This window comes from Triticum urartu, chromosome 2A (assembly GCF_056163025.1).
Source record: "Triticum urartu cultivar PI428250 chromosome 2A, HENAU_Tu73, whole genome shotgun sequence".
Classification (NCBI taxonomy): domain Eukaryota; kingdom Viridiplantae; phylum Streptophyta; class Magnoliopsida; order Poales; family Poaceae; genus Triticum; species Triticum urartu.
Genome location: NC_141874.1, coordinates 10,786,674 through 10,858,762, shown reverse-complemented (window position 1 = coordinate 10,858,762; position 72,089 = coordinate 10,786,674). Strand labels below are relative to the sequence as shown.

Below are 72,089 nucleotides of genomic sequence, written 5' to 3'. Positions count from 1 at the left end.
CTATACTTGTGGGTTATCATTATCTCGCTATGCCCCTGATGATGTGGCCACAGACGCCGCGAAGCAAGAGAAGTTTATGGAAGGGCTGAATGATGAGATGAGCATGCAGTTGATGGTAGCAACCTTCAACAACTATCAGGAGTTGGTAGATAAGGCTCTTATGATTGAAGGGAAGCAGCAGCGGGAAGTATAACTCAGGAGCTCAGTAGAAACCTCGCTTAACCCCGAACTCGGGAGGACTTGTTCATAACCATGGAGGTCACAACCACACTGTAGGAGGATCAAATAATCACAATGGTGCTAAGAATAGAAATGGGAACGGAGCTAACAACAATCAGAACCGCTCCAACCCAGCCACACCCGCCAAAAGAGACCTAAGTCAAGTTACTTGCTTTAAGTGCGGGAAGACAGGGCACTATGCCAATGATTGCCCTGAAGGAAGGAATGGAAACGGGAATGGGAGCGCTGGGAAGAAGCCTAATCCATTCAACAAAGGACAAGTGAACCACGTTAACGTGGAGGAGGTTGAAGAGCAGCCAGGCGTGGTAATAGGTAAGTTTTTGGTTAAGTCATTTACCGCTCTTGTTCTTTTCGATACTGGTCATACATATCAAGGGGATTCGTGGATAAGTTTAAACTACCAACCCAAACCCTTAGGACCCCTCTCCTAGTGAGTTCACCTGGAGCAGAGTACATGGCTAGCCGATGGTGCAACCAGATACCCCTAACCATTGGTACACATGTTTTTCTATCCGACCTAATTATCTTGGAGTCACAAGGATTGGATGTGATATTAGGTATGGACTAGATGTCAAAGTATGGGGGAAGCATTGACTGTGCTAGTAAGTCGATTTATCTCACCACCCCGTAGGGAAAAAGGATTAAGTATGTATCTAGGCATGTGCCTAGGAGGAGTCAAGTGAATGCCCTCACGAGAGTTGTTCAGGAGGAAGTACCTATAGTGAAGGATTTTCTGGATGTTTTTCCAGAGGAGTTACCAGGCATGCCACCGGATAGAGACATTGAGTTTCTGATAGAGCTATTGCCAGGTACAGGGCCAATATCCAAGAGACCCTATCGGATGCCCGCAAATGATCTAGAGGAAATCAAGAAACAGATCAAGGAGTTATTAGAGAAAGGTTACATTCGAAGAAGCTCGTCACCTTGGGGAGCCCCGGTACTTTTGGTGGAGAAGAAGGATAAATCCCTAAGGATGGTTGTTGATTATCGGGCTTTGAACGAAGTGACGATCAAAAATAAGTACCCACTACCGATGATCAATGATCTGTTTGATCAGCTGCAAGGAGCTAAAGTGTTTTCTAAGATTGATTTACGATCGGGATACCATCAGTTGAAGATTCGAGAGAAGGATATACCAAAGACAGCATTCACCACGCGGTATGGACTACATGAAGATACAGTCATGTCGTTTGGACTGACTAACGCCCCTGCCTATTTCATGAGCATGATGAACAAGGTGTTCATGGAGTATTTGGACAAGTTTGTTGTGGTGTTTATAGATGATATTATGGTATACTCGAAGAATGAAGAGGAGCACAAGGAGCATTTGCGTTTAGTTCTCAAGAAACTCGGGGAACACCACTTATATGCCAAGTTCAGCAAATGCGAATTTTGGTTGAAGGAAGTCGGATTCCTGGGACATGTTATATCAGGAGAAGGTATAGCAGTAGACCCCAGCAAGGTTCAGTCAGTCACGGAATAGTTGGCACCAACTTCAGTTAGCGAGGTCCGTAGTTTCCTTGGACTCGCAGGATACTACCGGAGATTCGTTGAGATTTTTTCCAAGATTGCGAAGCCAATGACTGAACTATTGAAGAAGGATACTAAGTTTAAATGGACAGAAGATTGCGAGGCAAGTTTCCAGGAGTTGAAGAAACGTTTGACTACAACCCCAGTGCTGACACTGCCAGATATACATAAGGATTTCCAAGTGTATTGCGATGCCTCTCGCTTAGGACTTGGATGTGTGCTTATGCAGGACGGAAGAGTTGTTTCGTATGCCTCACGACAAATAAAACACCATGAGTTGAACTATGCCACGCATGATATGGAGCTAGCAGCCGTAGTGCATGCATTGAAGACTTGGAGACATTACCTTATTGGAAACCGTTGTGATGTGTACACGGATCATAAGAGTTTGAAGTACATTTTCACACAGAAGGAGCTAAGCCTTAGGTAGAGGAGATGGTTGGAGCTTATAAAGGATTATGACATGAAGCTACACTATCATCCAGGAAAGGCCAATGACGTAGCAGACGCTTTGAGCCGGAAGAGTTATGCTAACATCCTTGAAAGTAAGGCACTGCCGAAGGAGTTAGCAGAGGATATCATGGAACTTCGATTGGAGATTGTTCCAAGAGGTTTCGTTGCAACAATGGAGGTTCAGTCTACATTGTTGGGCAAGATTCGAGAAGCTCAGAAGGATGACAAAGAGATTGTCGAGATAAAAGAGAAGATGAGCAAAGGAAAGGCCAAAGGTTTTCGTGAGGATGAGCATGATACCTTATGGTTTGAGGACCGAGTTTATGTGCCCAATAACCCAGAGATCAGGAAGTTAATACTTCAGGAGGCTCATGACTCATCATACTTGATACACCCCAGAAACACTAAGATGTATTTGGATTTGAAGGAACGTTTCTGGTGGACTGGTATGAAGAAGGATATTGCCGAGTATGTAGCCATATGTGATGTTTGCCAAAGAGTAAAGGCAGAGCATCAGAAGCCAGCAGGACTGTTACAGCCTATGCCGATACCCGAATGGAAGTGGGATAAACTTGGCATGGATTTTATCACCAGATTGCCTAGAACCAAAGCAGGATATGATTCTATATGGGTAGTAGTTGATTGCTTGACCAAAGTGGCTCACTTTATCCCAGTGAAAACCACGTATACAAGCGCGAAGTTGGCCAAGATATATATGTCCAGGATCGTATGTCTGCATGGAGTTCCGAGGACCATTGTATCAGATCGAGGAACACAGTTTACTTCAAAGTTTTGGCATCAGTTACACCAAACTTTGGGAACAAGGTTGGAGTTCAGTACAGCGTTTCACCCGAAGACGGATGGACAGACTGAGAGAGTCAATCAGATTTTGGAGGACATGTTGAGAGCCTGTGCGCTAGATTATGGATCTAGTTGGGATGACAATTTGCCTTACACAGAGTTTTCATACAACAATAGCTACCAAGCCAGTTTGAAGATGGCACCGTTTGAAGCTCTGTATGGACGCAGATGTAGAACGCCGTTGATGTGGGATGAGGTAGGAGACCGACAGTTGTTTGATTTGTGATAGACTGAAGATTGCTCAGTCCAGGCAGAAGAGTTACGCAGACTCGAAACGCAAGGAGGTAACCTATGAAATTGGAGACAGAGCATATATGCGAGTATCACCCTTGCGAGGAGTGAAACGTTTTGGAGTTAAGATAAAGTTAGCCCCGAGATTTGTAGGACCGTATCGTGTTTTGGAACGGATGGGAGAAGTTGCCTACAAGTTGGAATTACCTGAGGGATTGTCAGGAGTTCACGATGTGTTCCACGTTTCACAATTGAAGAAGTGTCATGCTGAGATGGCCAATATACCGTTGAGAGATACAGTACCCTTGGAGGCGATTCAGTTGGACAGTGATTTGACTTATGAGGAGAAGCCAGTTAAGATTCTTGAGTTTGCCAGCCGAGTCACCCGCAGCAAGGTTACCAAGTTTTGCAAAGTTCAGTGGAGCCACCATACCGAGGATGAAGCCACCTGGGACCGAGAGGATGATCTACTCAAATACCACCCGCATCTATTTTCTAGCCAACCCGAATCTCTAGGGCGAGATTCATCTTAAGGGGGTAGGTTTGTAACATCCCAAATTTTCAATTTGGTATGTTATACATAGGTCATACATGCATATCATATTTTTATTGCATTTTCGCTCTACAATCCTCAAAAATCCTAAGCAACTCAAGGAACGTCGGAGAGAGTTGGGGATTTTCCAGGTTTTCATATTTGATTTTTATCAAATATTGAAACAAGGATTTAGATTTTAATTATTTTTCTCTCTGAAAAATATTTCATATTAAAAGATATGAGAGGAGATAATATGACTTCTCCAAAATAATTGTAATATTGGAGGAAAAATATTAAAATCATTTATTTCATTTTATTTGATTCTATTTGGATTTTATTTGCATTAGAAAAATTGCACGTTTTCAAAATTTCATTTTAGGGCCAAGAAAATGTTCATCTCGTCCTAAATACTTTATTTAGACGGTGAAAATTTGTTTTGGCATTTTTAGATTTTTATTTTATTTTCTAGGATTTTATTTCTGTCGGCGAAATTATTAAAAAAAACTCCCGCGCCCGACTGGGCCGAAACCCAGCCAGGCCGCCGGCCCAGCCGCCGCCGCCACCGCTTCCCCGCGCGCGCGGCACCGCCGCCGCCGACCTGGACTTGGAGTCCGAGCCGGACTCCTCTCCGCCGCCGCTGCCTTGCCCCCTCTTTATAAGCCGCCACCCCCGCCGCCCCAAACCACCACCACCGCAGCCGGCGCCGCCCGCGCCTCGATCCGCCACCGCCGCCTGCCGCGCCTCGCCGCCGCCGCAGCCGAGCGCCGCCGCCCCGTTGCCCCGCCGCCTCGCCGGAGCCCCTCGCCGTAGGTACCGCGCCGGATCCGAGACCGCCGGTTTTTTTTAAAACCGTTCGGTTTTTTTAGAAACCCTAGATTCGCTTTTTTCGGTTCGCCGGTTTTTTTCGGTTTTTCTATTTAGCGGACGTTTGTCTGTACGTTCGTCTTAGAGAACGGTTTTCGCCCGTTAGTTACAGTTAACGAACGTTCGTTTGTTAGTATGTTCGTCAGTTTTCTTTTTATCGGATTTATCTGCGATTTTACTCGGTCGCGATTTCTGATCCGATCTTAGTTTTTGTTTATCTTTTCGCTCGTTAGTCGGAATCAGGCGATTCAAGCGCTTAGATCTTCGTCTCGAAACCCTCTTTCTGTTTAATCAACTTGAACAAGATTTTGGTACTGTAAAATTTGACCTTAGTTCATATTCGTAAACGGATCTTGATTCTTTCGCCGTTTGAGTTTCGTTGCTCCGTTTGATTTGATTCTTTTTGCGTACCGGAGTTCTTAAGTTGAACTTTCTGGTCAACCCCGCGTATTTGAGTTTTGCTTGTGCATCTTTGCTTGTTGCTTATGTATGTTATTGTTTGTTTGCGATAGAACACCCGGAGTGCGAAGCGTGCTACTACGAATCCCTAGGTTTTGCGGATCGTCAGCAAGGCAAGTAATACTTTGATCATACTCTTTTCATACCCAGTTTTTATGCATTAGTTTTAATCCTCAAACAATGCATGATTAGGACATCATTAACTTGTGGGTTGGGAAGTAGTTGTTGAGGTAGAACCTATTACCCTGTTACTATCAAACCCTTGGGAGTTACTTCTACACGTTGCTTATATTGCTATGCTATGCTATGCTCGTAGACGTGGTTTGGGTTTGAAAGTATTCATGACAGATGTGAGATTGTTAATTAATGGTTCAACTTAAGGTGGCAATTTAAATTAACATCTAGGTGGATTGAGGCACCTGTGTAACCCAGTGTTGTCTGTTTTTTTTTGGAAATCCCGGCGTACCCGTGTGATATTCCTATGGACCGCCACCCAGGCTCAAAGGGAACTGAGATGATTCATGCTAGAAACTTCCGTGTGCAGCCACAAACTATTATGGGCTCTAGCATAGTTGAGTAAGTTACGTGAATCTCTTGAAGAGGTAGATCAACAGGTAGTGGGTTTTGTAGGTTTGGTATGGTCTACCCGGAGTCGAGAGTTAATGTTTCTGAAAGACTGTGTCTCGGTCATCCGTTTCTCAAACACCATGTAGTGCGAGAAATCCGACGGAGGCGATCGAGTCTTGTGGGGAAAAGTGCGCAAACCTCTGCAGAGTGTACAATCTAATCATGATTAGCCGTGTCCCCGGTTATGGACAATCTTGAGTATCTAGTACTTGGGTTATCACATGTATCTCATCACTCTTAATTAATATTGTTGGGTTGTTAATTACTTTAATTGGGATTGAGTTGGGGTTACCTTCTCAATATTTGTTCAACTACCATGATAGTTAAATTAAAATCTATTCCTTTGTTGTAGGGAAAAATTGGCTTTTCACAAAACTATAACCATAGAGCTTTCCACCAGCCAAATATGCATGTAGTGATAGCATTATTCTGTTCTTACTCTATTGTGTTACATTGCCAGCATATTCCATGTGCTGACCCGTTCTCGGGCTGCAACGTATTATGTTGCAGACTTTTCAGACGAGGAGTAAGGTTCGTTAGGTTGTTGCCGTGCAGCTCAGCTATGCTGTTGGAGTTGATGGACTCACTTTATCTTCCAAGCCTTCCGCTGTTATCGCATTAGATGGCCTTAAGCCATTTTATTGTAATAAGTTCTCTTTTGAGACATTCGATGTAATAAGTGTGTGATTGCTACTCTGTTATAAATCCTTCGACTACTGTGGGTGTCAGCATTACCGATCCAGGGATGATACTGAAGTACAGAGACTTGACTGTTTGAGGTCAGGTCGCTACAAGAGGTTGCCCACGAACCGGTACTAATGATGTCCACCCGCCTAGCCGTTGGAACCGGCACTAATGGTCGCATTAGTGCCGGCTCAAATTCAAACCGGCACTAATGTGCTTCACATTTGACCCTTTTTCTACTAGTGATTATTTCTATGAGGATAAGGTACACGGTGACAGTGCTACCTACCCTCTGTTTTCTCAGTCTAGAGAACAATAACTATAGTGTGAGTTCTAATCAATGAAAAGAAATAGCATGCTATGAGAAAATATCATGCCCTTTAAAATATGCTATTAGCATGCTATGTCGTGCTATTAGCGGGATATTGTACACTGATTTTTTTGGCGAGACATTTCTTGAAATGCTATAGCGTTCTATTAGCGACGCCATAGCACACTATTTTTTTCACTGGTTCTAACAGATTGACTTGTGCACAGGGATCAAACTTCCTTGATGGAAATGGCCAAAAAAATGGTGCGGTGATCTCTGATGGCCATAAAGTAGGCCAGAAATTGAAACTGAGTTAATTCAAGATCACCTTCACATGGACTTATATATATGCTCAAGCATTAACAGAGTAACACTAATTTATTTAGCGGGACATTGCTCACAACACTATAGCGAACTATTTTATTCCTGTGGAACAGACACACACCCATGGTAAGCAGTATAGTGATTGCACCAGAGCTATTCCAAGACCAGATTATATAAAGATAAAGAAGAAACTAGCCACATTCGCAAAAAAAAAAAGAAGAAGAAGAAACTAGCCTGGCTTGTCTTTCCGGGAAGGAGCACGCCTTTGCTAACAAGGACGGCCAACAATAATGATAAAAATTGACTGGATTAGGCGGTCGTGAGAATCCATGGAAGTCGTTGCATGGAAATCAACATCAGGTCAAGCAACACTTTTAGTGATAAAAATTGACTGGACTGGGCAGTCGTGAGAATGCATGGAAGTCGTTGTATGGAAATCAACATCAGGTCAAGCAACACTTTTAGCATCGTGGACATCAAAATCAGGTCAAGCCTGAATTCTTAGGAATGCACAAGATGAAACAGTGTTCGATCAAAGACTGGACTAGCACAAAATAAGCCACACAGAAACTGATCGGGTTCTCACAAGAAACCAAAGGACAAACTGTAAAGACAGACAGGTTACATGTGCCCTGAGATATTACTGAAGTATGGAACACTTGAAAACGTGGCAATGCAAAAGTTTCAGGAATGAAGATTGTGGCATTCACCTAATCGTTAAGGCTGCAGCAGAGGACGTTCTTCTATGGCCTCAAAGATGTAAGAACCAGGATAAACAATCCCTGCTAGGGGATTAGGGGGGCCATCTTGTCTCATTTAGCTGTGAGATTATAGCTCTCATTTCGGGTTATGTTGGCTATGTTGGCTTGTCATTTCGGGATCTGCTTTGTCAGAGGGCTACCTCATTATATTGTATCGTTCCGCCGTGTAACTTGGGGTTGTTACTTTATATATAAAGCGGGACGAAAGCTTGTTTCGAGATTATAGCTCTCATGTAATCTTTAATCCTTCTCCTTTTCTTCCTCAGAACTCCTTGTAACTATCTCTACTTCTCCTTTGGTATTGTAAGGTTCAGGCTGGCGTAAGCCCGCCTTTGACATGTCAAAAAGAAAATTATTGTAAGGGAGCATAGTGTTTCTAGCCGATGAGTTGTGTCCTGCTTCAGCCACCCACTCGTTGATGTCAACGGTTTAGTCAACCCCGGAGACTTTTCTACTTTGCATAGAGTCTGCGAAACTTTGCTTTTCCAGAACATTTTAAGACTAGTTTAACAGAGGCCACCCACATTGATGACGAGGATCTTCAACAACAATGCATTCGGGAAGGGAGCGACACTCAAGCGCCGCCGTCACCGGATTTAATCAGAAAGGCCAGAATCTAAGTTTTCACCCTGAAGTATCAGTCCAAGCATATCTGAGCAATGCCTCCAACAAGGTAACATGTAAAAGAAACATCGTCATTGCCAGGCATAACCACTTGGGTCTGATCTAGACTTTCGCCTCGGTGCTCGAGATCGGGTGCACGCACCACCACCATCCAAGCCACACAAGTGTTGTCGCCACCGCTTTTCCACAATCCCAGGAGCTACAATTGGACCATCGCCACCTCACACCCATCCCTTCGTGTCAAGTTGTCGTCCATAAATTGCATTCTACCATTAAAGTCATCCACTGGATCAAGAGATAAAACCTTCCGAAGTCTTTTCGATGACCTCCGCTATTGTGGATCCATAGGAAATCATTGCAGAACAATCGACAGCCACCACCATCCGGTTTATCGGATATGGATCACCACCACCAACCAAAGATCACGGCGTCGTTGGCCAGCAATGCACACTCGGAAGGCCAGCACGTTGCCGCAGCCCCACGTGCCCTGCGCAAGAACCACCTCATGACTCCCACTGTCATCCCGACGATTAGTCCAGGTTGATGACTGGCCTCCAGCACCGCACGGCATTGCCACCAACATGGGCTAGATCTGGCCGAGGCCAGCTACTCGAGCCTGACTAGGCCTTCAGGCACTCGAAGGCCACCATGTCAATGACCTCACTCAAGCTCGCACATCGTTGTGCTATGTGACTATCGCTAGCCCATCTTAAATGTCGACTACCTCGCACCATGGCGATGCCGGCGCCGTGCCCATGGAGCCATGTCCGCATGGATGCCCAAGGCCGAACCCGCCTCAGCGCCGTGGGCCGTCCACTCCACAACCGCACTCGCACGTGATGAAGTAACCAAAATATGGTATATGGTACTGTACTTTCTCCCCAAAAGAAGTATCTATACTGATCATAGATATGCGTACAAGTTCTACAGTTGTTTTGTATGTACACGCATATACCAGTTTATCTATGGAACAAAATATTTGAGCATACATATGCATGCACAACATCCATTGAACATTTCTAAAACATGGGTGAACTGATTACTATTTTACACAATGCACTATGGGCAAAATGGTATTGTCGCCTCACATTTAACACTGTTAGTACCTAAAATGGATGGATGTGTCATATAAGGCACAAAATTTACTTTAGATGTCAAATAGGGAAGAAACTTTGTTTTGGGCCAAATAGGGAAGCAAAATTTAAGAAAGCGTCAAATAAGAAATTCTCTCCCCATTTTTAGCCCATTGTGGGGATCAGCGTCAGACCTAGCCTAAACTTTCTAGAATGCACAAGATGCAACAGTTCCGATAAAAATTTGAACTAGTGCAAAATAAGCCACACACATACTGATTGGGTTCTGAAGCAGACGAACAGGCAAATTTAACTACAAGTCCAGTACTCACTCCGATCCATATTACTGGTCGCTGCTTTAGTACAACTTTTATACTAAAGTTGTGCCGAAGCAGCGAGCAGTAATATGGATCGGAGGGAGTACTGAAGTATAGACTTGTGATTCTCATCGTCACTGACCAAGATAAAAAGGGCTCCATGTAATGAGTTGCGCCCCTGCTTTCTTCACTAAATACTGGTGATCCATGGATACTTAAATACTGGTCCATTTTTCCATGCATGCTTTCCTGGTGATCCATGGATACATAAATACTACACTTTTTGGATAACCACCAATATCATCTCACACCATTGTACGAATCCTGATGCATATACCGAGGTGAGAAAACTGACCTGAAATAAGAAAAGAATGTTTGCTGGAATGTGGGCACTGAAACTTCTAAACATTTAGAACACCCTCTAAAAATTTCAAGCTGGGCAAAACAGGACAAACCTGTCATTTGCTTCACCGCCGGCACTCAAGGTTCACTGACTGGTCATGAATTTAGATTTGACCAAGCGTATCTAACATCACAATTCTACTCGTCGTTATTATTTCCTTGTTTTCTTTAATCGCAATTCAACTCGTCGTGTATGAACACATAAGCATGATCAAACCAAAAAACCAAATGCATGCTCACTTGACCACACTTTCAGGATTAGGTTTTGAAGAACCAAAAATGAGTGATGTGGTGCAATTTCTTGTTTGTAAATTGAAGCTGTCTGTATTATTTGCATGAGAGCCACCACACAGTGGTAGCTTCTCAACCTAATAAAGGACAACTGTAGTGCGAGTTCGAACAGATATACTTGTGCGCGCGAATTCACACTTCCGTGAGCAAAATAGCAAAAAATGGTACTGTGATCACCCATGGCCAAGAACATGTTAGAAATTTAAAACTGAGTTCAATTCACTTGACATGGACAAAACATGAACATGCAGACACACCCGTAAGCAGCATAGTGATTGCACCAGAGCTATTCCCAGACCAGATTACATAGAGGAAAAGAAGAAATTAGCCTGGCATGTCTTTCCAGGAAGGAGTGCACTTCTGCTAACAACGACATCCAATAATGATAAACTAGACTGTACCAGGCGGTCGTGCCACTGCTGAGCTGCTCGGCACTGAAGTCGTTGCTTGGAAATCGACATCAGGTCAAGCAACACTTTTACTGTTCTGGAGATCAATATCAGGTCAAGCCTGAACCCTGCGAAATCCAGAAGATGTGACAATTTCGGGTTAAAGACTGAACTAGCACAAATAGACCATACAATCAGGTTCTGAAGAAACCAAAAGAATTGTACAAACAAACAGGTTGCATCTGCCCTGCGAGATTAATGAAGTATTGAGCTTTGATTCTCATCATCACTGGCCAAGATTAAAGAAGGAGCACATATTTTCCTTGAGTGATGAGTGAACATATATTTTCATGCTATGAAGAAAAATGAACCTACTTACAGTGAATATTGGAAATATATACCAGTCAATATTCTCATAATGCTCGAATAGTTGGCTTGTCCTTGTCACATATTAGTGCATTTAGACAAGTATCCATGTGTCGCCCACCCAATTATCGCTGTCAACTGCTTATAAATCCCTGTATATACTTTTGCAAAGAGTCTGCAAGACTTGTTTGGCAGAGGCCACTTTATTTGTCCATAGATTGTTGCCTACCAAATTTGTCGATCGTCCAAGTTGCATCTGATGAAAATTCTTCTCCATTACCATAGTGGAGATCAACATCAGGTCAAACCTGACCTTTGAAGAATGCACAAAGTGCAAGTTTTTTTAATGAAACTCTGAAGTAGACAAAGGAGAAAATGACAAGTATCCTTGTGTCACCCACCCACTCGTCACAGTCAAAAGTCATCCATGGAGACTTTTATATTTCGTGAAGATTCTCTGCAAGCCTTGGCAGATGCCAGCCTATAAATTTGTGAATAAGCAGACCAGTTGATAACCTAATTAATTCCGGCCATGGAGGTTGCCTTGTCTGCAGTTGCAGGTGAACTAGTGAGCCGTTTCATCTCCTTCCTGCTGAACAAGTACCATTCTAGCCGTCTACACTCGCAGGAGAAGGTGATGGAGAGGTTGCAGCATCTCCTGATGAGAGTTTGCACCATCGTCGAGGAGGCGGACACGCGGTACATAAACAACTCCGGGATGATGATGCAGCTCAAGATGCTCTCAGAGGCCATGTACCGAGGATACAGTGTGGTGGACAACTCAAAGTACCAAGCTCTCCAGGACGGAGCAAGCTCTGACGAGGCTAGCAGCAACGACTCATCTACCTGGAGCTTGTATTTAGCCAAGCGTTCTCGAACAACTAATAAGGCCACACACCTTGAGTTGCATTGTGCCTTGGAAGACTTGGAAATTGTTGTTGCTAACATGGCAGAATTTGTTATCCTTCTGGGTGGATGCGAGCGCATGTCTCGTAGGCCATACGATATTTATCTTTACATAGACAACTTCATGTTTGGCCGGCATGCTGAAAAGCAAAAGCTCTTGAGCTTCTTGCTGCATCCCGACCCTCTTGGTGATCATGCACTGGCAGTTCTTCCGCTCATAGGTGGTGCAACAACTGGGAAGAAAACTTTGGTTGCTCATGTGTGCGGTGATGAAAGGGTTCGCCAGCGCTTCTCCTCTATATTGCACTTGAAAGGAGACAACCTTTTAAGAATACTTGACCACGGAAGGACTATGAAAGGGGTGATGTTGATCATTATTGAGTTTGTTTCTGATGTAGATGATGATGACTGGGAAAGGTTTCACTCATTTCTCATACGAATTGGAAGAGGAAGCAAGATCATCATTGTAAGTAGAATTAAAAGTTTAGTCCGGTTTGGATCGGTGAAGCCGATATTCTTAAGTGCTCTATCTCACGATGAGTTGAGGTACCTTTTCAAGATAATGGCATTCGGAAGCGTAGACCCGACAGAACATCCACGGCTACTTCAGCTCGCAGATGAATTTGCCAAGGTGTTGCATAGTATGCAATCTTCACTTGTTGAAATAACTGTGTTTGCAGATGCGTTAAGGAGGAGTCTGCATGTTCAATCTTGGTGTTGCATATTGGACAAGGGGATAAGGTTCCTTAAAAGGAACCTCTCCATGTATGGTATGCAGCCAAGAATAGCTCTCCTAGAACAAGGCCATCCAGTGGACATAACGGATGTTACTTCACATCCACATAGCATGACACCTTATACAATTAATGCCTCAATCGAGAAACCACCAAGTGTGACTGCTGCGGAACTTCTAACAGATCCTAGTGTTAGACCAAAAGGAGACTTCATTCTCATTTTATGGGAATCAAGGATACCCCCGCATGAATCATTTGTTTACTTTGTTACAAGTCGTGCTCAGGATACAAATCAAGGTAGCACCTTGGCAGGGAGGAAGCGACGAGGAGTGCCGGTCTAATTTTGTTTCAGAACTCTTGTAATGTAACTCTTGTTGTATTTTTTATTCAGAATAAACAGATGTGTTCATGTATACCATTGAATGAAATAATAACTGTACTAATGATTTCAGTTAACGTAGCATAAACATGTACATTTTATCAGATCCAACGATCCACCACCTGCTCTTTTTAGATAACGAGCAAACGACATCATCCAATGTGGCAGGACCTACTACCACCCCTTACTACTACTAGCTAGTGATGTCTAAGTAAGGAGGCTTACTAAATTCACCCGCCAAAAAAAAGTGGCTTAATAAATTATGTTTTGTACTGTTGTGTGGATGTGGAAGGCACGAAAACTTGGATCAGGTCAGGTTACAGTTGCGACTGCAGGATAAGAATAAGATTGGATTAAGATGTCTGCTAGGCGCCGGCATCATTCCCAGCCTGAAAGCAGCAACATTCTGATAAAATTTTAGAAACTGAACCATTTATTATTACCCAGGAATCGATTCTCGCAGCCAGCGTAGATAGGCACCTCCCATCCCTCCTTCCCCGCGCTTGACGTCGGCGACCACCATGGCTCCGCATGAGGTGCGACCGGGACGCCACATGTTGGGTGGTGGCACGGCACACCACCGGCCTCGAGTAGGCAGGAGGGGGCTCATGTTGCCATCATGGTGGTTTGGTAAAGAAGGGGTGTTGGGGATGGATTCGTCACAGGTAGGCGCTGACGACAGGGTCCTCCACATCCAGGGCACAGGAAGTTGGCCACTATAGATCTCATTCTGTTTTTTTGATCGAGCTAGATAAATAAACAAACAGAAACAGTAATGAACGAAATGCCCATTAACATGCCTAGCTAGGAGCAATGGTTAAGTGACTAAAATGTACTGCACATTTGTGCAGGTTATTATATGGCAATGGTTTGTGATGAAAGTAAATTCTGAAATCCAAATTATGTTGGAAATATGAGCAATTTACCGAATGATTTTATTAACAGAAATACGAGATAAAGCACTTCTAGTATAGAAGTGATAAAACAAGTCATGCAATTTGACAAAGAGAAGATAAACATCATCTTCATATATGAACTGTAACTAAACATATTTAGAGCAGGCAGTATAGCAAGTTGCATATATGAAATGAAGCCTAACATATCTAGGGCAAACACTAGATTAAGGAACTGCAGCAGGACCTATAATAGAAAGAGGAAGAACACGTACGGGACAGCAGCAGCAGAAGCGCTGGACTTGGGATCGGTATCCTCGCCAGCCATGTCGTCGAGGAGGTCGTCGACGTTGGGGTAGAAGTCGTCGTCGGGGAAGTAGTCGTCGGAGTCCGGGGCGTCCGTGACGAGGAAGTCAGTAGTCGCGCGAAGCGCTCCCCAAAAACCTTATCACCCTTCTCCCGTACAGGACTCAAAAGGTGCGGTTTCGGAGGCCTACTGTCCCGACATGCGATGCACGACGCAAGCCAGGATGGGCAAGATCGTAGCAGCAGCGCAGTGCTCAGGAACTTTGTGGCGAGAGGAAGAGGATTTTCTAGTGTGTCTCTCTGGAGAGGAGCGACCTCTCTTATATAGGCACACGAGAAGGAGCCGAACAGGCTGCAACGGGAGGTGAAGCAACAGAGGGAGACGAAGCGATCAGACTTCAGCGGAAGAGGCGAGCCGTTCGGATTCATTAGACATCGGCTCGGCTCATTCCCGCAACCCGTGGCGCGACGCGTCGTGGCGAGGCGGGCGGCGAAGGAGGAGGAGCGCGTGGATGTCCCTCTTATTCTCATGCTCATACAAGTGGGGAAAGAACCTCCGTTATAAGGAGGTCCAACTCCCACTAAACTAGCAGTATGGGACTAAACTTTAGTAGTATCCCTTGTCTTGCACAAATGGGCTATGTGGGCCACTAGGATTTATTTAGGAATTTCTGAAATAGTTATTGGACTGTCCCAAAATAGAATAAATTCCAGCAATCCCCCACCAGATCCCAGAGGCACACATAAATTTGCCTTTAATTTCAAAACACTGTTTTATATACCGGTACTGCAGTGGAAACTGTTAAGTTGAACTTCCACCTAGAATTCTATGCTACACTAGTAAGCAACTTGAACAGTGGGCTAGGCCTTGAACTGCAAGTTTTCTGCGAATCTAACTTCACATAAAGCCTTGACCGATACGTGGCTACCGTGGGTCTTCCCCGCGGGTGGAGCTTATGACCTTTCATGAGTTTACTAGAGAGAACCCTACTCTCATAGATTGCGATGTTTGACAATCAGACTCATATAGGTGTGTTCTTCAAAAGATATTCTGCAGGACAACATCTTTTCTTAAATGAGCCACTTAGAACACATTAAGATATACATCAACCTGCCATGCAGTTTTAGGAGAGTATTGCATCTTCATGGAGTGGTATTGTTAATACTAAGGATACTCTCCTCTCAGTTGATCAACAGCTTGTCTTCCACATCTAATTCACGGGATCTTCGATCACAATGAATAGGTTACCACTGTGAATAACTCACATTGTGGGTCTCATACCCATCTCCCTCGATGCATTATCTATCACATTGCGTGATAGACCCTTAGTGAAAGATCTGCCAGATTTTTAGACGTTTGGATATAATTCAATGCAATAACTCCGGAATTTCTCATTTTCCTGACAGACTTTAACCTTCTCTGAACATGTCTTGATGACTTCATGTTATCCTTTGAGCTGCTCACTTTCGTGATCACAGTTTGATTGTCGCAGTTCATAAGGATACCCGGTACAGGTTTCTCAACAACTGGCAAGTCATTCAAGAGCCGACGAAGCCAATCTGCTTCGACCGTAGCTGTATCTAGTGCTGTGAGTTATGCTTCCATTGTTGACCTCGTTAAGATAGTATGTTTGCAAGACTTCCAAGAAACAGCGCCACCTCCATGAGTGAATACATATCCGCTTGTGGCCTTTATCTCATCAGCATCTGAGATCCAGTTTGAGTCACTATACTCTTCAAGCACCTTTGGGTGCCCAGTGTAGTGAATTCCATAATTCGCAGTGCCTTTCAAGTAATGCAAAACTGTCTCTAGAGTTTTCCAATGCACATCTCCTGGTTTTGAGACAAACCGACTCATTTTGCTAATAGCAAAAGAGATGTCAGGTCTTGTAGCACTGGCTAAGTACATAAGCGAGCCAATAATCTGAGAATACTTCAATTGATCTCTAGCAATTCTTCGGTTCTTTCGAAGCAGCACACTGGCATCATATGGTGTTGGAGACGGCTTGCAGTCACTATAGCCAAAGAGACTCAAGATCTTTTCCACATAGTGAGATTGAAGCAATGTAATCCCACCATCATCGTCTCTCAACAACTTGATGTTCACAATGACATCAGCCATTCCTAAATCCTTCATCTCAAAACAGTGAGATAGAAAATCCTTGACCTCCTTAATAACATTCAGATTTGTTCCGAAAATTAGTAGGTCATCAACATACAAGCAAAGGATAACTCCTTCGCCCCCACCATGGCAATAGTACACAGATTTGTCAGCTTCGTTTACAACAAAGCCTGCAGCTGTTAATGTTCTTTCAAACTTCTCATGCCACTGTTTGGGTGCTTGCTTGAGTCCATACAAAGACTTCAGTAACTTGCACACTTTTCCTTCCTGACCATCTAGTACAAACCCATCTGGTTGCTCCAATAAATTTCCTCGTCCAACTCTCCATTTAGAAAAGAAGTCTTAACATCCATTTGATGAACGAGAAGACCGTGTGAGGCAGCTAGTTAAAGTAGAAATCGAATAGTGGTCAGTCGAGCCACAGGTGAGTAAGTATCAAAGAAGTCTTCACATTCCTTTTGGGTATAACCCTTGGCCATGACCTGAGCCCTGTACTTTTCAATAGTACCATCAGGCCTAAGCTTCTTCTTGAATACCCATTTACATCCTATAGGTTTGCACCCATAAGGACGATCAATTATCTCCCAAGTTTCATTCGCCGAGATGGAATCCATCTCACTATGAACCGCTTCCTTCCAGTAGTCAGCATCTTCAGATGCATAGGCCTCTGAAATAGAACTGGGTGTATCATGTATGAGATACACAAGAAAATCATAACCAAAGAACTTTGCAGTCCTCTGTCTCTTGCTCCTAGTCGGAACTTTATTGTTATCCTCCACTGGAATTTCAAATTGTTCCATCGAAATGGCAGGTTCGATTATTGTAACTGGTTCCTGATTCGATGAACTAGGCATCTCCTGATTAGATGAGGTAGCCATATCCTTCATTGGAAAGATATCTTCAAAAAAAGTCGCATCATTCAACTCCATGATCGTACCGACATGCACGTCAGGTACCTCAGATTTTACAACCAAGAATCTATAACCAATGCTATGAAAAGCATACCCCATGAAAAATAATCCATGGTTTTTGGTCCAAGCTTGCGCTTCTTCAGAATTGGCACATTGACTTTCTCCAAACAACCCCAGGTTCGTAGATAAGAGAGTTTTAATCTTTTCTTCTCCCATTCCTCGAATGGAGTTATCTCTTTATTCTTTGTGGGAACTCAGTTTAGGACAGTCAATATTGCCTCCCCCACCATGCCTTGGAGAGACCCGATGTGTCTAACATGACGTTAACCAAATCTGTTAGAGTACGGTTCTTTCTTTCGGCCACCCCATTTGACTGAGGTGAATAGGAAGGCGTCCTCTCATGGATTATACCATGTTCCGCACAAAAAACATCAAATTCGTTGGAAAAATACTCTCCACCACGGTCGGACCTAAGCCTCTTGATTTTCCGATCAAGTTGGTTTTCCACTTCAGCTTTATAGATCTTGAAAAAGTTCAAAGCCTCATCCTTAGATTACAGAAGATACACACGGCAGTATCTAGTGGAGTCTTCAATTAACGTCATGAAATATTTCTTTCCACCTTTTGTCAAAACACCATTTATTTCACATAGATCTGAATGTATGAGTTCTAATGGTGTAAGATTTCTCGTTTCCGCAGTCACATGAGACTTACGAGGTTGCTTAGCTTGCACACACACTTGACACTTGGATCCCTTGACAGTGGTGAAACTAGGGATTAAGTTCAACTTCGCTAGTCGCGACATGCTACCAAAGTTAACATGACAAAGACTGAATGCCGCACATTTGATTCACTATTGTTGCAAATATGATTAACAACTTTATTGCAAATGTCTAATAAGGATAAACAAAACATGCCTCCTGACTCATAGCCTTTACCAACAAAGGTTCTATACTTGGATATTACAAATTTATTCGACTCAAAGACAAGCTTGTAGCCATCTCTACACATAAGAGATCCGCTAACAAGATTTTTATTGATGGAGGGGACATAATGCATGTTCTTCAGCCGCACGATCTTCCCCTAAGTAAACTTTAGATCGAGCGTGCCAACACCAGAACAGAAGCACTTGAACTATTGCCCATGAGCATGGTTGAAGTCCTTGCGGTCTGATAAGACGAAAACATGGAAATATCACCGCATACATGCACATTAGCACCCGTATCAATCAACCAATCGGGAGAATGACATACTAAAAGAATAGTGGGAAATATACCATACCCAGCATCCTTCATGTCAGTGTCTCCAATGACAACATTAGCGGTCTTGCCGCCTTTCCTAGGATGACGCTTGTCATAGCGATTAGGGCAACTAGGAGCCCAATGATAAACACCTTTCTTTTTGTCATTCTTCTTCTTGAAGTTCGTGTCAAACTTGCCCTTGTTCTTGAACTTGTGGGACTGGAAGTTCTTCTTCTGTACCAGATTGGCACTAGATCCTCCCTCAATACCTCGAGCACGTGTGTCCTTTGCTCCTGCCTCTTATGCTTCAGTAAGGTAGCAACGTTCCTCCACGAAGGAGGAATCTTAGTGATGATGCCTCCGGCAACAAACTTGTATGTAGCATACAATTGAAGTGCTCAAGTTCTCTAGCAAGTGACTGTATCTCATGAGCTTGCTCAACCAGGGAGCGCTCTTCAGTCATTCTGTAATCATAGAATTGCTCCATGATGTACAGCTCAGTGCCAGCATCCGAGACCCCAAACTTGGCCTCGAGTGCATCCCACATATCTTTTGCATTATCAATTGACGCATAAGCATCAACTATGTTCTGACCAAGAACACTCAAGAGAGCAGCATTAAACAGAGTATCCATTTTCTGAAAAGCTTATGCATGTTGAGCATCAAGCTCTCCTTCAGGTTTGCCAAGAGTGGCGCCATAGCAACTCATGGCTTGAAACCATAAGACTACTCTCACGCGCCACCTCTTACAGTGGATACCCTCAAACATAGGAGATTTGATGGAAGCAGCAAAACCACTCGGGGTAAATTGCCTATTATAAGGTTTTTGGATTGTTGGAAATATGAGCAATTTACTGAATGATTTTATTAACAGAAATACAATATAAAGCACGACTAGTATAGTAGTGATAAAACAAGTCATGCAATTTTACAAAGAGAAGATAAACATCATCTTCATATATGAACTGTAAGTAAACATATCTAGAGCAGACAATATAGCAAGTTGCATATATGAAATGGAGACCAACATATCTAGGGTAAACACTAGAATGAGGAACTGCAGCAGGACCTCTAATAGAAAGAGGAAGAACATGCACAGGACAGCAGCAGCAGCAGAAGCGCTGGACTTGGGATCAGTTTCCTCGCCAGGCATCTCGCCGAGGAGGTCATCGACGTTGGGGAAGAAGTCGTCGGAGTACGGGGCGTCCGTGACGAAGAAGTCAGTAGTCGTGCGAAGCGCTCCCCAAAAACCTTATCACCTTCTCCCATACATGACTCAAAAGGTGCGGTTTCGGAGGCCTACTGTCCCGACCTGCGGTGCATGCCACAAGCCGGGATGGGGAAGATCGTAGCAGCAGCGCAGTGCTCAGGAACTTTGTGGCGAGAGGAAGAGGATTTTCTAGTGTGTCGGCTCATTCCCGCAACCCGCGGCGCGTCGTGACGAGGCGGGGCGTGGCGTCGCGTGGCGAGGCAGGCGGCGGAGGAGGAGCGTGCGTGGATGTCCCTCTTGTTCTCATGCTCATACAAGTGGAGAAAGAATCTCCCTTATAAGGAGGTCCGACTCCCACTAACACTACACCACAACACTTGATTGGGGGCAGTTAACTGCCGGGAGAAAAACCTATCTAAGGGCAATTTGTCTGCGGCTCCGAAAACTTGCGGTTCTCCCCGTCAACCCTCCAGGACCTAAACAACTCACTTTTCGCCCATGAACAGTTTGTGTCAATGGTGTTTTATTTGCTCGGAGTTCCCGTTTGATACCCGATAAAGCAAATCTAGGTTTTCGCTTTCCTTGCGATGGGCCTGGCCGAGGGGGAACGGGACATCTCTTACCGCCGCTAGAAGTATGTTAAGGCACCCTAACTGCCGGGAGAACTGTAGCAACAACGGCATGAGGACTGCCGGTACACTTTACAACACACTATCTGCTGGAAGAACTAAATCTCAGCCCATAATCTGCCGGCCCATGCCGGAGACCGTCTTTGGCGCGAAACGGAAAAAAAGGCCTAGCTAGCGCGCGCCAGCGAGAAAAAAAGTGCGCGACTTCACGAAAAAAAGGCCCATTGTGAATTAGATGCGCCGGCCCTCCCCCACGACCAGACTCCACCAGATCCCCAATCCCCTCCCGATCCACCAGCTAGATCGACCCCGCCGCCGCCAAAACCTAGCTCGCCGGCCGGCGCACGGCCGCCTTCCGCGCTCAGGCCACCTCCAGCGTAGCTCCCGCCCCTCGCCCCCACTTCTGCTCCTCCACCCCTCACCACCGCAGCTCCTCCACCCCTCACCACCGCAAGCCGCCGCCGCCCCCAACCGTCAACCGCCGCCGCCGCTCCCAACCAACAAACCACCGCTGCCGCAGCTCCTCTACCCCTCACCACCGCAAGCCGCTGCGCCCCCAACCATCCACCGCGGCCGCCGCTCGCAACCATCCACCGCCGCCGCCCCCAACCGACCAACCACCGCCGCCGCTGCCACCAACCATCCATCGCCCTCCACTGGACCACAAGCCGCTGCCAACCACTGTCGTCGTCGCCGCACTCCAGAGCTGCAACCCCGACTCACGCGTTTCCTCCCCGAGCAGGCTTCATCACCGAGCACCAAGTCACGGCTCCGCCTCCTCCACATGCCCCTGAAGCAACAGACTGCCGTTGGCCTCCTCTCCAGCGAGCAGGCACCTACTCCACAAGCCCCTGAAGCAGCAGACCTCACGTTGGCCCTCCTCTCCAGCGAGCAGCTCTGCCTGCTGAACATCGATTGCCTCTTGTACTTCATTTGACTGGTGAGGTTTCGTAGCAATTCCTGTGCCTTCTTTTGTTCTGAATGTGCAGGTATACGCAATGTGTAGAAGTGTAATAATATTGATAAGTAGCAGCACTAAACTATTCCGTCAGTTAGAACAAAGCACCAATTTTTAATTGTTTTGATCTAATAACAGCAAAAAAACCATGAGCCAAACACGTTTGAAGGTTATTTGCTTGTCTAAAAATGAACGCTGCTACTGTTAGTTGCCCTTCAGACCAAAGAACATGGACCATTGCTGATTAACAAGTGCATACCTTAATTATATTTTTTGACACCTACCTAAGTTGTTTAGTTGAGCTTTGGAGTTCATTTTAATTTGAGATGAAAGAAAGCTAGTTATATAAGTCTTTGTTTGTTTAGTTAATGCCCCAAGTTAGTACCATCTTTGTTTGTGTTTTGCGAAATACGAGATGTGGACAAAACATGTGCTATGCTTCTATGATATAGATGATGGCATTCTTACTGCTATTTTGGTATTTGTATTTTCTGAAATTACATGTTTCAATTAATTATATTCTGCTGTGTGATGGCATTTCTTCTTCGTATTGTATTTCTTGTTACCTGTTCTAGATATTGATGATATGCATTTTGTTACTAGATTTTTTCCTTAATAGAAGTATAATTTCTTTCGCATGTTAGGCAATTTTAGTGAAACTGGTCAAGAATGGACAAGAGTTGGATAGAGAATGTGTGTTGTCGGATGAAAAACTGTACAAATTGCAAATAGAACCCCGCAACTATCCTGTACGGCTGTACCTCGTACAAAATAATCCTGATGGAGGCTGAGCCATCCCGTTCAGCTAATATTTTTTAGTAGAGACTGCATAATCCTGTTAAAACATGCATATGTCCTATTCAAACGTGATGTCAAAAGAAAAGAAAAAAGTCTGTTCAAACGTGCCTGCATATTTGAACGCACACGAGTTGTCTTTTGATGATTATTTTTGCTGCCTCTGACTCAAACATGCCTACATATTTGGACGGCCAAGATTTTAATAGAACTGCAACTGTTCTTTTTGCAGTATCCTGTATATGTTAATCCCTGTGCATACTTCTCTTTTTTGGGCAGAAGTACTGTTAGACAGGCTTCTAATTCTGCTAGCATAGCATTGAGGGGCTATGTGCAAAATATCAACGCTGCCAGCGGGCGTTTTATTGTACTGTACTCAGTGGCGGAGCTACGAGCCAATGGTTGGGCGGGCCAGCTAGAGCAGAGCACATTAGTTATTTGCACTCATGACATATTTCTCTCTGAATCCCATTGGCCTGAAGCAAAACTGGGCTACTGAAATCAGATTCTTTTGGTAATTTGCTACTGAAATATTGATTCCTTGATGCTTTGTTCGCTACTACCTGGCTGTACATGAGCAATATTTGTGTTCCTGTATACTACACGAGGCATAGGCGCATAGTTTTGTTTGTTAAAATTGCCACTTTTTAGTATGGTTTATTCTTTTGTACATGTGTCATATTATACCTGGAGATGCAAAGAATGACTAATCTCCAGCTCTTTCTACATGTTCCTTCAGTTAAACTTTAGCATGTTAACTTCAATGTTAATTTAAATTCTGAAATGAGAGCTCCCTTTTGAGTATTCTATCTGTTTGCAGATTTCCCAAAGGTACACAAGTCGATGAAGGTTTGGAAGATTCTCAAGCTCCTGAAGATTTGGAAGACTACAATAGTGGCTGTAGTGACTATGTAATATACTTGTTTAATTTGTGAAACCTGGACACTTGCTTCGCTCATTTTGCTGGTTGTTAAGCCACTCTGCTCATTTTGGTTGTGTCACACATTTTAAAACATATATGTACTGTACCTTTTAAGGTACAACCTCTTTATATATATATATATATATATATATATATATATATATATATATATATATATATATATTATGGTCGTTATGTTTAATTTATCGAATGATGTTTTAAGGTTCTGTTGATTGAAGTGTATGGATGAGACATACATGTGACTTTGATTGAAGTATGTATAAATTGTACGTGTGATATGTACTGATTGCTTGAAACATAGTAAATAATATCACACAGGGGACGTCTAGAATAATTAGGTGGTGAAATCTACATACCGGCAAAAATACTGCCGGGTGAACACACTTCTCCTGGCAGTTTGACTGTCAGTAAACGAGTCTGCCGGGAGAAAGAAACTGCTGGAAAATAAATGCGCTAGGGCAGGAGGACTGTCGGGAATATTTTATCTGCCGGGACAAGTAATCCCCGGCAGCCATTGTCGTGGCGGTTCTATTTGCCGGGAGAAATACTGTCCCGGCAGATAGTCTGCCGCTTATAGTGCTTTCTCCCGGCAGTTTACATGCCATTACAACAGTGTTGTGGTGTAGTGTAAACTAGCAGTATGGGAATAAACGTTAGTAGTATCCCTTGTCTTGCACAAGGGGCTAAGTGGGCCTCTAGAATTTATTTAGGAATTTTTGAAATAGTTATTGGGCTGTCCCAAAATAGACTAAATTCCGGCAAATTACATAGATGCAGCTCTGAAGGTCTGGTCTTTGGGCAAACGTATATCTATATTATTCGAGCTCACTATTCTACTAAAAGAGTAAACACTTACACTTAGTCTGCTACTATCCTTCCATTCTGCCCCACCACTAACTTCTGGAAAGATAGTACTAGACATCGGTATGTAAAAACAGAAAACAAATAGTGGTAAACAGGTTATGAGTTGCACAATGGAGAAGGATGTTGACGTAAGCATGAGACCACCACTGGCATGTCGTCGGGTTATTATTATTTTTTAAGCAGCACATGAGAATGGCTCCCTGGTGTGACAGACGCGGAAACAAAAAAATGACTGATGTTAATGTTAAGCAGAGTTGATAGGTACTAATCCCTCCGTTCCTAGAGATTTCAATACAGACTATATATATATATATATATATATATATATATATATATATATATATATATTGTAATGTATAGATTCATTTATTTTGCTCTCTATGTTGAAATTGCTAAAAACACTTATATTTTCTCCGTCCCAAAATAAGTGTCAATTTTAGTACAACTTTGCACTAAAGTTAATACAAAGTGTACTAATGGGGTATTTAGGAACGGAGGGAGTAATATTCTACAGCTGTGTGGCTGGAAAACCCACATGTTGTTAGATAAAACGAGATCAAACGAGACGCGAGAGACACGGCTTTTACGTGAAAACCCTTGCGGGAGAAAACCATGGACGCACAAAGGCGCAATCAATATGATGGAGTATTACAAGCACGAGACGACATACCGTCTTTAGGTGCGACCAAATGAGGTATATATGAGGGGCAATATATAAGAGTCCCTAGAGGACAAGTAAACGAGTTGTACTCGTACGCGTCGAAACCAATGCAAAGGTCCAAACCGTTTGTACTATTTCTAGTTCAATACAGTAGAATTTGGATCACAATTTAACAATCTTCAATTTGAGCCAAATTCCCCCCAGTAGTTAAAGAAAGTAAAAAACTTCATCCAAATTAATATAAACACCTTGTGCGTCAAAATTCATAGGACTAGTGAGAAATACCAACTAAGCCTGAACAAAGCTCAATCTTATTAGTGGGAACGACCTTTGTCATCATATCAGCAGGATTATCATGAGTACTTATCGTGCATACCTTCAAATCACCTTCAGCAATAACATCTCGAATATAATGAAATCTGACATCAATGTGCTTTGTTCTCTCATTTATCGAAAAGGAGCGCTTTATTACTTAAAAGGTTTAAGCATTACACCCGGCCTCTGCATAACTAAAATGCACATAGCCAATAAAGTCCTCACGACAAGCCAATATAAAAGAAGAAGGCGAAATACAAAGACGAAATTTGTATGACGCCTAAAGCATAGGTGGCCCAATCCTAAGATCATGCTGCCACCCATGTTGAGTAAAAGTATCACTCGCTGCAGCCTATCATGTACACAGCTCCGTAAACAGGTTTCGATTCTCCACTCGTTGTAGAGAGGACCATAAATGGAGCATCCCATCACATCTGTAGATAACCTGCATAAGAGAAGTACTTTTATCGTTAGAAACCTTATCATTTCTACATAGCCAAAGCGACGAAATCACGGCAAGCGCTCCCATCCTGACAAGAATTCTAAACCTGTGATCAATCCCTTGTAACCAGTTGCCAAATATATTAGCAACACTACACGGAGGATACAGGCCAGAAGCTATCTGGATGATTGACCATATAGAACGAGCCAATTTACACTGGAAGAACAAATGTTTTATTGTCTCATCATGCGGACATAATACACATTGCGTACTTCCATGCCAATTCCTCTTAGTAAGGTTATCTTAGTAAGAATGACTCCGCGACAAAGATACCATGCAAAGATTTTATTCTTCAGAGGTATCTTCATCTTGCAGATCTTCTTATTATTATCAATTGGCACGTCTGACTGTACCAAAGCTTTATACATAGATTCCATTGATAATTGTCCATTCCCATGTAGGTTTCAACGAAAGACATCGGATCCTTGTGACAACTGTACCGTGGTTAACCGCTGGAGTAGTATGTTCCACAATTGGAGTCTACGTCCAATTAAATCCCTTCTGAATGTCACATTTGGCGGAAATGATTCCAAAACCTTGGCAATAGTATCACCCTTGTGACGCACAATATTGTATAGAGCTGGATATTGTTCCTGGAGAGTAGCATTACCTAACCACTTATCCTCCCAGAATCTAATTTCCGAGCCGTCCTTAATTGAGAAGGAACCATAGTGAAAGAAATATTTCTTCGTTGCCATTAGTCCGGCCCAAAAATGAGAGTCCCTAGGCTTCCAGTATACTTGGGATACCGCCTTAGAACCCACATATTTTCTCCTTAGGAGGGTTTGCCATACATCATCTTCCGTCAACAACTTAAACAACCATTTGCCGAGGAGGGCCCTATTCTTAACCTCAAGGTCATGAATGCCCAAACCACCTTGATCCTTGGGACGGCAAACCACACTCCATTTAGCCAGTCAATATTTCTTTCTCTCGCTATCTCCTTGCTAAAAGAATCTCGATCGGAAGTAATCCAATCTATGTAATACTCCTTTCGGCAATTGGAAGAAGGAAATCATATATAGTACCATGTTACTTAGTACTGAATTTATGAGGACCAACCTTCCTCCCAGAGATAGCAATTTACCTTTCCAACTGCTAAGTCTTTTTTGTAGTCTCTCCCCGACGTGTTTCCATTCAGCATTTGTGAGTCTCTGATAATGTATCGGTATCCCCAAATAAGTGATCGGAAACTGGCCCAATCCGCATCCGAACAGGTCAGTATATAGATGGGCCTCGTCTTGAGCCTCGCCGAAACAAAACAGTTCACTTTTATGGAAATTGATCTTACGCCCTGAGAGTTGCTCGAATGCTGATAAAATTAATTTCAGATTTCTTGCTTTCTCGAGGTCATGATCCATAAAGAGAATCGTATCGTCAGCAACTTGGAGGATAGAGAGGCCACCATCCACTAGATGACTCACTACCCCATCAATTTGGCCATCAAGCTTGGCACGCTCAATCACGACCGCTAACATATCAACCACTATATTGAATAGCATGGGTGATACTGGGTCACCTTGTCGCAATCCTTTCTTCGTTTGGAAATAGTTGCCAATGTCATCATGGACTTTAATGGCAACACTACCTTCAGCCATGAAACTATGGATCATTGCGCGCCACTCTGCAGAAAAACCTTTCATTCTGAGAGTTTGTTGAAGAAAAGACCACTTGACTTTGTCATAAGCTTTTTCAAAGTCGATTTTAAGAACCACCCCATTCAGTTTTTTTCTGATGCAATTCGTGAACTGTTTCGTGAAGGAAAACAACCCCATCTAGGATGTTTCTGCCTTGCATGAAAGCAGTTTGAGAAGGGCGAACCACATGTTCAGCAACCAGATTTAGTCTAATCGTTGCTACTTTAGTGAATATTTTAAAACTAACATTAAGGAGGCAAATTGGACGATACTGTTGTATCCTTTCAGGCTCATTAACCTTAGGTAATAAAATAATTTCACCGAAGTTTAAGCGAAACAATTCTAGTTGGCCAGCGTGAAGGCATCTAAACAAGAGTAGGAGATCCTGTTTGATGACCTCCCAAAAGTTCTGGTATAACTCGGCGGGAAAACCATCTGGACCCGGTGCTTTGTTATGCTCCATTAGGAAAACTGCCTTTCTAAGTTCCTCCTCAGAAAACAGAGCTGTTAGAAGGCTATTTTCCGCATCAGAAACCTAGGGGATATCATCTGTTTAAGATTCATCCATTGAGAAGTTTCCTTCCTCAGGGGTTCCAAATAGATTTTTATAATAACTAGCAATATAGGACTTAAGTTGCTCATGCCCTTCAATCGTGCCATCCTCCTGTTGTAGGGAATGAATAAGTTTCTTCCGATGTCTACCATTGGCGACACCATGAAAAAATCTCGTATTCGAATCACCTTTCAGGATAAACTGAGAGTTTGAATGTTGGTAACACTTGAGTTCCTCCTCGCACAACATGCGAGCTGACTGGGCATTTGATTGACTCTTGATCTCTATTTCAAGGTCAGAGAGAGGTCTAATCTCTGCCAGAGATTCTAAATCATCAATAATAGATGAAAGACGAAGCTTCTCCTTTTTTAGGATACCCGCAGTGTGCCTAACCCATCCACCAAGGAACTTACGTAATGGACATATTTTGCTGTTCCATATGTGTATTGGGGTAAGCCCGGCAACCGGTTCATCCCACATCTCGATGCAACCAACCCAGTTCAAACTTGAACTTGTGTCTGTGTTGTGGTCGAGGTAATCCAGTGGTTAAGAGGATGGGTGCATGGTCTGAGATAGCCTCTATACGAGGCAGAGCACGAACAGAAACCATTGGAAATTTGGATTCCTAGTCGGTATCCATTAAAACACGATCTAATTTCTCATATGTCGGCTCTGGAAGACTATTTGCCCAAGTGAATTGTCTTCCAATCATGGAAACCTCTCGCAAATCTAGACTGTCTATGACAGCGTTGAAAAGGAAAGGCCAATGATTATCAAACATACCTCGGCTTTTCTCATTTGGAAATCGTAGCAAATTAAAATCCCCGCCAATAAGAATGGGGTAGGGATATCTTTCGCTAGATTAACCAGTGCACAGAGAAAAACGGCCTTGAGCTCATTCTGGGCTGCCTCATACACGGCGACGAGGGTCCATGTGAAGTTGTCAACTTTGTTTCGGATATGGAGTTTAATATGAAACTCTCCATCCAAACTAGCCAAAACATCCATAGTCTCTGTGTTAATGCCAAGTAAAATGCCCCCAGAACGACCTCGAGGTGGCCGTGAAATCCAATTATAGTCTATCCTGCCAGATAAGCGGTTAAGCAGACTTACTGAGAAATCACGTCTCCCCGTTTCAGACAAAGCCAAAAAGTCTAAATTGTACTCCCTATTACACTCCACTATGAATAGATGTTTAGCCAAGTCACCAAGACCTCTGCTATTAAAGAACATGCCATTCATCGGGAAACAATAGGAGATCTATAAAATTTTGCCCTCTTAGAGGGTTTATGACTTTTTTTTGAACAACTAGATTTGGATTTACGACCGAAAGCTGTAAGCTCAATCAATGAGCTAAGACCGGGTTCCTCCAAGCCCACATCTGAAACCTCCCCTACTACATGAGCGAGTAGCTGACCATCTGATGTGGCATGCAGGTCCTCCTCATCTAGATGTGAGAAAAAAGATTTGCTAGAAACTCGTGGAGTAACCTTTAATCGGTCATATTCCAACTGTCTCAAAGCGTTAGCAGAAACAGAAATATCATTCTCATTATTTCCTAGACTAACACCCACATTACTCAATTTAGAAATGATGGATGTAGTAGAAAAAGATAAAAATGATTTAGGTGATGAAGAAGTATCTTGATTGTCGAGGTTCTGCACTGCTTTACGCCGCATAGCCTTTGCCAATGAATCCTCATCAGTGTCCGTCCTTCCATCGTCAGCCACTGCATGGCGGCTACTGCTCGTCACACCTGATGAAGAATGTCGCGCCAGAATCTCCGCCGGAGGGAAGGTTGAGGGTCGCAACCACCTGTACATGCGACGCCGCCGCAGACGATGGCGTGACTGGACACATGGCCACAGGAGGAGCGAGCATGGATGAGGCAGACTCGTTCGGCTCCATCTGAAGAAGAACATTCATGGACGCTAGCATCGACTGAGACCGGAGAGGAGCCGTGTGTACAGCGCTGCATGGCTGCACACACGAGCCCACCGCTTCTTGTCCCAACACACCCATAGCATGCATGCACAGCTCGATCTGAGCTGCATGCTGGGCTTGCTCTACCCGAGCCACTGGATGCCCGGTCTTCAAAGGCACCGCTACAGGGCACCCGTTTGAGCCTGCGGCTGCCTGCACCGGCTTGGACACCGCCGGCTTGGACTGCGCCGTGTCAGACTGTGGCTGTGGCACCACCTCAACCGAAGGAGAGTCCGGGCGTCCCGCCAAGCCGCCGGTGGCCAGCACCGACTGGAGTGGAGGTGGCGAAGACGGTGCTGTTGGAGAAGTCGACGATGGACGAGATGAAACCACAGCCCCTGGCGAGGACGACTCCTGTCGCATAACCGGCAGGAACCTTTCGAGACATCCATGTAAAGTGGAGTTGACTCGAAGTTCCGCGACAAGCTCCTTGCCTCTCCGCATTTGCGGCGAGGGGTTAAATGGGCTGACCGCTATAAGCATTGAACCACCTCCCACCACACTTCCAGAGCCCACACTCGACATTACCCGTCGTTGCACTTGAGTCACATGGCTGTTATTTGCCGGAACGGAACTAGAAGACGGATGGCTGGATGGGTTCCCGGTGTGCTCCGAGGTGTCCATCTCATCTTCCTTCTCCTTGGCGCCGCTGTCATCGTCAGCATCATCACTCTTGCGTCTCAAAATAAACGGGACAAAGTCGGGGTCTGGAATGTATGCAGCCAACTCCCTGCTGAATGTGAAAGCGTAACCCTTGAGCTTAACCAGTGCATCTGTAGCAACAAATGGCCCAGCATCGTCCTTGTCCTTAGACAAAATCTGAGAATTGGTCATAGCCACAAGAATCTGGACTACCACGGCGTCTTAGGCTAATGAGATCTACATCTAAGGTCTTGCCCATCAAAGTACCAATGGCCCAAAGACCCCAAAAATGGCGCACCGTGTGAGGAACGCCCTCAACATGGAGCCAAATCTGGTGAAGCTCGAGCTTATGAGGGACCTCCTGCGTCCTCCAGGCGGTGACAGTCACCTGGGCATTCACTGACGGCACATTCATCTGAATTCCATCAATCCTATCCAAATCCTCGAAAGACGGAAAGCTAACAAGGTAAGTATCGGCCCCGTCTTGAATAGCCTCCCACTTCCACTGGTCATGTACCGGACATGTCCTAGCAATCTGACTCTCGACAACACTAGCTGGTACCATCAACCCACTGACCTGAACTCTGGCGATCGGAGACTGTGTCGGCGCCAAGTGATCCTTCACCACTCTGTTTGGCAGCTGGGGGAAGTAAGTCTCCTCAGCACCCACTCCTGAGACAAAATCATTGGGCTTGGGGAGTTTTAGAACCGGGCACTGCAATGTTGGATGAGCAATGTTGTCACAAATATAGCAGTAATGTTGGACCGTGCAATCCTTCGCGGCATGTGTATCCACCGCACACTTTCAGCATCAGACCCCTTTCTTACCCTTGCTCTTGGTCACTGTAGGATCCACCTGCACAACAGACATGGGGGCCCCCCTGAGGAGGGACACCGACAGTAGTAGGCCCCTGTGGCACCTGAGTGTTCTGTGGCTTCACAGACTACTGCAATTGCCTCTGCTCATACAAATTCACATGTTGCTGTTGAATAGGTTGATGCAGAAAATGTTGCTGAACCTGCATGTGCTGAGAGGGAGGGTGAAAACCATGTTGAAAAGATTCCCCGACATATTGCTGCTGCTGTTGCGGCTTCTTCTTCTTTTTGCATTTCTGGACCGGTTGTGCCGCAATCCCTCCTGGATAGAACAGCGAAGGGACGGACACCCCGGGCGGCGAAGCCCCATACATAGTGGCAGGTCAAGTGCCCGGCATGGCCATAGCCGGGAGCCTGGTTCACACCGTAACTGTAGACCGGCGCCGGTCCTCGTTGATGAAGAGGTGGGCCGGAGAAGCCCGGCGCCTGAGCCGGAGGGCATGAGGGAGTGGAGGTCCCCCCCACGACCGGAGAGGGATGAGGGTTCGTCCCTCCCGATACAGCGGCGCCATACTGGAGGAGGCACACTCGCCATGGGGTTCTGATGCGCCGCCGCAACTTCCGCGTAGGAACGGGCAACCTCGGCGCCAGGAGGTGGTGTTGGAGACGTATGCGGCCTCGGCAAGGGGAACGATGACCTAGCGGTGACGATCGAAGCACCTTGGACAGCAGACGAGGACGACGACGCTGCAGTCGGAGGCGTGGAGCTGATCGATCTATGATGCGTAGGTTTATTCCAAAGAGCCCACGTCCTTTTACGAAGAAAGGCCCAAGAAAACCCCAGGCCCGGCTCCAACGTTGCATGCATGTGCCTGTTCCCCGGAGACGCAGCTCGAGTTTGAACGTCCGTAGAGATCGGCCCTGACCACGGCTCCTGCTCCACTTCAGATCTCGGGGATCCCACGACTGCCGGTGAGTCCCTCCGCCCTGCCGGAGACAACACCCGTGTGGCTGAATCGAGGAATTGCCCTAGCAGAGGAGAAGGCGTTGATATGTCTCCAACGTATCTATAATTTTTTATTGTTTCATGCTATATTATATTCTGTTTTGAATATTACTGGGCTTTATTATACACTTTTATATTATTTTTAGGACTAACCTATTAATTGGAGGCCCAACCCAAAATTATTGTTTTTTTGCCTATTTTAGAGTTTCGCAGAAAAAAAATATCAAACGGAGTCCAAACGGAATGAAACTTTCGGAAACGTGATTTTTGGAACGAACGTGATCCAGAAGACTTGGACCCTACGTCAAGACATCAACCAGGAGGCCACGAGGTGGGGGGTGCGCCTACTGATGTCTACTATACAACCTTCTTCTTGCAGACGTTGTTGGGCCTCCAAGTGCAGAGGTTTGTAGGACAGTAGCAAATTTCCCTCAAGTGGATGACCTAAGGTTTATCAATCCACAGGAGGCGTAGGATGAAGATGGTCTCTCTCAAGCAACCCTGCAACCAAATAACAAAGAGTCTCTTGTGTCCCCAACACTCCCAATACAATGGTAAATTGTATAGGTGCACTAGTTCGGCGAAGAGATGGTGATACAAGTGCAATATGGATAGTAGATAAAGGTATTTGTAATCTGAAATTATAAAAACAGCAAGATGACTAATGATAAAAGTGAGCATAAACGGTATTCAATGCGTTGAAACAAGGCCTAGGGTTCATACTTTCACTAGTGCAAGTCCTTTCAATAATAATAACATAATTGGATCATATAACTATCCCTCAACATGCAACAAAGAGTCACTCCAAAGTCACTAATAGCGGAGAACAAACGAAGAGATTATGGTAGGGTACGAAACCACCTCAAAGTTATTCTTTCTAATCAATCCGTTGGGCCATTCCTATAAGTGTCACAAACAGCCCTAAAGTTCGTACTAGAATAACACCTTAAAACACAAATCAACCAAAACCCTAACGTCACCTAGATACTCCAATGTCACCTCAAGTATCCATGGATATGATTATACGATATGCATCACACAATCTCAGATTCATCTATTCAACCAACACATAGAACCTCAAAGAGTGCCCCAAAGTTTCTACCGGAGAATCACGGCGAAAACCTGTGCCAACCCCTATGCATAGGTTCATCGGCGGAACCCGCAAGTTGATCACCAAAACATACATCAAGTGAATCACGCGGTATCCCATTGTCACCACAGATACGCACGACAAGACATACATCAAGTGTTCTCAAATCTTTAAAGACTCAATCCGATAAGATAACTTCAAAGGGAAAACCCAATTCATTACAAGAGAGTAGAGGGGGGAAGAAACATCATAGGATCCAAATATAATAGCAAAGCTCGCGATACATCAAGATCGTATCACCTCAAGAACACGAGAGAGAGAGGGAGGGAGAGAGAGATCAAACACATAGCTACTGGTACATACCCTCAGCCCCGAGGGAGAACTACTCCCTCCTCGTCATGGAGAGCATCGGGATGATCAAGATAGCCACCGGAGAGGGATTCCCCCTCCGGCAGGGTGCTGGAACGGGTCTAGATTGGTTTTCGGTGGCTACGGAGGCTTCTAGCGGTGGAACTCCCGATCTATTGTGCTCCCCGATGTTTTTAGGGTATATGGAGATATATAGGCGGAAGAAGTACCTCAGGAGGGCCACGAGGGGCCCACGAGGGTGGAGGGCGCGCTCTCCTTCCTCGTGGCCTCCTTGAAGCTTCCCTTATGTGCACTTCAAGTCTTCTGGGCTTCTTTCCTTCCAAAAATGAGTTCCGTGAAGTTTTAGGTTAATTGGACTCCGTTTGATTTTCCTTTTCTTCGAAACGCTAAAACAATGTAAAAACAGAAACTGACACTGGGCTTTGGTTTAATAGGTTAGTCCCAAAAATCATATAAAATAACATATAAATGCATATAAAACATCCAAGGTTGATAATATAATAGCATGTAACAATCAAAAATTATAGATACGTTGGAGACGTATCAGCATCCCCAAGCTTAATTCCTGCTCGTCCTCGAGTAGGTAAATGATAAAAAGAAATTTTTTGATGTGGAATGCTACCTAACATATTCATCCATGTAATTCTCTTTATTGTGGCAAGAATATTCAGATCCATAAGATTCAAGACAAAAGTTTAATATTGACATGAAAACGATAATACTTCAAGCATACTAACTAAGCAATCATGTCTTCTCAAAATAACATGGCCAAAGAAAGCTATCCCTACAAAATCATATAGTCTGGCTATGCTCCATCTTCACCACACAAAATATTTAAATCATGCACAACCCCGATGACAAGCCAAGCAATTGTTTCATACTTTCGATGTTCTCAAACTTTTTCAATGTTCACGCAATACATGAGCGTGAGCCATGAACATAGCACTATAGGTGGAATAGAATGGTGGTTGTGGAGAAGACAAAAAGGGAGAAGATAGTCTCACATCAACTAGGCGTATCAACGGGCTATGGAGATGCCCATCAATAGATATCAATGTGAGTCAGTAGGGATTGCCATGCAACGGATGCACTAGAGCAATAAGTGTATGAAAGCTCAAAAAAAACTAAGTGGGTGTGCATCCAACTTGCTTGCTCACGAAGACCTAGGGCATTTTGAGGAAGCCCATCATTGGAATATAGAAGCCAAGTTCTATAATGAAAGATTTCCACTAGTATATGAAAGTGACAACATAGGAGACTCTCTATCATGAAGATCATGGTGCTACTTTGAAGCACAAGTGTGGTAAAAGGATAGTAGCATTGCCCCTTCTCTCTTTTTCTCTCATTTTTTAATTTTTTTTATATTTTTATTTGGGCCTTTCTTTTTTTATGGCCTCTTTTTTTTTTCTTTTTTATTTGGGCTTCTTTGGCCTCTTTTATTTATTTATTTTCGTCCGGAGTCTCATCCCGACTTATGGGGGAATCATAGTCTCCATCATCCTTTCCTCACTGGGGCAATGCTCTAATAATGATGATCATCACATTTTTATTTACTTACAACTCAAGAATTACAACTCGATACTTAGAACAAGATATGACTCTATATGAATGCCTCCGGCTGTGTACCGGGATGTGCAATGACTCATGAGTGACATGTATGAAAAATTATGAATGGTGGCTTTGCCACAAATACGATGTCAACTACATGATCATGCAAAGCAATATGACAATGATGAAGCGTGTCATAATAAACGGAACAGTGGAAAGTTGCATGGCAATATATTTCGGAATGGCTATGGAAATGCTATAATAGGTAGGTATGGTGGCTGTTTTGAGGAAGATATATGGTGGGTTTATGATACCGGCGAAAGGTGCATGGTATTAGAGAGGCTAGCAATGGTGGAAGGGTGAGAATGCGTATAATCCATGGACTCAACATTAGTCATAAAGAACTCACATAATTATTGCAAAAATATATTAGTTATCGAAACAAAGTATTACGCGCATGCTCCTAGGGGGATAGATTGGTAGGAAAAGACCATCGCTGGTCCTTGACCGCCACTCATAAGGAAGACAATCAATAAATAAATTATGCTCTGACTTCATCACACAACGGTTCACCATACGTGCATGCTACGGGAATCACAAACTTCAATACAAGTATTTCTCAAATTCACAACTACTCAACTATCATGACTCTAATATCACCATCTCCATATCTCAAAACAATTATCAAGTATCAAACTTCTCTTAGTATTCAAAGCACTTTATATGAAAGTTTTTATTATATCCCTCTTGGATGCCCATCATATTAGGACTAAATTCATAACCAAAGCAAACTACCATGCTGTTTAGAGAATCTCAAAATGATATAAGTGAAGCATGAGAGTTCATCTATTTCTTCAAAATAAAACTACCACCATGATCTAAAAAGATATAAGTGAAGCACTAGAGCAACAAAAAACTACTCCGAAAGATATAAGTGAAGATCAATGAGTAGTCGAATAATTATGCAGCTATGTGAAGACTCTCTAACATTTAATAATTTAAGATCTTGGTATTTTATTCAAACAGAAAGAAAAACTAAATAAAACAAAATGATGCTCCAAGCAAAACACATATCATGTGGCGAATAAAAATATAGCTCCAAGTAAAGTTACCGATGAACGAAGACGAAAGAGGGGATGCCTCCCGGGGCATCCCCAAGCTTAGAATCTTGGTTGTCCTTGAATATTACCTTGGGGTGCCTTGGGCATCCCCAAGCTTAGGCTCGTGCCACTCCTTATTCCATAGTCCATCGAATCTTTACCCAAAACTTGAAAACTTCACAACACAAAACTTAACAGAAAACTCGTAAGCTCCGTTAGCGAAAGAAAACAAAACACCACTTCAAGGTACTGTAATGAACTCATTCTTTATTTATATTGGTGTTAAACCTACTGTATTCCAAATTCTCTATGGTTTATAAACTCTTTTACTAGCCATAGATTCATCAAACTAAGCAAACAACACACGAAAAACAGAATCTGTCAAAAACAGAATAGTCTGTAGTAATCTGAATCAAACGTATACTTCTGAAACTCATAAAATTCTCAAATAAATTGCCGGACCTGAGGAATTTATCTATTAATCATCTGCAAAACGAATTAACTAAATATCACTCTCCAAATAAAAATGGCAGCAATTCTTGTGAGCGCTAAAGTCTCTGTTTTTTTACAGCATGATCGCAAAGACTTTCGCCAAGTCTTCCCAAAGGTTCTACTTGGCACAAACACTAATTAAAAGCATAAAACCACATATAAACAGAGGCTAGATGAATTATTTATTACTAAACAGGAACAAAAAACAAGTAATAAAAATAAAGTTGGGTTACCTCCCAACAAGCGCTATCGTTTTACGCCCCTAGGCTAGGCATGATGATTTCAATGATGCTCACATAAAAGATAAAAATTGAAACATAAAGAGAGTATCATGAAGAATATGACTAGCACATTTAAGTCTAACCCACTTCCTATGCATAGGGATTTTGTGAGCAAATAACTTGTGGGAACAATAATCAACTAGCATAGGAGGGCAAAACAAGCATAACTTCAAAACTTTAAGCAAATAGAGAGGAAACTTGATATTATTGCAATTCCTACAAGCATATGTTCCTCCCTCATAATAATTTTCAGTAGCATAATGAATGAATTCAACAATATAACCAGCACCTAAAGTATTCTTTTCATGATCTACAAGCATAGAAATTTTATTACTCTTCCACATAAGCAAAATTCTTCTCATTCGGGATAGTGGGAGTATCATAAGAGACTTGAATACTATAAATTGTTTCCACATTAAAAGAGTAATATTCAGAAAAATGGTAATCATAATCATGACAAGTTTTATAAATATAATCATCACTAATTTTTATAGCATAAGTTTCATCACAATAATCATCATAAGTAGCAACTTTGTTCTCATCATAATCAATTGAAACCTCTTCCAAGATAGTGGAATCATTACTAAATAAAGTCATGATCTCTCCAAATCCACTTTCAACAATATAATCATGATAAGTAGGAGGCATGCTATCATCATTATAAATTTGAATATCAATACTTGGGAGACTAAAAATACCATATTCATTAAACATAGCATCCCCAAGCTTGGGACAAACATTAATTGCAGCAAATATATTCTCAAAAACATCATCTTCATCAAACATAGCATCCCTAAGCTTGGGCCTTTTCATATCATAAGCATAATCACTCTCATCATTAATAGAATGGATAGCACCAATAGTATAGCAATTATCATATTCTTCCAAGCAATTGCCAAAAAGATTTTCAAGATCATAAGAAGTATCATTATCTTCCACAATTATATTTTCATGAGGCACAATAGTAATAGGAGCAGCATTATTTGGGAGAGATATCTTTTTACCTCTCTTCCTTTCTATTTTCTTCTTCTTCACCACATCATGTGTGGCTTCAATCCTCTTTTTGGAGCTCCTTATTAATGAGATTGGCTGAATAGGAGGCTCTTCCTCGTTACCTGATTCACCATAAGAAATAATAGGAGGGTATTGGGAAATCTCTTCCCTTTCACTAGTATTCCCTTCATCTTCTATTTGTTTTCTTTTCTCTATGTAGTTGGTAATATAAGGATTTTCAATACAATTCACCGCACAATATAAGGATTTGGAATACCCTCAGTTATGCGTTTCATTTCCTCATACCCCAAAAGAAGACTAAGCTCTTTATGATGCTCAAGGGTAATCAAATTATCACAATTTTTGGATACGATTCGGTCATGAAACAATTGGCATTGGAGATTTAAATGACCATGTTCATTGCAAAGTTCATAAGGGGCGCGAAAAATATTGAATTTTTCAGCACAATCATCAAGACTTTCTTGCAACAATTTAGTTTCTAAGTACTTATGCCTCTTGCAATATCTATCTTCTCTATTTGGTGTGTACTTACAAACCCAATGTACTCCACAAAAATTGACATGTTTATAGGAGACATTTTCATCATAACTAGTGCAATCATCATAATTCGTACTAACAACATTGCAATCATGCTCATCATTCACATATTTAGTGCCAAACATTTTATAGATTTCTTCTTCTAGCACTTGAGCACAATTATCCCTTCCATCATACTTACGAAAGATATTAAAAAGATGAAGCGTATGAGACAAACTCAATTCCATTTTTTATTGTAATTTTTTTATAAACTAAACTAGTGATGAAACAAGAAACTAAAAGACTCGATTGCAAGATCTAAAGATATACCTTCAAGCGCTAACCTCCCCGGCAACGGCGCCAGAAAAGAGCTTGATTTCTACTACACAAACTTCTTCTTGTAGACGTTGTTGGGCCTCCAAGTGCAGAGGTTTGTAGGACAGTAGCAAATTTCCCTCAAGTGGATGACCTAAGGTTTATCAATCCACAGGAGGCGTAGGATGAAGATGGTCTCTCTCAAGCAACCCTGCAACCAAATAACAAAGAGTCTCTTGTGTCCCCAACACTCCCAATACAATGGTAAATTGTATAGGTGCACTAGTTCGGCGAAGAGATGGTGATACAAGTGCAATATGGATAGTAGATAAAGGTATTTGTAATCTGAAATTATAAAAACAGCAAGGTAACTAATGATAAAAGTGAGCATAAACGGTATTGCAATGCGTTGAAACAAGGCCTAGGGTTCATACTTTCACTAGTGCAAGTCCTCTCAACAATAATAACATAATTGGATCATATAACTATCCCTCAACATGCAACAAAGATTCACTCCAAAGTCACTAATAGTGGAGAACAAACGAAGAGATTATGGTAGGGTACGAAACCACCTCAAAGTTATTCTTTCTAATCAATCTGTTGGGCCATTCCTATAAGTGTCACAAACAGCCCTAAAGTTCGTACTAGAATAACACCTTAAGACACAAATCAACCAAAACCCTAATGTCACCTAGATACTCCAATGTCACCTCAAGTATCCGTGGGTATGATTATACGATATGCATCACACAATCTCAGATTCATCTATTCAACCAACACATAGAACCTCAAAGAGTGCCCCAAAGTTTGTACCAGAGAATCACGACAAAAACGTGTGCCAACCCCTATGCATAGGTTCATGGGCGGAACGCGCAAGTCGATCACCAAAACATACATCAAGTGAATCACGAGGTACCCCATTGTCACCACAGATAAGCACAGCAAGACATACATCAAGTGTTCTCAAATCTTCAAAGACTCAATCCGATAAGATAACTTCAAAGGGGAAACCCAATTCATTACAAGAGAGTAGAGGGGGGAAGAAACATCATAGGATCCAAATATAATAGCAAAGCTCGCAATACATCAAGATCGTATCACCTCAAGAACACGAGAGAGAGAGAGAGATCAAACACATAGCTACTGGTACATACCCTCAGCCCCGAGGGAGAACTACTCCCTCCTTGTCATGGAGAGCACCGGGATGATGAAGATTGCCACCGGAGAGGGATTCCCCCTCCGGCAGGGTGCCGGAACGGGTCTAGATTGGTTTTCGGTGGCTACGGAGGCTTCTGGCAGCGGAACTCCTGATCTATTGTACTCCCCGATGTTTTTAGGGTATATGGAGATATATAGGCAGAAGAAGTATGTCAGGGGGTTCACGAGGGGCCCACGAGGGTGGAGGGTGCGCTCTAGGGGGGTGGGCGCGCCCTCCTACCTCGTGGCCTCCTCCAAGCTTCCCATACGTGCACTTCAAGTCTTCTGGGCTTCTTTCCTTCCAAAAATGAGTTCTGTGAAGTTTCAGGTCAATTGGACTCCATTTGATTTTCATTTTCTTCGAAACCCTAAAACAAGGTAAAAACATAAACTGACACTGGGCTCTGGGTTAGTAGGTTAGTCCCAAAAATCATATAAAATAGCATATAAATGCATATAAATCATCCATGGTTGATAATATAATAGCATGGAACAATCAAAAATTATAGATACGTTGGAGACGTATCACCTACCCCCCCCCCCCAGGCGCGTGATACGTCTCCAACGTATCTATAATTTTTGATTGCTCCATGCTATATTATATACTGTTTTGGACATTATTGGGCTTTATTATCCACTTTTATATTATTTTTGGGACTAACCTATTAACCGGAGGCCCAGCCCAGAATTGCTGTTTTTTGCCTGTTTTAGGGTTTCGAAGAAAAGGAATATCAAACGGAGTCCAAACGGAATGAAACCTTTGGGAACGTGATTTTCTCACCGAATACAACTCAGGAGACTTGGACCCTACGTCAAGCCAATTAACAGGAGGCCATGAGGTAGGGAGGTGCGCCTGCCCCCCAGGCGCGCCCCCACCCTCGTGGGCCCCCTGTTGCTCCACCGACGTACTTCTTCCTCCTATACATATCCACGTACCCCCAAACGATCAGATACAGAGCCAAAAACCTAATTCCACCACCGCAACTTTCTATATCCACGAGATCCCATCTTGGGGCCTATTCCAGAGCTCGGCCGGAGGGGGCATCGATCACGGAGGGCTTCTACATCATCATCCAAGCCCCTCCGATGAAGTGTGAGTAGTTTACTTCAGACCTACGGGTCCATAGTCAGTAGCTAGATGGCTTCTTCTCTCTTTTTGGATCTCAATACAATGTTCTCTCCCTCTCTCGTGGAGATCTATTCGATGTAATCTTCTTTTTGCGGTGTGTTTGTTGAGACCGATGAATTGTGGGTTTATGATCAAGTCTATCTATGAATAATATTTGAATCTTATCTGAATTCTTTTATGTATGATTGGTTATCTTTGCAAGTCTCTTCGAACTATCAGTTTGGTTTGGCCTACTAGATTGGTTGTTCTTGCCATGGGAGAAGTGCTTAGCTTTGGGTTCGATCTCGCGGTGTCCTTTCCCAGTGATAGAAGGGGCAGCAAGGCACGTATTGTATCGTTGCCATCGAGGATAACAAGATGGGGTTTTATCATATTGCATGAAACTATCCCTCTACATCATGTCATCTTGCTTAAGGCATTACTCTGTTTTTAACTTAATACTCTAGATGCATGCTGGAAAGCGGTCGATGAGTGGAGTAATAGTAGTAGATGCAGGCAGGAGTCAGTCTACTTGTCTCGGACGTGATGCCTACATACATGATCATACCTAGGTATTCTCATAACTATGCTTAATTCTGTCAATTGCTCAACAGTAATTTGTTCACCCACCGTGGAATACTTATGCTGTTGAGAGAAGCCACTAGTGAAACCTATGGCCCCCGGGTCTCTTTCTCATCATATCAATCTCCATCACTTTATTATTGCTTTACTTTTTACTTTGCCCTTTTACTTTTCACTTTGCATCTCTATACCAAAAGACCAAAAATATTATTTATCATCTCTATCAGATCTCACTTTCGTAAGTGACTGTGAAGGGATTGACAACCCCTAAGCGCGTTGGTTGCGTTGAGCTATTGTTTTTGTGTAGGTACGAGGGACATTTTCCGTAGCCTCCTACTGGATTGATACCTTGGTTCTCAAAAACTGAGGGAAATACTTACGCTACTTTGCTGCATCATCCTCTCCTCTTCGGGGAAATCCAATGCAGTGCTCAAGAGGTAGCAGCGCGCCCTCCACCCTCGTGGGCCCCCTGTTGCTCCACCGACGTACTCCTTCCTCCTATATATACCTACGTACCCCCAAACCACCAGATACGGAGCCAAAACCCTAATTCCATCGCCGTAACTTTCTGTATCCATGAGATCCCATCTTGGGGCCTTTTCTGGAGCTTCGCCGGAGGAGGCATCGATCACGGAAGGCTTCTACATCAACACCATAGCCCTTCCGATGAAGAGTGAGTAGTTTACCTCGGACCTTCTGGTCCATAGTTATTACCTAGATGGCTTCTTCTCTCTTTTTGGATCTCAATACAAAGTTCTCCCCCTCTCTTGTGGAGATCTATTCGATGTAATCTTCTTTTGCGGTGTGTTTATTGAGACCGATGAATTGTGGGTTTATGATCAAGTTTATCTATGAACAATATTTGAATCTTCTTTGGATTCTTTTATGTATGATTGGTTATCTTTGCAAGTCTCTTTGAATTATCAGTTTGGTTTGGCCTACTAGATTGATATTTCTTGCAATGGGAGAAGTGCTTAGCTTTGGGTTCAATCTTGCAGTGTCCTTTCCCAGTGACAGTAGGGGCAGCAAGGCACGTATTTTATTGTTGCCATCGAGGATAACAAGATGGGTTTTATATCATATTGCATGAGTTTATCCCTCTACATCATGTCATCTTGCTTAAAGCGTTACTCTGTTCTCTTGAACTTAATACTCTAGATGCACGCTAGATAGCGGTCGATGTGTGGAGTAATAGTAGTAGATGCAGGTAGGAGTCGGTCTACTTGTCTCGGACGTGATGCCTATATACATGATCATACCTAGATATTCTCATAACTATGCTCAATTCTGTCAATTGCTCAACAGTAATTTGTTTACCCACCGTGAATACTTATGCTCTTGAGAGTAGCCACTAGTGAAACCTATGGCCTCCGGGTCTATTTTCCATCATATTAATCTTCCAACACTTAGTTATTTTTATTGCCTTTTATTTTACTTTGCATGTTTATCAGAAAAAATACCAAAAATATTATCTTATCATATCTATCAGATCTCACTCTCATAATGACCGTGTAGGGATTGACAACCCCTTATCACGTTGGTTGCGAGGATTTATTTGTTTGTGTAGGTGCGAGGGACTCGTGCGTGGCCTCCTACTGGATTGATACCTTGGTTCTCAAAAACTGAGGGAAATAATTACGCTACTTTGCTGCATCACCCTTTCCTCTTCAAGGGAAAACCAACGCAGTGCTCAAGAGGTAGCAAGAAGGATTTCTAGCGCCGTTGCCGGGGAGGTCTATACAAAAGTCAACACACCAAGTACCCATCACAAACACTTATCTCCCTCATTACATTATTTGCCATTTGCCTCTCGTTTTCATCTCCCCCACTTCACCCTTAACATTTTATTCGCCCTCTCTTTTCCGTTTGCCTCTTTTTGCTCGTCTCTCATTTGCTCGTGTGTTGGATTGCTTGCTCGTCACGATGGCTCAAGATAATACTAAATTGTGTGACTTTAGCAATACCAACAACAATGATTTCCTTAGCACTCCAGTTGCTCCTCTTACTAATACTGAATCTTGTGAAATCAATACTGCTTTATTGAATCTTGTCATGAAAGATCAATTCGCCGGCCTTCCTAGTGAAGATGCCACTACCCATCTAAATAGCTTTGTTGATTTGTGTGATATGCAAAAGAAGAAAGATGTGGATAATGATATTGTTAAATTGAAGCTATTTCCTTTTTTGCTTAGAGATCGTGCTAAAGCTTGGTTTCCGTCTTTACCTAAAAATAGTATTGATTCTTGGAATAAGTGCAAAGATGCTTTTATCTCTAAGTATTTTCCTCCCGCTAAGATTATCTCTCTTAGAAACGATATTATGAATTTTAAGCAACTTGATCATGAACATGGTGTACAAGCTTGGGAGAGGATGAAATTAAAGATACGTAATTGCCCTACGCATGGTTTGAATTTGTGGATGATTATACAAAAATTTTATGTCGGATTGAACTTTGCTTCTATAAATCTTTTAGATTCGGCCGCGGCAGGCACTTTTATGGAAATCACTTTAGGAGAAGCTACTAAACTCCTAGATAATATTATGGTTAATTATTCTCAATGGCACACTGAAAGATCTACTAATAAGAAAGTGCATGCGATAGAAGAAATTAATGTTTTGAGTGGAAAGATGGATGAACTTATGAAATAATTTGCTAATAAAAGTGTTTCTTTTGATCCTAATGATATTCCCTTGTCTACTTTGATTGAGAATAATAATGAATCTATGGATGTGAATTTTGTTGGTAGGAATAATTTTGTTAACAACGCGTATAGAGGAAACTTTAATCCTAGGTCGTATCCTAGTAATTCATCTAATAATTATGGTAATTCCTACAACAATTCTGATGGAAATTTTAATAAGATGCCCTCTGATTTTGAAACTAATATTAAAGAATTTATTACTTTGCAAAAGAACTTCAATGCTTTGATTGAAGAAAAATTGCTTAAGATTGATGAGTTGGCTAGGAACGTTGATAGAATTTCTCTTGATGTTGATTCTTTGAAATTTAGATCTATTCCACCTAAGCATGATATCAATGACTCTCTCAAAGCCATGAGAATTTCCATTGATGAGTGCAAAGAAAGAACCGCTAGGATGCGTGCTAAGAAAGATTGCTTTATAAAAGCGTGTTCTTCTAGTTTCCATGATAATAAAGATGAAGATCTAAAAGTTATTGATGTGTCCCCTATTAAATATTTGTTTTGCAATATGAATCTTCATAATGATGGGACTGAATATGATCCACCTTTACCTAGACAGCGTTCCAAGAATTCAGATTCTTTAGATCTTGATGCTAAAATTGTTAAAAGTGGGATTGAAGAAGTCAACACTTTAAATAGTAATGAACCCACTATTTTGGATTTCAAGGAATTTAATTATAATAATTGCTCTTTGATGGATTGTATTTCCTTGTTGCAATCCGTGCTAAATTCTCCTCATGCTTATAGTCAAAATAAAGATTTCACTAAACATATCATTGATGCTTTGATGCAATCTTATGAAGAAAAACTTGAGTTGGAAGTTTCTATCCCTAGAAAACCTTATGATGAGTGGGAACCTACTATTAAAATTAAAATTAAAGATCATGAATGCTATGCTTTGTGTGATTTGGGTGCTAGTGTTTCCACGATTCCAAAGACTTTGTGTGATTTGCTAGGTTTCCGTGATTTTAATGATTGCTTTTTAAACTTGCACCTTGCGGATTCCACCATTAATAAACCTATGGGAAGAATTAATGAGGTTCTTATTATTGCAAATAGGAACTATGTGCTCGTAGATTTTATTGTTCTTGATATCGATTGCAATCCTTCATGTCCTATTATTCTTGGTAGACCTTTCCTTAGAACAATCGGTGCAATTTTTGATATGAAAGAAGGAAATATTAGATTCCAATTTCCATTAAGGAAAGGCATGGAACACTTTCCTAGAAAGAAAATAAAATTACCATATGAATCTATCGTGAGAGCCACTTATGGATTGCCTACCAAAGATGGCAATACCTAGATCTATCATTGCTTTTTATGCCTAGCTAGGGGCATTAAACGATAGCGCTTGTTGGGAGGCAACCCGATTTTATTTTTATTCCTTGCTTTTTGCTCCTATTTAGTAATAAATAATTTATCTAGCCTCTGTTTTGGTTGTGTTTTTTTTTTGTGTTTAATCATTGTTTGTGCCAAGTAGAACCGTTGGGAAGACTTGGGGAAAGTCTTTTTAATTTTGCTGTAAAAAACAGAAACTTTAGCGCTCACGAGAATTGCTGCCATTTTTATTTGGAAAGTGATATTTAGTTAATTCGTTTTGTATATGATTAATAGATAAATTCCTCACGTCCAGAAATTTATTTTATAATTTTTGGGGATCCAGATCTTGCGTTAGCTACAGATTACTACAGACTGTTCTGTTTTTCACAGATGCTCTTTTTCGTGTGTTGTTGGCTTATTTTAATGAATCTATGGCTAGTAAAATAGTTTATAAACCATAGAGAAGTTGGAATACAGTAGGTTTAACACCAATATAAACAAATAATGAGTTCATTACAGTACCTTGAAGTGGTGTCTTGTTTTCTTTCGCTAACGAAGCTCACGAGATTTTCTAGTTTAAGTTTTGTGTTGTGAAGTTTTCAAGTTTTGGGTGAAAGATTTGGTGGATTATGGAACAAGGAGTGCCAAGAGCCTAAGCTTGGGGATTCCCATGGCACCCCAAGATAATCTAAGGACACCTAAAAGCGAAAGCTTGGTGATGCCCCGGAAGGCATCCCCTCTTTCGTCTACTTCCATCGGTAACTTTACTTGGAACTATATTTTTATTCACCACATGATATGTGTTTTGCTTGGAGCGTCTTGTATGATTTCGGTCTTTGCTCTTTAGTTTACCACAATCATCCTTTCTGTAAACACCTTTTGAGAGACACACACATGATTCAGAAATTATTAGAATACTCTATGTGCTTCACTTATATCTTTTGAGTTATATAGTTTTTGCTCTAGTACTTCACTTATATCTTTTAGAGCACGGTGGTGTTTTTGTTTTATAGAAACTATTATTCTCTCATGATTCAATTATATTATTTTGAGAGTCTTAAATAGCATGGTAATTTACTTAAATAATCCTAATATGCTAGGTATTCAAGACTAGTAAAAACTTTCTTATGAGTGTGTTGAATACTAAGAGAAGTTTGATGCTTGATGATTATTTTGAGAGATGGAGGTAGTGATATCAAAGTTGTGCTAGTTGAGTAGTTGTGAATTTGAAAAATACTTGTGTTGAAGTTTGCAAGTCCCGTAGCATGCACGTATGGTAAACGTTATGTAACAAATTTGATTGTCCTCCTTATGAGTGGCGGTCGGGGACGAGCGATGGTCTTTTCCTACCAATCTATCCCCCTAGGAGCATGCGCGTAGTGCTTGGTTTTTGATGACTTGTAGATTTTTGCAATAAATATGTGAGTTCTTTATGACTAATGTTGAGTCCATGGATTATACGCACTCTCAGCTTTCCGTCATTGCTAGCCTCTTCGGTACCGTGCATTGCCCTTTCTCACATTGAGAGTTGGTGCAAACTTCGATGGTGCATCCAAACCCCGTGATATGATACTCTCTTTCACACATAAACCTCCTTATATATTCCTCAAAACAGCCACCATACCTACCTATTATGGCATTCCCATAGCCATTCCGAGATATATTGCCATGCAACTTTCCACCGTTCCGTTTATCATGACACGTTCATCATTGTCATATTGCTTTGCATGATCATGTAGTTGACATAGTATTTGTGGCAAAGTCACCATTCATAATCCTTTCATACATGTCACTCTTGGTTCATTGCATATCCCGGTACACCGCCGGGGGCATTCATATCAATTCATACTTTGTTCTAGTATCGAGTTGTAATCATTGAGTTGTAAATAAATAGAAGTGTGATGATCATCATTTTCTAGAGCATTGTCCCAAGTGAGGAAAAATATAAAAAAAAGAAAAAAAGGAGAAAGGCCAAAAAAAGAGAAGGCCCAAAAAAATGAGAGAAAAAGAGAGAAGGGACAATGTTACTATCCTTTTTACCACACTTGTGCTTCAAAGTAGCACCATAATCTTCATGATAGAGAGTCTTTTGTTTTGTCATTTTCATATACTAGTGGGAACTTTTCATTATAGAACTTGGCTTGTATATTCCAACAATGGGCTTCCTCAAATGCCCTAGGTATTCGTGAGCAAGCAAGTTGGATGCACACACACTTAGTTTCTCACTACTAGGAAAAGGGCTACTAATGGCGCACCAGTTTTGCCTACTAATGGCGCACTACTGGTGCGCCATTAGTATCACGCGACTAGTATTTCTTACTAATGGAGCACCACGCAGTGCGCCATTAGTATAGAACACCATGCGCCATTAGTATGCCTCCCAGGGGGCCATATTTAACCATGTGCTTTGGCATACTAATGGCGCACTGTTGGGTGATGCGCCATTAGTATACTTTGGCATACTAATGGCGCACTCTGTAGTGATGCGCCATTAGTATGAATATTAGGTTTTTTTTATTTTTCTGATTTTTGCATAGGTTACAAAATATATTATTTGATAGAATATAGACAACAGCACACAACAACAACAGATTCATCGAATACAATAGAAGATTAGTCTCCGAATACAATTCATCATATTAGTCTCCGAATTCAAAAGACCGAACAAAGATAAAACATTACAAGTCTCGAGACCGCGAGTATCGAGTTTTTCTTCACATTACAAGTCGATATCGATCATCTAAACTACCATCACATAGAAGAGAGCTGCGGTCATCACGATGAGCATCATCGCGATGAAACTGGTCTTCATCTGGTTCCTCCAACGCTCTCTCCTCTCTCCCGCTAGATAGCGGGCGTATCTAGATTCCGCCTCCACCCTAGTGGTGTACCCTTTGTAACTGTTACCGCTGAAACGGTGAACCTGTCTCCGACACTCCTCCCAGTCGTCGTAGACTCCGGGAACCTTACCCTTGTACACGACATACGACGACATCTCTATGCACAAGCCAAACAACAGACAATACATACATAAGCAATATATTAGTATGCAACAAAAGGATCGGAAGAGAAAAGCAAGACATTAATAGCACGATTCATGGTACTACTAATAAATAGCATCGATTACATCTAAGTTGAACGACTGTCCAAACCAAAGAGACATACAATTCATTAAAGTTTAATTGAAACATGAGCCAATCAATGTTTCATAACTACACATCACTACTTTCGACTCGACTCATGGGACAGGAGCGTGGATGAAGCCGCCGTCTGTCGTGATGGTCATAAAATCGTGGGCGTTGTCAGCCTGCATTTGTAGCGTTCCATCTATCTCACTGTTGGACGGTTGATATCTGAGGAAGAACTGCCCCGAGGTATGAAGGACATCTTGATGGATGATGTCCGCAAACTCCGACTGGATGCGAAAGAATTCTTGTCTGATGTCCGCGTCCTGGATTGCCGACAAGCTCGCGGCCCAATCTTTGAGATTATCTGGTAGTAGAAGGTGATGAAGGTCCCTTACGATCGCCCGCATGTGATGGAGGGTGTAGTAGGCATCCTTCTGACCGCCAGGCAGCTGCTTGACGTAGCAGAACGTCGTATTGTGGGCGAACACGTGCTTGCCGTACTAACGAACTGCCCTGGTGAAGGTGCCTCCAGATTTGGCGTAGCCGTGGAGAACATCATCAAGAACTTTCTTGATATTTGTGTAGTCTATCTTGGAGTCACGGTTCGGGTCGAAATACGTGGCCATGGAATATTTCGGGCTTAAGAGGATGAGTGTGCAATGTGTGTCACTGCACAGAACACGGAATGTTAGAAAAAAGAACGATCGAAATCTAAGAAATCATATGTTACGGGGCGGTTAAGGGATGAGTTACTCGGGAAAGTAAGCCACAAGGAAGTTATCCTTATCTGGGATTGCCAGAATGACGCCTTTGAGGTGTGAACTCGCGACTTGGCGGTCCCCAGCGCTACTCAAGAGCTTGGCACGCATGTAGAAGGGGTCGACTATCACGATGTCCGGGGTCTTGTCTCTAATGATCCGCATCTCCATACTCAGCGAAAACAGCCGAACGAAGGTGTAGTGCAGCGGATGAAGGTTAAGCATAGCAAAGATGTCATCAAACCGCAGGACGATCGTACCCCCGATGTCGCCATCCACAAAGCCCTTGCCCTCTGGCACCTTGGCCACGAAAACCGGGTATGCCACATCATTCTCTCTGAGATGCCACTTCTCCAGAGAAAGAACACTGTCGTGCAGACTCCGCATAGCACCGGTTGCAGCATTGAGCATATTTGTCGGTAGCATCGCCCTACCCGCCACATGCACCCTCCTCAAGATATCCTTAGGTGAAGGTGGCCCGTCCTGAGCACGGATCGTACTCGGTGCCGGCTGGCTCGCACCGGCGCCCTTTTTAGTCTTCTGTTTCCGGCTCTTCTTCTTGATCTGCTGTAATGGGACCGAGTTCTGCTCATAGAGCGTCTTCTTGAGCGTGTTGGGGCTGATAATATTTGGCACCTCAGCTATCTGAGGGCTCGGTGAAGGCGGTAGCTGGAGGCGTCTCTTGAGAGCTGAACGCCAGACGACGCCTGTCGCAACTGGGTTTCTCCGCCGTACTAGCTAGATCGTGGTCGTCTTGGTTGGGTTCTTGAGAAGGAGGCCTGCAGAACTCGTCACCGTACCCATGTGCGGCAAAGTACTTATCGACCTTGGTAAATGTACCGTCGTCGTTGTTGTCGTCGTCCGAATCCTGTGCCATATGCATGTCCGGATCCTGTGCCATAGGGATGTCCGGCATGTCCGGTAGCGTTGCGGCTTTCTTGCCATGGCTTGGCGCCGGCATGACCGGTGGTCTTGTCTGTGGGGTGGTGTCCCCCACCCCCAAACGAATCTGGCTCTTCGGCCAAAGCAGGGGCCAGCTTACGCAGGCGCTGATGGTCATCTCATCTTCTTCGTCGGCCCCAGCGGGTCGAATCGGAGGTAACAGCTCGTCGCAGCCTGGCATCACCCGAACCACTTCAACCCTATACACTGTGGGTGGAATCGGATTACCGTGGAACACGGGGTTGCCCGGTTGAACGATTCTTCCCTTGGCGACATCGACCAACTCACCCCCACGAAGTGCAGGAGAGTGCAAGGAACGTCGGCGGCGCCCTGCGAAAACATGTAGGGCGTCAGGGATGCCCAGTCAAAGGCAAGGAGATGAATTCATCGGCCGAGAGGCTTAGTTACCGTAATGCGGTCGAGCTCGGCTAATGTCGAGGCACCGCCAACAGCGGGCGTGCAACTGACGGAGGGGCCGCTTGCTGGCGAGGTGCCGGCCGGTGTACACCCGGGTGCATTAAGCTCCAATGCCCGTGTTGGCGCCGGAGACACGAATACCGCCTCCGCCGGAGACACCAATGGCGCCGCCTGCGCACTGTGCGAGTTGCTGGCCGTGAAGCTGGGAACCAGGGGAGGCCCCTGTTGGCCGCCCGTAATCCACGTCGTCAGCCCATGAATCAACGTAGGCACCATGGTGTTGAGCTTTGTTCCGAGTTGTTGTTCCACTTGCTCTAGGACAAGCTCCGGAATCCGCGCCACTTGTGCCTTGAGTGCTTCAACCTCGCGCGACTGGCTTTCTGAGCTGGTCTTTTTCTCCTTTCGCCCACCAGCGGTATAGTATGACGACCATTTTGTGGACAAGCCTTTGCCGGCCACACGACCAGCTGACGTCGGCTTACTGAGCTTATCCTTGTTTTTCATTACGTTCAACGCCCTATTCAAAGGGGCGTCGAAACGGGAGCTCTGAGATGACCCCACGCTACTGCTTTCTTTGTCCTGCGGAAGGAACATGAACCATTTAGAAATATTGGGGATTAATTAGAATGCAACCATATGGAGCTAATTACGCGGGGGTGTATTCCTTACGAAAAACAAGCTCAAGCGCCTTGGTCTTCGGATCCGTGGTAAGCTCCTTTGTTACCGGGTCCTCCTTGTACCGGGCCCTGAGAAAGTTCCTGGTCTGCTTGTCACGGTATTTCTCGAAGCGGGGCGGTAGGCCTTGCTCGGCACGCTCCGCGTCCTCCTTGTCCCATATAGGCTCCGCCACTCTGTAACCGCCGGGACCGAGTTGGTGGACCCCTAAGTTCAACTGCCGCATTTCTTTCCCCAACTGACTTGATTGAGAGGTTGCAGGGCTCTCGCACTTGATCTTGAACTCCTTGTAGTCATCTTCGCTCATCAAAGGATATTTCACCTTGATCTTCTCATAACTATCACCTTTTTCAATCATTGCCTTCACCGTGCTTTTCCAAGTAGACAAGGCCGTGCTCATCCTCGTGAGGGCGGCACCGTTCACTTTATTCCCTGAGAGGCGTGTGTTTGCAAACTCAGTGGGGAACTTGTATCGTTCATGCAGCTTCGTGAAGAGGAGGCTGCGCAAATTCCCTTGGTCCTTATGCCTTAGGTTCTCGGTGTTGATCGAGACGGTGCTCCGGAGAATGCACCCGAGCTGAACCGAGTACCCCTTGACTACGTGTTTGGGCGCCGTCGGATTCCCGTCAGAGTTCACTTCAGTAAATTCCTCCATGACGGTGCCAAGCACGTTCGGGCGCCGGTCCTTCCGTTGCCTCTTCGGTTGGCTGCCATCTATGCGTGCGCCGCCATCATCAGTGGTGTCATCCGCGGCGCCATCATCAGTGGTGTCATCCCCGACGCCACTAGGGGTTGTGTAGTCAGGATCGGTGTCTTCTGCGGCGTCCTCATAGCGGTGAGGTTCTTCCTCCAACTCCTGGGACAGCTCCCAGAATTGCTTGCCGCCCGAACCGCCGGCCTCATTGTTGTGGGCCATGTTTCGCTCTAAATAGAAAATAGTTTGGTCAAAAAGTTGGTTATTGTCAAGGAACAAGATCATGGTCTCATCATTTAGGGTTTGTCGACACCGAGGCATCCTAAAAGCTAAGCTTTTATCATTTAGGGTTTGTCGACGCCGAGGCACCCTAAAAGCCTAAGCGTACATCATTTAGGTTCTCATCGACACCGAGGCACCCTATAGAAGCCAAGGTTTCATCATTAAGGGTTTTTCGACGCCGAGGCACCCTAAATGCTAAGTTAAGTTTTCATCATTTAGGGTTTATCGATGCCGAGGCACCCTAGGTTAGGCCTAATCACTTGGCTCTATTGCCACCTATGTTGGGTTTATCATCTAGGGTTTATCGATGCTAAGGAGAATTCTAAGTTGGGCCTAATCACTTGGCTCTATTGCCACCTATGGTTTAATGCAGCAAGAATGGCGGGGCAGTTGATCCTACTTAACTAAGTACTATGATACCCCGGCCCATGCATTGGTCGCAAGTACCCCATATGTCCGATTTTTAGCAAAGTAATGCTAAAATTCACGGAAAATTTCAGCATGACCTTTGCTGAAAATAGGACATATGGAGTACCCGAATTTGCTAGAACAGAAGTTAATCGACATTCCGGCAAACTCAAGGGCCTCTCGGGGTACCTGCAAATTCATCACGACACGAAGGGCCTCTCAAGGGCCTCAAGCAGCAGCGGCGCTCCCAGGACCCCATTTTTTTGCAACAATCAGAGCAAAGAATTCAGCATATTTCTATACAACAACATTGTAAAGATGAAGAACCATTCTACAACAGCCCATCTATATACAACAGCAGTACTATAGTTCAGTACCATATGCTTACATTTCAAAATCCAATCATCTCACAATCAAATAAAGTTCCAGAGGCAGAGCCACTGTACAATACTGTATCAAGGCAACAACCTAATTTCAGTAAGGAAATTAACTGAATTTAAAGAGATAAAGCTTCTTGGCTCTCCACACTCTACTCCACTGGAGGCGCCAGAACTCATTTGCAATCAACCCTGAACAATAAGTATATTTCAGACATCTGGAACTAAACTAACCTAACTAATCACAACAAGGTGGCATGCATAGAAATCTGGAACTAAAGTACAATCTGGATTTATAGCACATGCTGCAGCCACTATAGAAGTTATTAACATAACAATAAAAGCCTTCAAGGGGCAAATAAAGCCACAGTTCAAGTGCTCATACTCTCAAAGGGACATGTAGGAGCAAACCTTGGAAGTAGCAGGAGCAGCTGCAGCAGGAGCCGATGATGCACTCACCCAGAGGCCTAGCCAGGGAACCTGCACAATCAACAAACACATAAAGCAACCATGAATATAATTAAACACATACATAGGGCAGATTAATCTGCCATGCTAAGTGACAGCATACTAAGGTAGAACAGAAAGCACTACAGCCCATTATCTGTTGTTTGGGAACTACCGCGAACACCTTGACCGATATATTTGTGCGGCTTTTACCAAAAAACTGAGCTCAGTGCCAACACCTCCATGTTCTTGATGTTTTCCCACATCAGTCAGTCAAGCACACCACATGAACAGACCATTTATCACCAAAAACCTATCTGTTGTTCCCGAACGACTGATTGTTCCCGAAGAAGAAGGAAGGGGAAGGGGAGGAGAGGGGAGGGGCTCACCTGCGAATATGTAGTCGAGGTCGTACACGGTGCCGGGGTTGCCCCGGCGAGCTTGCCACCCACCTTGGAGCCGGATCCCTAGGGCTCGGGGCCTGCGCAAGACCACAGCCAGGAGGCGCAGCCGCACGCGGACGGCGAGGTCGGTGAAGGGGGTGCGGGGGCGGCGGGGGGTGGGCTCGATCTGGGCCTCCACGGGCGGCTTCTTCACGGGGAAGGATAGGCAGGGAAGGCAGGGAAGAAGAAGGCGGAGAAGGAAAGGCGGCGGCGTCGCCGACGGCGTGCTGGCGCGGCGGACGGAGGGGGCGGAGTAAGGCAGGGCGGCGGCGTATGGTTGGGGCGGAGGGGGCAAAGTTAGGTCGGGTGGGGATCTGGCGAGGGAGGGGAATAGGTGGAGTGGGGGGAGGGTTAGCAATGGCGCACCTCCCCCTAGTGCGCCATAAGTACGACGATAGCGATGGCGCACCTCCCCCTGGTGCGCCATTAGAATTTTGTTTTGATCACAGTTCGAGCACTCAGGTTATATTCCCCCTAACCGTATCCCCATCACAACACACACACTAGCCTGACTGGTCAGCACGTAGCACACACACTAGGAGGTCCTGGGTTTGATTCCCAGACTCCCCAATTATTGTTTTTATGCATTTTTTCTTTGCACATATCTTTTTATCCATGCATCCAAATATAACATCTCACATATGCTAGATGATTAGACTTTCATGTAGAAAAATAATATGCAGTTTGTTGCCATGTTAACAACATTTAAAATGCTGTTTGATATTTATTTGTGTTTAAATATGTTCAAACTTTTTTAAATCATAACAGTATTTTTTTTATAAAAACAGTAATAACTTGTTTAAATTGTTTTTTTGCAATTTTAGTTGCATTCATTTGTCACGGTGGAGCGGGCTGGGGAGGGTGCGGGTCGTCGTCGGCGGCGGCCGGTGGAGCGGGGGAGAGGGTGCGGGGGGTGCTCGGCGGCGAGGTGGGATAACGATCGAGATGTAGGGGGATCGAGATCGAGTGTCCATGAAATTTAAAAAATATTCATGAGTTCAAAATTAAAGTGCCCATGAAATACAATCGAGAAATGAAGGCTATAATTTAAATACAATCAATCTTAGCTAGCTATCTGCTCACAATCTTCTTGCCCTTCTTTTTGGCAAATGGAGTTCTTCTGTGGAACGGACGTCCTTTAGGTAGGGTGGTCCTGCTTCTTCTTGTGGTGTATGCTGCTACTTCATCGTCGTCGTCATGTTCGATCTTCGGGTCACCGTACTTGTCGATGTCTTGCTCATTGGCTACTCCATCCATTCCGATGATCTTCCTTTTGCCTCTCCTCACGACAACACGACTGTGCTTTGACGGGTCGGTAATGAAGAAGCATTGGTCCACTTGGGAAGCCAGTACCCATGGCTCATTTTTCGCGGTGACGTTTGCGCCCGCGGTCTTGGATTTGGCTTCGGGTATAACCATGGTGGTGAAATACCGGTCTTCTTTTAGGACGCTGTTGGCCCATCTGACACGGAACATCGGGACCTTCTCTCCAGTGTAGCTCAGCTCCTAGATCTCCTCGACCCTTCCGTAGTATCTGTCCTTGTCGTTACCGGTGTAGGATTCCATCGTTACCCCGGAGTTCTGATAACCATCGCTCTTCATGTCCTTGTCCTCGGTGTAGAATGTGTAGCCGTGGATATCGTATGCCTCATAGGTCATTAGGTTGTGCTCGGCGCCCTGTGACAAGGCGAATATGAGTTGTTCTTCCGCGGAAGAATCCTCATGTAAATGGTACGACAGAAGCTTATGCTTGAACCAACGCGTGAAACATGAGTTGTGCTCTTTGATTATATCTCCGTCTGTCCTCTGTTGGCCTCGATCATTGTACGTCTTCTCAATAAAGGTTTTGTGCTCTACCACCCAAGGATCGACCACAGCTATGTGTTGTAGCGCGACTAGGTTTGCTCTTTCAAAGGTGGCGAGTCGACCCTCGAAGTCGACATGCATTTCGTGGCGACCCTCACGGTGACCCCATCCAGCGAGCCTGCCGAGGTGCCTGTTGACGGGCAGACCAACGGGGTTCTCGATGCCTAGATAATTCGTGCAGTAGGAGATGCACTCTTCGGTCAGAAAGCCCCTGGCTAGACTTCCTTCTAGACGTGACATGTTGGGAACGTATCCTTTGATGACACCATTCATCCTTTCGAACGGCATCATGCTGTGCAGGAACGTCGGCCCGAGTTGGATGATATCCTCCATGATATGGACCAGCAGATGCACCATAACGTCGAAGAATGCGGGCGGGAAGTACATCTCAAGCTCGCATAGTATCACCACGATCTCTTCATGTAGCCTTCTGAGTTGCCTCACGCCAACCGACTTCCGAGAGATGACGTCGAAAAAGTTGCATAAGCCAAATAGCGTTTCACGGACGTGCGCGTCCATGATCCCACGGATTGCAACTGGAAGTATCTGCGTCATCAGCACGTGACAGTCGTGAGACTTCATCCCACTGAACTTCTGCTTCGCTGGGCCTAGGTATGTGCTTATCTTCCCCGTGTAACCGTAAGGAAGTTTTACTCCTACGAGGCAGGTGAAAAACTGCTCGATCTCCTCCTGACTTAGAGTGAAGCACGCGGGAGGGTAGTCATTTATGGTCTTTTTGGCCTTTTTGCCTTTGCGACGACTTTCTGTGTCCTGCTTCGCCTCATCATCATCTTCAGTAGCGTGAAGCTCCTGCCTGATGCCCATTGATTTCAAGTCTGCCCTTGCTTTCGGCACATCTTTGGTCCTCTCTGGCATGTTGAGCAGGGTACCAAGCAGACTCTCGCACACGTTCTTCGTGATATGCATGGCATCAAGGCTGTGAGGCACACGGTGGATCTTCCAGTACGGCAAGTCCCAGAAAACATACCTCCTTTTCCATACCTTCAGCAGTGGCTCTGGCGCCTTTCGCTTCTTTCCCGGCTCTGGCGCCTTTTGCTTCCTTCCCGGCAGTGGGCAATCTTTCCAATTTTTCAACAGCCCGTCTATTTCCTCGCCGCTCCTCGTACGCGGGCGTCTTCAGGGTTCAGTTTCACCATCGAACAGATCCTTGCGTTTCCTCCACGGGTCATCGTCGCGAAGCCACCGTCGATGTCCCATGAACATGGTTTTCGAAGACCTGGGATCTCTATCTAGCTGGCGATACGTTGTGTCATCCATGCACCTGACGCATCCACAAAATCCGTGGACCACCTGCCCCGCGAGATATCCGTAACCGAGATAGTCGTGCACCGTCGTGAGCAGTGCGGCTCTCATAGGGAAATATTCTTTCTCTGCGGCGTCCCACGTATTGGCTGGCGTTGTCCACAGCGTGTCTAACTCCTCTTTCAGCAGCCCCAGATACAGATTGATGTCGTTCCCTGGTTGTTTCAGCCCTTCAATTAGCATACTCATGTGAATGTACTTCCTCTTCATGCACAACCAGGGGAAGGTTGTACATCCACACAAACACAGACCAGGTGCTATGTGTGCTTCTCTGGCTGCCAAACGGATTGACTCCATCGGTGCTCGCGCCCAGCACGATGTTCCCTGGATCGTTCCCAAATTCTGGGTGTTCGGAGTTCAACGCTTGCCACTGGCTCACATCCTTAGGGTGACTCAACATCTTGTCTTTTTTATTTATCTCCGGATCATTTCCGTCGTCTTCCCGCTTCTTCTCCTCCCTATCCGCGTGCCAACGCAGGAGCTTTGCTACCTTAGGGTCCGCGAAATACCGCTGCAGACGAGGAGTGATCGGAAAGTGCCACATCACTTTTCAAGGAGCTTTCTTCCTCTTCTTGTATCGAGTGACGCCGCACACTGGACATATGGTAGACTCCGCGTGCTCGTCCCGATAAATGATGCAATTGTTCATGCACACATGGTATTTCATGTGCAGTAAATCCAGAGGACACACAATTTTCTTCGCCTCCTCGAAACTGGTCGGGCACTTGTTCCCCTTGGGAAGACATTCGTGCCAGAATGACATGTTCTCGTCGAAGCATGCGTCGGTCATTTTGTGTTTTACCTTCATCTCCAGAGCGATGAGCATTACTTTCAGGCGGGTATCCTCGGTCCTGCATCCTTCATACAATGGAGTAACCGCGTCTATCTCCAGTTGATCCAGCTTGGCTTTCTCCCGGGCGGCAGCTCTTGCGTTATCCGTCTACTTGGTAAGCAGCTCTTGAATGTGAGGGTCCTGCACCCAGCCTCCATCGTCGTCTGCACCGGCATCTTCATCTTCATGATCATGCCCTTCGTCTTGATCTTCCTCATCATCATGTCCGGCATCTTCTACATGATGACTGTGTACAGCATCACCGTCGTGATCATGTCCTGGAGATTCTTCGTCTTCTTGCCCGCCCGAGCCGCGGTGGTTGTCTTGCTGCCCGAGCCCGGCCCCCATGGACGAATTCATAGTCATCTTCATCACCTTGCCACCGATAGCCATCCACGAAACCACGCAAGAGCAGGTGGTCCCGCACCTGCCCAGAATCCGGGTCCGTAATAAGGCTCTTCAGCTTGCATCTTCGACACGGACATCTTATCTCCATCTCGTTCTTTTGAAGCATCTCGGCCTTCGCGGAGCTCAAAAAACTATTCACGATGCCTTCAGTCATCGTGCGGACCATGGTCGCCTGCGGGGTAGAGCAAAATGATATTTTAGAACCAAGAAAAAATTTGGCATGACTTTCCCTAAAAATAGGACCAAAAAGAATGCATAGTGCCAAAATTCTCGCCAAAACGGAAATGAATCAACATTCCGGCAAAATATTGGCAACTATCGCATTTCAAATACCGGTACCTGCAAACACAAACATATATGCAACACCACAAACATATGCAACACCACAAACATACATAGATCTAGCTAGGCCACAAAAAGTGCATGTGCACGTTGTTGGAGCGAGCTAGGGAGAAAAAAAGTAGTCTACAACATGAAGATAGCTTTCCCCTTACTTACCTATAAAAAAAGGTAATTTCACCACTTAATTTTGGTGAATCTATGGTGCAAATGAGGTGAGGAGGAGGAGGCAGACAACAAGCTTGGAGAAGGAGGTGGAGGGAATGAAGTGGGGAAAGTGAGTGTGTAGGTGTGGCTGTCCAAAATATCTAGCTGGTCCCAGGTTACTAATGATGCACCATACACCCATGCGCCATTAGTAACCCAACATACTAATGGCGCACCTGCTGGCCGTGCGCCAGAATTGCTGTTTTTTGCCTATTTCAGAGTTTCGTAGAAAAGGAATATCAAACGGAGTCCAAACGGAATGAAACCTTCGGGAATGTGATTTTCGAAACGAACGTGATCCAGAGGACTTGGACCCTACGTCAAGACATCAACCAGGAGGCCACGAGGTAGGGGGCACGCCTACCCCCCCCCCCCCCCCCAGGTGCGCCCTCCACCCTCGTGGGCCCCCTATTGCTCCACCGACATACTCCGTCCTCCTATATATACCTACGTACCCCCAAACCACTAGATACGGAGCCAAAACCCTAATTCCACTGCCGTAAATTTCTGTATCCATGAGATCCCATATTGGGGCCTTTTCCAGAGCTCCGCCGGAGGAGGCATCGATCACGGAGGGCTTCTACATCAACACCATAGCCCTTCCGATGAAGAGTGAGTAGTTTACCTCAGACCTTCGGGTCCATAGTTATTAGCCAGATGGCTTGTTCTCTCTTTTTGAATCTCAATACAAAGTTGTCCCCCTCTCTTGTGGAGATCTATTCGATGTAATCTTCTTTTGCGGTGTGTTTGTTGAGACCGATGAATTCTGGGTTTATGATAAAGTTTATCTATGAACAATATTTGAATCTTCTCTGAATTCTTTTATGTATGATTGGTTATCTTAGAATGTGTCTTCAAATTATGAGTTTGGTTTGGCCTACTAGATTGATCTTTCTTGCAATGGGAGAAGTTCTTAGCTTTGGGTTCAATCTTGTGATGTCCTTTCCCAATGACAGTAGGGGCAGCAAAGGCACATATTATATTGTTGCCATCGAGGATAACAAGATGGGGTTTATATCATATTGCATGAGTTTATCCCTCTACATCATGTCATCTTACTTAAAGCATTACTCTGTTCTCTTGAACTTAATACTCTAGATGCATGCTGGATAGCGGTCGATGTGTGGAGTAATAGTAGTAGATGCAGACAGGAGTCGGTATACTTGACTTGGACGTGATGCCTATATACATGATCATACCTAGATATTCTCATAACTATTCTCAATTCTGTCAATTGCTCAACAGTAATTTGTTTACCCGCCGTGAATACTTATGCTCTTGAGAGAAGCCACTAGTGAAACCTATGGCCCCCGGGTCTATTTTCCATCATATTAATCTTCCAACACTTAGTTATTTTTATTTCCTTTTATTTTACTCTGCATCTTTATCATAAAAAATACCAAAATATTATCTTATCATATCTATCATATCTATCAGATCTCACTCTCGTAAGTGACCGTGTAGGGATTGACAACCCCTTATCGCGTTGGTTGCGAGGATTTATTTGGTTGTGTAGTTGCGAGGGACTCGTGCGTGGCCTCCTACTGGATTGATACCTTGGTTCTCAAAACTGAGGGAAATACTTATCCTACTTTGCTGCATCACCCTTTCCTCTTCAAGGGAAAACCAACGCAGTGCTCAAGTGGTAGCAGGCGTCACTCTACGTGGGGGCAATGGACCACGCCATGACCACATATGAGGCGGACGGGCCATCTGTAGCCCAGATGGCGACGCCGGAGACTTCCGTCCGGGTTACTCGACGGTCACCGTTTCCGGCGGTGACACCGATCAAGTCTTCCCCGAACCCTCCTTCGATGTCATCCACGGCGGTGACGGCGACCTCTTCTCCCAGAAACGCGACTCCGGCATCGGGAAGCCGACGTCGTTCTAGAACTCTTGAACGATCTCCGCGTCGGTTTTCTTACTCCGGCGCTTCACCTCTTTCCATTCCCCTTCCCCGCACTGACTCCTTCCTCTAGCACCTCAAGGGCTAGCTGGAGTCCCACCGCCGGCACATAATCTTCATCTGAGGGCCCGACCTCCAACCCCAGGCAGGAGTACCTGGATCCAGTGGAGCCCAACACCGGTGAAGTCACCGATCCGGTAGCGTTAGGTCGGGGCGCCAGAGTTAGTCGCCGTCCCCGCATCTCTAGTTGAGCAAGTATCTCAACTGGATCTCTCCCAAGCAATTGTCCATATCTACTTGTTTCTGCTTTTTCTCTCATGATACATTGGATTCATTGAAGACATATATCAGTTTGACTATCACAAAATATGGTAGGGCAAGATGAATCTCCACAAAGCTCAGCGTATAAACCTCTCAAGCAGATATGGACCAAACAGTTGAATAGATGCAAGCATATATCACTACTATGTTAAGAATAGGTCACCTTTAACCAAGTTACAATGGAACCAAGATCACGGGCCAAAAGAACATAATCTAAACCATAACTCTCCCGCTTTCCATTTTATTCCTTGAATTGACATTTGAGAACACCAAATGGATTTCAAGAAGGCACCCACAGGTAAATCAAAGGGTAATCTTTCACATTCTGTCAAAGAAGAAATAAAAAAATAGAAAATCTATAGACTGACGCCAAATATTCCATAAAAAACCGTATTTTGACATGATTCATGGAGAGATGATAAATTTGACATTCACTTATTCAAAAATGGGGCATTGGTCTGAACTTGATACTAAGTTAGCCCTCTGATAATTTATTCAACACAAGGTCATGCAAAATATCTTGAACTGAAAACACCATGAACAAGCACCTTAGATGATTCAATGTTACCAAGATTCTGCAAGAACTTCTTATGCATAACTCTTAGTTAAATTATCGTATCAGGGAAATGCATACTCACCTAAACGAACCTGCCAAAGACCAACCTCCTCTTCGAAAAAAGAATCTCTAGTCATTTCCCTTTTTTAGAAAAGGAGGATGTACCCCCGACCTCTTCATATGGACAATGCATCCAGCCATATTATTAATTATTCACAAAGACCATACAAGATGATACATCAATAAGCCAGAAGCTACCATCTTGGCAACGTTGTTGCTACTCCTAACCCCTTGATGAAGGCATGCCGAATATGTTTGGGCCTAATACCAAACAGACATCGCACCAAAGCCTAACATCTAAAGCCGGGTGTCCCATCCAAGCCACTACCTGGATTGAGTCCCACACCGGTCTGGCACACTCCCGGTGAGCACCGCACGCTGCAAGGGCCGTCACCTCCATCTTCTCTTGGTCCATCCTCAGAGCAGATCTGATGCACCGACCTTGTCAGGCCTCTCTGCCAAGGTTGTCAGAATCGCGATTTTGAATCGGATTGGAGCTCCGATGGTAAGATCGAAAATCGTAGAATCTTCACTATCAGGATCCTAGAAACGTAGATTCTATGAACTAAAATCGTAGAATCATAGGGGTTAGTTTGGATTGTAAAGTCGTAGAATCATATAAAAAAATCGAGATTCTGACAACCTTGCTCTCTGCCGTCACTGCCACCATGACGCCAGACATCTTCCTCCTATTGCGTGAGTCCATCTCCAACGCACCCATCGTCGAACCTCCGCGGCGCCATGCCACCGGGATCCGCCGTCGGCCTTGCGGTAGATGTAACACCGCTCCTCCAGTAGTCCCCTCCAACCAGCACTTGCTCCAATACGATGCCCCCAGGAGGGAAAACAACACCAAAGGTGCCGTCATTGTCCGATCCGGGAGGCCCAGATCTAGGGTTTCCCCCGGAGCATCCCGAGCATGATGACGCAAACTGCAACGACGATGCCTCAACAAGGAAACGACATCGGAGACGCCGCCGTCGTCCGCCATCACCGAAGTTGGTGCGATTTTCATCGGTAGCCGCGCCACCAAGCCGTGCACCTCCCTTCCCTAAACAATATATATATATGTTGCCTTTAAGCTACAATAGATCTTTTTCACTTGAAGTTAACTATGGGCAAGCCTGGATCGTATCCAAACAGATGCACATCATGCAGTCAATGCCATTTTCTTGATTGGGCATGTGTTGGCTCAAATCCAAACCGACCGTCAAAAACATCATCCCGGGGTATTGTTCTACAATTCCTAACGTACATATGGCTTTGGTACGTCAAAACAGCAGCAATAATACCCCACCACATTAGTATGCACTAATTGTTTCCACACCAACAGAATATTTTGTGCTTACCCGAGATATCAGATGACCACAACCGAACCATTATCATCCAAGCCAAAATGGAAGTCCTCGCCCTCGGTGTTCAAAATTTTTTGCAAGACAAATTATGATACATCATCAGGTGTCCCTGCAAACAGAAAACGATCATGATCAATACGGTACAATACATGGCTCCAAAATTCAGAACCAGCAAATTTGATTCAAGCAAAAAAGAACAAGGGCCGGCGTGTGCTATGTAAAACAAGTGATTTGGGAAACTGCCCAACACCCTAAACGGGGTGTGGCTATCTAATTATATAGATGTACCAAGGGGGAGAATACAAGGTTACAATGTTTATACAGAGGCTACGTATATACACAGTCTAACACCCTCTCTCAATCTTAACTATGGCCTGAAGTACAAAGCAAGTTAAGATTGCGCCTACAACCTACAAACTGTGGTTGTGGAAGAGGCTTTGTGAAGATGCCAGCAAGTTGATCCTTAGATGAGATGAACTTGATACAAAGTAGCTTCTGTGCAACACGTTCCCGAACAAAATGATAGTCAACCTCAAAGTGCTTCGTCCGAGCATGAAACACCGGATTAGATGGAAGATATGTAGCACCGATGTTGTCACACCACAGAACTGGAGGACGAGCTGGAGAGACTCTCAACTCTCTCAATAGAGACTATACCCATACGATCTCAGCAGTCGCATCAGCAACTGCTTTGTACTCAGCTTTGGTACTACTGCGAGACACTGTTGCTTTCTTGCGAGCATTCCAGGAGATAAGTTAGAACCCAGGAATACCGCATAACCCCCCGTGGATCGCCTGTCATCAGGACTACCAGACGGTGTAGGCTGAAGAAGCAAACCATAGGAGGCAGTAACACAGATATAACGCAAAATACGCTTCACAGCTGACCAATGAGATGTCCTGGGTGCATGAAGAAACTGGCACACACGGTTGACTGCATAAGAGATATCAGGCTTGGTAATAGTAAGGTATTGTAGTCCACCAATGAGACTGCGATACTCAGTAGCATCATCAGGTGAGAGAGAATCTCCATCAAGAGCAGACAACCGATCGGTAGCAGACATCAGAGTGATAACATGTTTGCATTTCAGCATTCCAGCATGACGCAACAAGTCCAATGAGTACTTCTTCTGTGTAACAGTCAACCCAGCAGAAGAACGTGACACCTCCAAGCCAATGAAAAAAATGCAAATCACCTAGATCCTTGACAACAAAGTCACCACTGAGTGCAGTCACAAGACGATCAGCAGCAACATCGGAGGAACTGATGAGAATGATATCATCAACATAAACCAGGAGATACATCGTAACCTCAGAACTCTGAAGAAGGAACAACAACGTGTCTGCAGCGGAGGGAGTAAACCCAAGAGCCCGAAGAACAGAGCCAAGGAGAGCATGCCATGCACGAGGAGCCTGTTTGAGTCCATACAACGCCTTAACCAGACGCCAGAGATGATGAGGACGTGCAGGATCAACAAAACCAGGGGGCTGACGCATATAAACCTCCTCCTCCAGAATTCCATGTAGGAAAGCGTTCTGCAGATCAAGCTGACGAAGGAACCATCCGCGAGTAATAACAAGAGACAGCAGCAAGCAAATGGTAGTAGGCTTTATGACTGGGTTGAACGTGTCTTCATAATCAAGACCATACCTCTGTTTGGAGCCCTTGGCAACGAGTCGTGCCTTGTAGCGTTCTATAGAACCATCAGCATGTCTCTTGACTTTAAAACCCCACTTGGAATCAATGACGTTGACGCCAGACACTGGAGGAGCAAGTTGCCAAGTGTCATTTTTTTGTAGAGCCTGAAACTCCTGTTCCATGGTAGCACGCCAGTGAGGAATACTCAGCGCAGCCTGGAAGTGATGAGGTTCTGCAGTGGGATCAGCAGCAGTATGAGCCATGCACGCAGCGAGCCATGCCACAGTCCCATCCGTGCGTTCCTTCGGACGAAAGATGCCGGATTGACTCCATGTGCGAGGACGAAGGGGGACATCAGGCTGTGCTGGCGATACCGATGCAATAGGTGACAGCGGTGAGGCTGCTGCATCTGACGAGCTCGCACCAGAGCTCCCTGCCAACGGCGATCCAGGCGAAGCCAGCCACTGGAGGCTGAGGCGGGGCTAGCCTGATCCAGCTCAGGGCCGGGCGAAGCAACAGCCGGCCTAGGCGAAGAAACCGCCAGGTCGGGCGAGGCCAGCACCGGCCAGGTGAAGCAGCAGCCCTGGGTGAGACGGCAGCCGTCGGGCCGGGCGAGGCCAGTAGCAGGCCGGGCAAGGCCAGCACCTGTGGGCCGGGCAAGGCCAGCGTCGGGCCGGACAAGACCGGCGCCCGCGTGGCAGCCTCCACAGGCGGTGTAGAGGCGGGTTGGCGGGTGCCACCCGACATGCATGGCACATGCACATCCCTATCGTGAGCCGTATCCGTTGCCTGTTCATCAAGAAGCTCAAGGCGAGCGCCGCGTCCAATACCTGCAGCATGATTAGGAAGCAACGCAGGGGCATATGCAAGATCCACAAATTGATCAGGCAAAGGTATGGACATGTGCAACAGTGGCGGGGGAGTGGTAGAGTTTGTCTGAAGTGCACGAAAGGGGAACACGTTTTTATCAAACACAACGTCACGAGAGATGTAGGCACGATTTTTAGGAACATGAAGGCACTTGTACACTTTGTGAAGGGAACTATACCCGAGCAAAACACACTTCTTAGACCGAACTCTAGCTTACGCTTGTTGTATGGACGTAGGTGAGGCCAACACGCACACCCGAACACTTTGAGGAAAGTGTAGTCTGGAGTTTCTTTGAGCAAGAGTTCAAGCGGGGTTTGCATTTTCAGAAGTCATGAGAGAAGCCTATTTATGAGAAAACAGGCTGTGAAGAAAGCATCACTCCAAAACAGAAACGGAACGGATGCATGAGCTAGCAAGGTTAGGCCAGTTTCAACAAGATGAGATGCTTACGTTTGGCAGTTCCAGTCTGCTGATGTGTATGAGGACAAGACACACGATGCGAAATCTGAAGTTTGTTAAAAAAAGAGTTGAGGTTGTGATATTCACCCCCGAGTTAGATTGAACATGGATGATTTTCTGCTTAAGGAGACGCTCAATGTGTGCTTGAAACTGGATGAAAACATCGAACACATCAGACTTGCGCTTAATAAGATACAGCCAATTAAACCGACTATAAGCATCAATAAAACTGACATAGTAATTGTGACCACTAACAGACGTTTGGGCATGACCCCATACATCAGTAAACACAAGCTCAAGAGGATGTTTCACAACACGACTAGACTCTGAAAATGGACGTTGATGACTCTTGCCCTGCTGGCAGGCATCACAAATAGTTTCGGCAGTTTTATTGGACACAACTGGTAGTTCATGACGATGCAACACATGACGAACTATAGGAGCCGCAGGATGACCAAGGCGTGCATGCCAGTGCGTAAGCGACACACGAACACCACTAAACGCCTGTGGAGAAAACTGCATGGGAGGTGTGCGCAGTGCGTCAAGTGCATACAGGCCATGGCGAAGACGACCGCTAAGTAGAACGGCCCTCGTGTCCCGATCCTTGATAAAGAAACAAAAATGATGAAACTCAACAAGGACATTATTATCACGAGTAAGTTGAGGAATGGACAACAAACTACGCGAAGCAGAGGGAACTCGAAGGACATTGGAAATATGCAATTTACGAAAATTGTGTGTGAGGAGAGAAGCCTGACCAACATGGGAGATGCACATACCTGCTCCACTGGCGGTGTGCACCTGATCATGACCACGATATGGCTCCTGAGTAGACATCTTGCCCATCTCGCCGGTGAGGTGGTTGGTAGCTCCGGTCTCCATGTACCACGTGGGATCAATGGAATAGGACGGAGTGCGACCGTGCTCATGACTCGTCACCGCGACTGCGGCCTGCTTATCATTCCCTTTGCCATTGTTGTCCAGGCCCAGGAAGTCTTGCTTGTAGCGACGATGACAGCGGGAGGTAATGTGGCACTCAGTGCCACATAGCTGACAGGCCTGCTGAGCACCATAGCAAGGACATCAAGCAACCGGCCGGCTACCGCCAGTGATGAGGGCGCCGTTTTGCCACCGGATGATGACAACTTTGGAGGTTTACCGCGAGTTGCGGCATTGGCGGAGACGAAGCCGGGGGAGACATGATGCGCCTTCATGCGCTGCTCATGGCCGAGGAGTCGTGCATAAAGATCATGAGGTGGGAGTGGATCATCCCGTCCACGAACATTCTCCACGAGATTGTCATAATCATCATCGAGCCCGTTAAGCACGTAGGTGGTGAAATCCTGATCCTGCAGTGGCTGGCCAACGGAGGCCAATGTGTCCGCGAGAACGGTCATCTTGTTGATGTAGTCCGTGATGCTGAGGTCACCAAGCTTGGTCTCTCCTAGCTCGGTGCGTATGGAATGAGCACGCACCTGAGACTGAGAAGCGAAGCTAGTGTGAAGTGCTGCCCACGCCTCTCGGGACGAGGCGGCAAAGATGACCAGCGACGAAACGCTCAGAGTGAGTGAAGACTGGATGGCGGAGAGGATGGCCTGATCCTGGGCCACCCATGTGTGGTACGCCGGATGATGAGGGGGCGGACACGGGATGGATCCGTCAACATAGCCCTCCAAGTAGCGGCTCCGCAGAAGAGGCAACACCTGAGCGCGCCAGGACAAGTAGTTATCCGGCTTAAGCTTCACCGACAGCAGGTGTCGGTGGTGCATAAAGACCCATCGACAGAGCCATCTCGGCATGAGCAGCAGGCGCCGAGTATGGGGCGTCGAACCCGGGAGGACCAGCGGCGAAGGCGCCATAGTTCGGCGCAACATGAGCCCCATAGGGCAAGGCGGCCACGGCCCCGTGAGGCTGCTGATGTGGAGTCGCCACGGCCTCGTAGGACTGCTGCAGAGGAGCGACGGCGGACTCGGATGGCGGCTGCAGCGAAGTGGCCGTGCCCCCTGGGTAGGTTTGATGCGGCGAAGGGGCCGCGCCCCCATGTGATGCTGGATAGGGTTGATGCTGCAGCGCTGCATAGGGTTGTGGTGGCGGCACGAAGTAGGACGGCTGTGGTGGCGGCGGCCCGTAGGGACGCCGCGGGGGCGCCGCGTAGGGTTGGTGAAGAGGCGGCGCATCATACGACGCCACCTGCCACGAAGACGACGGTGGCGGCAGTGCACCATGGGCCATCGGGAAGGCGCCGTACGAGTTAGAAGTGGCGCCGTAGGGCGGCGGCGCTGTGATCTCGGTTGAGGCAGGGTCCCCCGAGGTGCCAGATCCGATCGAAGAACCTGGCGGCGGCAGTGCTCCATAGGCTGCCGCGAGAGGCCGAGAGGCGAGGAACGACGATGGAGGGGCGAGGACTGGCGCAACGGCGGCGGCGGCGGCGGAAGTCGGCGCGACGGCGGCCGCGGTGGGAGCAGCGGAAAACATCGTAACCTAAACTGATACTATGTAAAACAAGTGATTTGGGAAACTGCCCGACATCCTAAACGAGGTGTGGCTATCTCATTAAATAGAGGTACCAAGGGGTAAAATACAAGAGGTACCAAAGGGTACAATACAATGTTACAATATTTATACAGAGGCTACGTATATACACAGTCTAACATGCTAAGCGGACATCTCGGAGGCCACCACTGAACCAGCAGCATTCCAAGTCAAGATGTGCCCTAGGTGTTTTGGAAACATCATCAGGTGCAACCCTACATACAGAACAACATCAGTACATGCGTACCGCTAGACCACAACAAATCTGCAACGTTGAATAACCAGCTTCAATTTACTTGCAAAGCAAATTAATGAACAGCATAGTATGGCATTAGAATGTTTGTAAGCTTATACATTAATAAGGCAACATTTGCATAGTAATGGGTCCCGCACTCCTGCTATGTCAAAATAACCTTCGAAGTATTACCCCGGCCGGGCCTGCGCCGGGATGTACGATTTTCTGCTGCCCGTTCGCGGATAAGTTCTCGGATCGGCTGGTTGTCCCTCCCCACGGATCCAGCAAGCACCATATACATGCAACACAAGCATCCACGGCAACCATCAAGCAGCATACGCGCACACAGGCCATACACATAGCACACACGCACATAGCCTGCCCATGACATCACTCACACACAGTGCACACAGCGCGACAGGAGCCGTACCACGAGAACCAGCGAAGCTCAGGTTGCAGGGTGGATTAGCGGCGTCCGTGAGATTGGGGCCTCGGTCCCATCCCCACCGTCGGTAGGAAAAGAAGCTCAACAAAGGGGGGAGGGGGCGCGATTCGACGGTCGGTGTAGAAGGCAGAGTGGCAGACGAAGGTCGGTGTGGCGGGTTGGGCTCCAACCAATTCCAGAGCTCGGCGCAGGTGCGGCCGTCCCCCTCTCTCTATCTTTCTCTTTCTCCGGCGAGGCTCGCGACAAGGGAGGCGTCCCAGTGGCTGCCTGCATGGCGCAGGGCACCCGTAGGATGCGGGAGAACATGACTCCAGCTCTGGTTCGAGCACACGGTAGAAGGGAAGGAAAATCCCAAGGCCGTCCATCACGCCTAACGCCCAAGGCCGATCCCAAATTTGGCAATGGAGGGCCTGGTGTTGGAGTGTCGGTTAGGGTTCGCCATGTCGAGGAAAGAGAGCACGGGACGAGGTGACCGTCGGGGTGAGAGAAAAGAACCGGCAACATACGTCACAGAAAAACGGGACGGAAAAGGGCAAACAGAAAAAACCTTCGCAGGTGCAGGCCATCGTACGGGAGGCTAGAGTTGAAAAACAAAAATCGATGGGGGTGTTCGGTCAATCGATTGAAGACGAGGGTGGAATCGAGGAAGCCAACGTACAATCTTCCCTTTTACGACCTTTTACGAGAGATTTTTAGGAGTAAAGATAGTTGATATCTTGGTAAGTACTAGTGATTTGATTTGAACATGTTAATGCATGACATTGTTTTAAAAAAGTGCCGATTTGATTGAATTAATGCACATGTGAAATGAGCCGACCAAAGTTGACTGGCGTTGAGCGAAAGGTCGTCTACAATACGCTCGTGGGCATAATATAAAGTTGCAATGGGTTTAATGGGAGACGAGGCGATACTACCAACTCCCCCTTCAAGAGTATAGACTTTTTTTCTTGAGCGATTCAAGAGTATAGACTTGCCTAGGCTGCTTCCTTGTTCCTTGGCCTAATTTCGTTCTGGGAGAAGATATGGGCCTATGGGCCACCTGCGTGCCGGGTCGCCTCCTCTGTCGCCCCCAGTGTTGCATTTTATTAGCACTGATGGGTGGATGTTTGTTGGTCTGTAATATTGGTGTGTTTTGCTCACTCTTGGATTTAGTATACTCTAACCTACGCCTATTTGGATGTAACATTTGAAGTGACAAGTGGATATGTGGTCTGACCTTGGGATTGAAGAACTTGGTACATAACACTTGCCTACGTTTCTTTTACATACCCACTTGGTGTCTACATGCGGAAAGGCATGCCAACCAACAGGGTAACGGGGCAGCGGCCCTAATCCCAAACATGTAGAGCCGCCCCATAGCCCATCGCACCCGAACATCTCACCATGCCGGCGAGCAAAACGTGCTGTTCAGACTTCAGAGACATCACACTCGCCACGAGAGGAGCACGTCAAGCCGCTGCTGTCCACCGAGGTGCTTTCTTAAGCTCTGCGTTATACAGATTTCCGCTGAATGAAGTGGAGATGAAATACTACTCCCAATACTGGGCCTTTGGGGGAAGAAGCTCACAACTTTTCTGTTCTTTTCGGAATGGCTAATTAGCGTTCAGAACCAAGCAATACGGACCCTATGCTCTGTGCCTCTGTCCCATCAATAATGACAGATGCACACCCTTGCTTCGAGATGAGTTTTCAGCGACGTCTCGGCGTTGTATCAACTGCAAGCTGTTCTGTCTTTGCTTTCCATGAACAAGTACTGTAGTAGCTTCAGTTTTCCTTAGCTTGTGCGTGCTCCTCGGTTATCTTTCTTGTTTGCCGGCTACCATATTATTCTTGATTTCACACAGATACTATTACTAGTAGCTCGGTGGTATTTTTAACAATCATCTCCTATCAAATTCTAGTATTGATTGCCATTTTGCCGCCCGATCAATGTATTCACCTTGCCTGGCCTTTCTGTCATCGAAGCCAGACAGCCCCGTCCTCCTACGCACACCCTGATGCGTCCACCGCTGAGCATCGGCTGCGCCACGTCGCTGAGACCTGCCGCAGCCCATGTGGTATATGGAACATCTCTCCTACTTAAGTCCCCGCCAGCAAGCACCTGCTCCATAACGATGACCCCAAGATGGATAGTGGCCCCGAAGGCACCGCCATCGTCCGACCTCGGCGACCCGGATCTATGGT

At 45.0% G+C, this 72,089-nt stretch overlaps 1 protein-coding gene, 1 long non-coding RNA gene and 1 pseudogene across 2 annotated transcripts; 2 read left to right on the top strand and 1 right to left on the bottom strand.

Annotated features, from left to right (window-relative positions):
- The first annotated feature begins 11,873 nt into the window (after nt 1–11,873).
- On the top strand, nt 11,874–13,360 carry LOC125529417 (disease resistance protein RGA2-like). The gene has a single exon (XM_087539371.1). The coding sequence runs from the start codon at nt 11,874–11,876 to the stop codon at nt 13,320–13,322; it is 1,449 nt and encodes a 482-aa protein (XP_087395497.1). The 3' UTR covers nt 13,323–13,360.
- A 7,541-nt stretch (nt 13,361–20,901) lies between these two features.
- Nucleotides 20,902–23,482, top strand: LOC125534732 (uncharacterized). Its single transcript, XR_015615525.1, has 2 exons — nt 20,902–21,612; nt 23,246–23,482. It is a non-coding gene; the product is annotated as an uncharacterized LOC125534732 (long non-coding RNA).
- A 6,158-nt stretch (nt 23,483–29,640) lies between these two features.
- Nucleotides 29,641–31,396, bottom strand: LOC147982847 (uncharacterized; annotated as a pseudogene).
- Between the last annotated feature and the right edge of the window lie 40,693 nt (nt 31,397–72,089).

Excerpts from the sequence above, each read along its gene's own strand:
- LOC125529417 (XM_087539371.1), top strand. The coding sequence starts at position 11,874 with ATGGAGGTTGCCTTGTCTGCAGTTGCAGGTGAACTAGTGAGCCGTTTC.